Source organism: Rhinopithecus roxellana, chromosome 3 (assembly GCF_007565055.1).
Source record: "Rhinopithecus roxellana isolate Shanxi Qingling chromosome 3, ASM756505v1, whole genome shotgun sequence".
In the NCBI taxonomy this organism is placed as follows: Eukaryota; Metazoa; Chordata; class Mammalia; order Primates; family Cercopithecidae; genus Rhinopithecus; species Rhinopithecus roxellana.
In genome coordinates, this window is record NC_044551.1 from 128146428 (window position 1) to 128218516 (window position 72089).

The window sequence follows — 72089 nt, forward strand, 5'->3', positions numbered from 1 at the left end:
GAGCCTCCTCCTTCCACGTCCCAAACGGACCAGGACCTGGACATCGCTTTCCCCACCTCCAAGTCTCCTAGGGGTGAGTACCTTTTGACTCTCTCTCATATTCCTTGGCCAGAAGTCCTGCACAGGCCCAAGGCTTTTTTTTCCTGTCACCAGGTAACCCAGGGAAGTTCCCAAAGGCAGAGACGTCTGCCCAAGGGAACTCCATTCCGTTCCGTGGGAAACCCGTCCAGGACGGAGACGTCTGCCTGGAGGTAATTTCCATTCCGTTCCGTGGGAGACCCGTCCAGGACAGAGACGTCCGCCTGGAGGTAATCTCCATTCTGGCTCCAGGAGCCTCTCACTGGTCTCTGGTGGCTCCAAAGGACGCTTTGTAGCCAGGTAGAGTTCGGTTTCCGTTTCTGCCTATTGGCGAGAGGAAGGCAATGGGAAACTCCCAATCCAAAATACCTGGAGACTCCCCTTTAGGGTGTCTTCTAAAAAACCTCAAAACTTTGTGATTAGAACAAGATCTCGGGCGAAAGTGACTGGTGTTCCTCTCCACTGTGGAGTAGCCACAATATAAATTAGACAATCAGTCTCAGTGGCCGCCTGAGGGCACTCTAGACCGTAATATTTTAGCCGACCTTAGTAGTTTTTGTCAACGCTTAGGCAAGTGGTCCGAAATTAATTATATACAAGGATTTTGGGCCTTGCGTTCTCGTCCGGATCTGTGTGGCCGGTGTTCCTTGGCTCAAGTCATGTTGGCTAGGGACGCAGGCCTAACAAAGTCCGAAAAAGAGGAGTCATTTTTCCTGTCTGGGTTGCCCAAAGACCTTACTTCCCCTCTCTCCCTTCCACTCCCGCCGTATACCCCACCTCCCCCTCCCGCTTCGACCCCACCTCCTCTTTTGGCTCCACCTCCCCCTCCCGCTCTGGCGGTTGTTCCGCCTCCCTCCTCAGCCCCTCCCACCATTGTTGAGGCTACACTTCCCTCCGACCCCTCGGCACTTCCGCCTGGTCATCTTAGCTCGCCTATCTCTGCCCATACCCGCTCTGAAGATTGCCTAACTTCCCCCGCTCCTACTCCCACCCTATCCAACCCCCCCCCCGTGGTCTTAGCACCCTCGTGTGAGGTGGCCGGAGTGGAGGGCGTAGTTAGAGTTCATGTTCCCTTTTCATTGGCAGATCTTTCAAAGATTGAAGGACGCTTAGGAGATTTTTCTGCCAACCCTACAATTTATGCCAAAGAATTTAGATACCTTTGCCAGGCCTACGATTTAACCTGGCAAGATCTCCAGGTTATTCTTACCTCTACTCTAAACCCTGAGGAGCAAGAGCGCATCCTAGTGGCCGCAAGGCAGCATGCCAACCAATTACACTTAACAGACCCTGCGTTCCCACTAGGAGAACAAGCAGTCCCCTCTTTAGACCCAGACTGGAACTATCAAGTAGGCCAGCCAGGCCGCCAAAGACAACATATGATGACTCAGTGTCTTCTGGCTGGTATGCAGGCGGTCTCAAATAAGGTAGTAAATTTTAATAAACTAAAAGAAATGATTCAAGGTCCAGATGAGAACCCGGCCACATTTTTAAACAGGCTAACTGAGGCTTTAATTCAATACACTCGGTTAGACCCAGCTTCCCCAGCCGGGGCCAGTATTCTAGCATCATATTTTATTTCACAATCGGCCTTGGATATTCGGAAAAAACTCCAAAAGGCAGAGGATGGACCTCAAACTCCTATTCAAGACCTAGTCAAGTCGGCCTTCAAGGTCTATAATTCAAGGGAGGAAATGGCTGAGGCCCAACGACAGGCCCGCCTAAAGCAGAAGGTACAGCTCCAGACTCAAGCCTTGGTTGCTGCTTTGCAGCCTAGCCATAACCCAAAACTGGAGAGCAAAACCCCCGGAGGCTCAAAGACAATAAAAGGGGCTTGCTATAAATGCGGTAACCCAGGGCATTGGGCTAATAGATGTCCCCAGAGTCCCCAACCATCTGAGCCAGTGCGGCCGTGCTTCAAGTGCGGAGTAGCTGGACACTGGGCTAAAAAGTGTCCTAACCCTCGTCTGCCAACAACTCCTTGTCCAGCATGCCATGAAGAAGGGCACTGGAAGTCTGACTGCCCCACCCTGAAAACGGGCATGGCGCCTCAACGTGATGTCCCTTCTCAGGACCCTGGGAGCTCTTTCCAGCTCTTACATCTGGATGACGACTGAAGGTGCCGGGACTCGGGGACCCCCATCACCCTCGCCGAGCCGTGGGTAACTCTCCTGGTAGCGGGTAAGACAATTAATTTTTTAATTGACTGTGGGGCTACCTACTCTGTTTTGCCGTCTTTCGAAGGGCCTAGCCTTCCCTCCAATATTTCTGTTGTAGGAGTCAATGGCTCCCCGTCCAGCCCTCGAAAAACCCCACCCCTTAATTGCTGCCTGGCCAACAACTATTTTGCACACTCGTTCCTCATTATCCCCTCATGCCCCACTCCCCTACTGGGCCGAGATGTTTTAAGTCAACTGAAAGCCTGTATCTCCATCCCTACTAGCGCCCCCCACCCTACCCGCCATCTGCTTCTAGTATTGACTAACTCAAATGACTCCAAAAATCCTACTAACCCTTTTCCCGATTTCCCCATTCCTATCGACCCCCAAGTGTGGGACACCTCCACTCCTGTCGTGGCAGACCATCATCCACCAGTACTTATAAAACTTAAGAAACCATCCCGCCCACAGTTCTCTCTCTCTCCACAGCACTTACGAGGACTAAAACCAATCATTATTAGGTTACTCAGCCAACACATCCTCATCCCCATTCATTCTCCCTGTAACACCCCAATCCTACCTGTAAGGAAGGCAGATGGAACTTTTCGGTTAGTGCAGGATCTTTGTCTTATCAACGAAGCTGTTTGTCCCACCCATCCGGTAGTTCCCAAACCCTATACTCTTCTTTCTCTCATTCCACCTAATACAACACACTTTACTGTACTGGATCTAAAAGATGCATTTTTCACTATTCCCCTGCACCCAGATTGTCAGTTTCTTTTTGCTTTTACATGGGAAGACCCAGACACCCATACCTCCACCCAACTGACATGGACAGTGCTTCCCCAAGGGTTCCGAGACAGCCCCCATTTCTTTGGGCAGGCCCTAGCAAAAGATTTATCCTCCTGTCCTCTTACCAATAGTAAAATTCTCCGATATGTAGATGACCTTTTACTCTGTAGTCCCACAGGACAGGACTCTCTTTTAGACACTGCGATCCTCCTTAATCATCTAGGATCCAAAGGTTACCAAATATCCAAACACAAAGCTCAACTCGCACAACAATGTGTCATATATTTAGGTATTGAGATCACTCCTACGACATGCTCTCTTACTACAGACCGCTTAACTCTAATACAAAATCTTTCTCCTCCTCAAGACGCTAAGGAAATTCAATCCTTCCTAGGCGTAGTAGGATTTTTCAGACACTGGATTCCGAATTTCAGAATCTTGGCTAAGCCTCTATATGCAGCTGTCAAGGAGACTCCCCAAGGACCTTTGTCTAACCCAAAGTTAATCTATAAACATTTCACTCACCTGAAAAACTGCCTTCTCTCACATCCTACTCTCTCACTCCCAGACTTCCAACGCCCCTTCCAGCTTTTCACAGATGAAAGACAAAAAGTTGCAGTGGGTCTTTTAGCCCAATCTATAGGTGCCACCTACCGCCCCGTGGCTTATCTATCTAAACAATTAGACCACACCGTACAAGGGTGGCAGCCCTGTCTTAGGGCCCTAGCAGCAGCAGTCTGTCTAACCCAAGAAACAAAGAAACTCATTAGGGGTGGTAACCTAACAGTCTTCTCTACTCACCGCCTTCAAGATCTTATTGCCCACAGAAGTATTAGCCATCTAACCCCGTCCAGACTCCAACTCTTTCACCTCTTATTCATAGAAGACTCCGTCATTGCCCTAGGAGTCTGTTCCTCTCTGAATCCAGCAACCCTACTTCCTGACCCTCTCAAGCAACCTAGTACTGAACACTCCTGTCCAGAACTTTTAGAGGCCCAACCACCCAGTCACTTACATTTACATGACCAGCCATTGGAAGGCTCACAGTTAACCCTATTTGTAGATGGTAGTTCTTTTATAAATTCTCTAGGAAACAGACAGGCAGGATAAGCGGTAGTTACATCTTCTGCTGTCCTAGAAGCTAAGCCTTTACCACAAGGAACAACATCACAGCAGGCAGAACTTATCGCACTAACTAGGGCTCTCCTCCTATCCAGAGGAAAAACGGTAAACATATACACAGACTCCAAGTATGCCTTCTTGATTGCACACACCCACTCTGTCATCTGGAAAGAGAGAGGGTTCCTAACCACCAGTGGTACCCCTATAGTCAACAAAAAACAGATACTCAAACTGCTAGACGCTTTATCAGCACCTTCCAGAGCAGCCATCATACACTGTAAAGGTCATCAGACTCCATCTAACTCGGTGGCGGCTGGCAATAACTTTGCGGACACCACTGCCAAGTCGGCAGCTGGATTCTCCACTCCCACGCTTCCCTCTATTTGTTTTCTCTCTCCTCAATATACCCCTACTTATACCCAAGAGGAAAAGACCAAAGTATTACAAGACTCAACAGCCAAACTAGCCGCGGACAATTGGATTTACCTCAATAATAAATTAGTTATTCCTGAAACTCAACTCCACACCATTCTAAAAGACACACATAATTCCCTACACATAGGACCCAAAGCTTTATATAACCTCTTAAGCCCCCTCATTCACTGCCCCACACTCATGAAACACCTAATTATAATCAACCGGCAGTTTTCCACATGTCTCAAGTCAAACCCTCAAGGCGCATTGCGCAACCCCCATCCGAGCCATCAACTCAGAGGGCACCAACCAGGCGAAGATTGGCAAATTGACTTTAACCACATGCCAAGGCATAAAAAATTCAAATATCTCTTAACCCTCGTTGATACTTTTTCAGGATGGATAGAAGCCTATCCTACTACAGGAGAAACCGCCAATATAATTGCCTCCATACTCACTGAACACATTATTCCTAGGTTTGGCCTCCCGCTCACTCTTCAGTCTGACAATGGCCCAGCATTCATCTCCAAGGTAGTCCAACAGGTGGCAGCCCTCCTACACATCACCTGGAAACTCCACATGCCTTATAGACCTCAGTCTTCTGGTAAAGTAGAGAAGGCCAACAGGCTCATTAAGCAGCAACTTACCAAACTCTCCCTTGAGACTCGACAATCGTGGGTAACTCTCCATCCCCTGGCCCTAACCAGGCTGCGAGCAGCCCCACGGAGTCCAACAGGCCTCAGTCCATTTGAATTAGTTTATGACCGGCCCCTCACCCTCCAGCAGTTACCCACCCTTTCTTCCCCGCTGGCAACTTATCTCCCATACCTCACCCTCTTGAGACAACACTTGAGACAACATGCAGAACTAGCACACCTCTCTCCAACAGACACCTAGAGCCCACATCTCTCTCTCAGCCCAGGAGACCAAGTATACTTAAAAGATATCCAAGCCAAAGATCTTCAGCCTAGGTGGAAAGGCCCCTATACTGTCCTCCTATCCACATATACAGCAGCCTTCCCCTAGTCATTGGAGTCTCCCTGGCTGCCTCCTTAGTGGCATCAGGGCTTGGAACTGGGGCACTTGCCCACTCGGTACAGTCTACCCAATCTCTAGCAGCTCAAATCCGAGAGGCCATAGAGGCTTCAGCTGAAAGCCTGGCATCTCTGCAGTGTCAAATTACCTCAGTGGCCCAGGTAGCAGCACAAAATAGGCGAGCATTAGATTTACTTACTGCCGAAAAAGGAGGACCATGTCTCTTCTTAGGAGAAGAATGCTGCTATTATGTAAACGAGTCAGGCCTAGTAGACACTAACATCCAAACCCTAAACAGGATTAAAGCAGAATTAAAAACCTACAATACCCCCTTCACCCCCAGACCACTGGTATGGCTGCTGCCCGTAATACAGCAGATGCTCCCATTCCTAATTCCCATACTAATCCCCTGTTTTGTCCTATGTCTCGCTCCTGTTTTAATCAAATTTCTCTGAGCCAAAGTTCAAGAGATCATGCGCGTCACCTTCAACCAGATGCTTCTTCAACCGTACGTCCAAATACCAACTGTAGACCCCAACCTCAACAATGTCCCTTAACAGCGGAAAGTAGCCAAACAGACCACGGCACCCCTTATCACTATTATCAATAAAAGGTTGGACTGTTTGGACGAACGGAGGCAAGATGGCACAGTTCCGGGTTCTTCACCGTCAACTTTCCCGCACCCGGGAAAGACACGGGTCGATTGTGCAGGCGCAACCCGACCTCCAACAGAGAAAAACCGGAACCCGCCTAGCCACGCCTACCGACCCGCCCCCGACCCGCCTATATCCCGCCCACTGCCCTCCCACTCCCGGGCCCAGGACATAAAAGCCGCTCCCGGCGGGCACACGGGGCGAACTTCCTCGGCCCCTCCTCCTACGCGGGACCCAGGAACCTCACCCGAGAATACCGGAGCGAACTTCCTCGGCCCCTCCTCATACGCGGGACCCAGGAACCTCGCCCAAGAACGCCGGAGCGAACTTCCTTGGCCCCTCCTCGTGCGCGGGACTCAGGAACCTCGCCGGAGAACCCCGGAGTGAACTTCCTTGGCCCCTCCTCGTACATGGGACCTGGGAACCTCGTCCGAGAACGCCGGAGTGAACTTTCTCGGCCCCTCCTCATGTGCGGGACCCAGGAACCTCTCCCGAGAATGCCGGAGCGACTTCGTCGGGCTCCACCGCCGGAGACCGGTGAACCTCACCCCTCCCTCACATTGGTTTGTAAATAAAGTTTTTTTTTTGCCTTGCCTACTTGCCTTTTCTCTGGCATTTGCTCTGGGGGTCGCATTAAAGCAAATCAGTTTCTAGCTTCATCCACATCCCTTTAAAGGACATGAACCCATCCTTTTTCATGGCTTCACAATGTTCCACGGTGTATATGTGCCACATTCTGTTTATCCAGTCTGTCATTTATGGGCATTTGGGTTGGTCTTTGCTATTGTGGGTTAGTCTTTGCTATTGGGTTAGTCTTTGCTATTGGGTTAGTCTTTGCTATTGTGAATACTGCCGCAGTAAACATGTGTGCATGTGTCTTTATAGTAGAATGATGTATAATCCTTTCTGTATATACCCAGTAATGGGATGATTGGGTCAAATGGTATTTCTAGTTCTAGATTCTTGAGGAATTGCCACATTGTTTTCCATAATGGTTGAACTAATTTACACCCCCACCAAAATTGTAAAAACGTTCCTATTGCTCCACATCCTCTCCAGCATCTGTTGTTTCCTGAATTTTTAATGATCACCATTTTAACTGACGTGAGATGGTATCTAATTGTGGTTTTGAATTGCATTTCTCTGATGACCAGTGAGGATGAGCATTTTTTAATATGCTTGTTGGTTGCGTAAATTCTTCTTTTGAGAAGTGTCTGTTCATATCCTTTGCCCTCTTTTCAATGAGATTTTTTTTTCTTGTAAATTTGTTTAAGTTCTTTATAGATTCTGGATATTAGCCCTTTGTCAGATGGATAGATTGCAAAATTTTTTCCCATTCTGTAGGATGTCAGTTCACTCTGATGAATAGCTTCTTTTGCTGTGCAGAAACTCTTTAGTTTAATTAGATCCTGGTGTTTTAGTCATGAAGTCTTTGCACATGCCTAAGTCCTGAATGCTATTGCCTAGGTTTTTTCTAGGGTTTATATAGTTTAGGACTTACATTTAAGTCTTTAATCCATTTTGAGTTAATTTTTTATAAGGTGTAATGAAGGGGTCCAGTTTCAGTTTTTTGCATATGGCTAGCCAGTTTTTCCAACATTTGTTAAATACGGGATTCTTTCCCCATTGCTTGTTTTTGTAAAGTTTATCAAAGATCAGATGGTTGTAGATGTGTGGTGTTATTTCTGAGGCCTCTATTCTGTTCTGTTGGTCTATGTATCTGTTTTAGTACCAGTACCATGCTGTTTTTGTTACTGTAGCCTTGTAGTATAGTTTGGAGTCAGGTAGTGTGATGCCTGACTTTCTTTTTTTGTTTGGATTGTCTTGGCTATGTAGGCTCTTTTTTGGTTCCATATGAAATTTAAAGTAGTTTTTTCCAATTCTGTGAGAAACTCAATGGTAACTTGATGGGGATACCTTTGAATCTATAAATTACGTTGCACAGTATGGCCCTTTTCATTATATAGATACTTCCTATTCATGAGCACGGAGGGTTTTTCTATTTGCTTGTGTCCTCTCTTATTTCTCTGAGCAGTGGTTTGTAGTTCTCCTTGAAGAAGTCCTTCACATCCCTTGTAAGTTGTATTCCTAGGTAGCTTATTCTCTTTGGAGCAATAGTGAATGGGAGTTCACTCATGATTTGGCTCTGTCTATTAGTGTATAGGAATGCTTGTGATTTTTGTACATTGATTTTGTATCCTGAGACTTTGCTGAAATTGCTTATCAGCTTAAGGAGATTTGGGGCTGAGATGATGGGGTTTTCTAAATATACAATCATGTCATCTGCAAACAGAAAATTTAATTTCCTCTTTTCCTAATTGAATATTCTTTATTTCTTTCTCTTGCCTGATTATACTGGCCAGAACTTTCAATACTATGTTGAATAGGAGTGGTGGGAGATGGCATAACCTGAATGCCCTTTTATTGGATCAAATTAGAAAACTACAAATCCAGTCATTTCAATTAATAATTAGATGGGTGGATAATAGCAAAGCATTTGGTGCACAGATTCGGACACAGCTGTTGCAGTTTTAAAAACAGCTTCTGAATAAAGTTCTCAAAGATAAAGGCAACTGGGGTTGTGGAAGGGACTGAACTCATCTTCTCATCCTTCAGGGACAGCTACTCAAAAGTGAATCTCCAAACCACCTTGAGATCATATCATGCCCAAAACACTAGAAAGCAATTTAGGTTATTGGCTCGTCAATTCTTCCCCTTCCACGATCACCTTTTTTTTTTTTTTTTTTCAAAAGTTTCTCTACCACAGAGGACAAAACCTTGGATTTGGATTAAGTGGTGATTATAACCAGGAATCAAATAAAAATTATCTGGTTTAAAAAAAACCGTGTTATTTTGGTCAGTGACATCTTGGTTAATATTCAGCATATATTAATAACCACACTAAAGTTCAAAAAACTGAATTTCTCACTTGCTTCTATGAAGCAATAGAGCATATAATTTTAAGCTCAACTTGTCAATTTAAGATATATTATTTTACAGGTTTTTGAGATACGTAACACGAGAATGAACTAGTGCCAAATATTCCTCAGCTGTGTTCTTTTTGCTGGTCTTTCTCCATCTTTGAATCATTTTTATAATCTCTATTCTGTCTGAAGTAGTTCAACAAAATATCAAGGTGAATGTATTTTAAGTTTGAAGGATCAACAAAAATTTTCATACCGGAGTAGTTCGTTGCAAATTTTCAAAGTGCCACAAAATAAACTGTACTCTTTAGCCAGACATTCAAGAGTTTTGACAATTTTACCCACTCAAGTTCCCTTCTTATACCCTGAAAATGAAGTCTCCTATCTAGACAAACTGGCCTCCTCATGTTTCTGGCACTTTGTCTCTTGTTCATGTCCTGTCACCTGCATGAAGTAGCTTCTTCCATGCTTTCTTCTTCTGCCTCCACCATATGCATCTTTTAAGGTGCAACAAAAATCACATTTCCCCAAAAAGTCTTTCTTTATTTCCCCCAGCATTCCTTATTATCAATTTTTCTCATGAGTCATATTAAAAACCCTAATTTACGTTGTTACTTATCCTTTTATATATAAGTTCTGTGATCTTTCAGAGAACAGGAATCTATATCAAATATTAGAAAACTTTCTATAAAGAGACAGTAAATATTTAAGGTTTTAAGGCTAAGAGTCACAATTCAGGATATTACATAAGTAGTCATAAAACAAGAGAGACAATGGAATTCTACAATTGTTAATGAAATTTAAATAATAAGAATTGAGTACAATCTTCTTAACTAAAATCTACTGATGAGAATAATAAAAATATTTGAAAGGATAGCATTTTGCTTATTTGGAGGTCAAAGTTAATTGACTACAAATATTCCTCTCAGTGCTGATTTGTAATAGATTTTATGTACATTCATATGTCACAGAATAATGTTTTAGTTAACAATGAACCACATTTATAACGGTGTTCCCATAAAATTATAATATTGTATTTTTACTATATTTTCTCTACATATATTTCCCTTTGTGCTAAAATTGCCTAGAGTATTCAATATAGTAACATGCTTTGCAGGTTGGTAGCCTAGCAGCATACAGCCTAGGTTACACCTTACAATTTGTGTTAAGTACACTCTAAAAAGTTAGCACAATGATGATATAGCTTAAGAGCCCATTTCTCAAACTGTATTTCCATCATTAAGTAATGCATGACTGTATTTCATCTTTGAAGCTGTCTTTTTACATAGACAGGTACTGTCAAATACTGATGATATTGATATCAATCCACAAGCACGATTTTATATGAGTACGTTCATCATTTGGAAGATATCAATGGAGTTCTATTAGATTTTCTTTGATATTTGCCTTTTAGTATGTCAGTACATTGCAGATTAATCCTTCTAATTAAAAATTAAGTTGAAACTCATCAATTGCAAATGTAGATTTTGAAATGCATAAATTTCTTTTGCACTTGCACCAAAGTTTGAACTATGTTAATCCAACTGAGATTTGAGCAAATACATCCAATATAATTTGTGTGAGAATGGAGATTTGCTTCTTGTTCCAACTTTTGGCAGCACAGAAAGTGTATAAAGCAGTGTGACATTACTTGTCACTCAAAAATGTTGGTTGTCAAAATGACTTTACCATAGTGTGATTTTTCACATATAAGCACAGTTTTTTCCTGTAATTTTAGATTAAATTCATTAAGAAACACTATCAAGATGATACCTCCTTCTTCTTTTGAAAACATACAATCTCATTCTGGAGCCAAAAACCTCACAGAAAGAGAAAAAGAAAAAAACAAAAAACAAAAATATTCTGCGAAGTCATCAAACTACCCTTTGGTGAAACAACTCAGGATATTTCAGATAAAGTTCATCACTGACACTAGTGGTTCAATAACACATAATGGAGTCAAATATTTTTTATAAAATAGCTGCTAATGAATAATACAATGAATAAGCTTTTAAAATCTTAACAGATTCCATTCCAGTTTGTATTGAATTTGAGTTTTCTAAACTTCTTTGAAAATGTTATCGTAGATATTCACAGTGGCTAATGCTTTGGTCACTTCAAACTCAGCACTGAGTACTTGACAAAGCGATGACAACTGAGCAGTGTTGGTAGCATCAGGCAATTCATCAGGAACCAAGTAATACCAGGAAAAAAAATTGTTTTGTTCTTTTTTTGATGCTCCTCCCAAAGTCCTCAACAATTCAAACAACTATTCTTGCCTAAAGGCTAAAAATTTAAACAAGTTTATTTTCTATGGACAAATTTCTTCAGCACCTGCAATCAAACATGATTTAATTAACTCATCATTGGTAAGTGGCTTTCCTTGACTGATTAGTAAAGGAGGTACCTGAAAAGTTATGTTGTAGCCTCATTTTCATTTTTTTTCTTTCTTGGGAAAAACACTGCACTGATAAGATATCTCATTTTAGATTTCCTCATTTTTTGGCCATTGGTTTCCTATGGATTGGGAATATTATGATGGTTGCTTAGTCTGTGATATGGTTTGGCTGTGTCCCCACGGAAATCTCAACTTGAATAATATCTCCCAGAATTCCCACATGTTGTGGGCAGACTGAGGGAGAGGTAATTGAATCTTAGGAGCTGATCTTTGCCGTGCTATTCCCATGATAGTCAATAAGTCTCACGAGATCTGATGAGTTTATCAGGGGGTTTCACTTTTGTTTCTCTCATTTGTCTCTTGCCATGTAAGAAGTGTCTTTCACCTCCAACCAAGATTCTGAGGCATCCTAAGACACGTGGAACTGTAAGTGCAATTTTTTTTTTCTTGTTCTCAGTTTTGAGTATGTCTTTATCAGCAGCATGAGAATGAACTAATACAGTCTGGTAATGGTTCTTTTAACTAGCGATAGTGTCATCACTTAATAAACAAAATGTTCTGTTGTCTACTTTAATAGACTTATTCACACTACACCTTGCCTCAAAATAGTAACATTCAAAGTTTACCTTCTCTTCTTTTTATGTTTTGATGAAATGGATATTTCTATGTATAATTATGTAACTCAATACATAAATAAGTAAATAAATAAAACAAAATTTTAAACAATATACCTGACACTCAAAACACCTTTGAATTATTACTGTGATTTTGTAGAGTGTTGAACTGCAGTCAAAAGCAATGAAAGTACCATATATGTTCTCTGTTCCAACTGCTCCATTCTGCCATTGCAGCACAGAGACAGCCATAGATGATATGTTAGTGAATGAGTGTGATATGGCCCTATAAAACTTTCTTTACAAACACTGAAATTTAAATTTCATTTAATTTTCATGTGCCAGGAAATGTTGTTGTTATTTTTCAACTACTTAAAAATGTAAAAAGTCTTCTTAGTTTATGAACCATAGACAAATGGGAAGTAGGTTACCCTTGGCTCACAGGCTGTGGTTTACTGATCCCTGGTCTATACCATTGTGCTTAATACAGACCAATGCAGAGTATGCAATCAAGAAATGTTAGGTGGCTAAAAATGACACACTTATGTATTTGGTTAATATATGTTAATAAATTAAAATTTCTATTAAGTGATTTTGATTTAAAATTTCTGTTAAATGTATTTATTTAATTGATGTTAGTAAGTTAAAATTTCTATAAATATGGATATACTCTTTAATCTGTGCATTGGTGAATCTGTGCATTATTCATAAGGAACCAGAAATATGCTCTCAAGCACGTATTAGTAAAAAGAAGCAAATGATCTGCTGTGTACTTCTGAAGTCAATTAAGACTAAGGTAATTTGAGCTAATCTATATCCACATCCACCTATTTGGAAAAAAAACATTATACTGGTCAGTGCTGGGCCATTTGAAAATTTATAGTTTTAAAGTCTTTATTGGTTATGTACCTAAACTTTAAAAATGATGCATTTATATTTTTGCTTCTGAAGGAACTCGCAGAATAACATCTGTGATGATTTAAATTCAGACAAGTTTTACTTGTTTGACTTTTTCTTAGTTTAGAAATGCATCCCTGGAAAGCAGTGCAAGGTAAATAATTTTTCTGTGCATTGGGACACTGAGTTATGTTATAACAACTGGGAGGCTCATTCTGCCCTAAAAACCAGTTGGGAACATATAGGCAGCTTAGAACATTTTCTATTTTTGTGTCTGTGCAAAATTAATCATGATTCAATAAATTAGCCCCATAGAAGTGAACATAAGGTGGTTACTTACACCATATTTTTAGCTTGTAGCTTTGTACCATCTATCTACAATGAGCCAGAACTTTAAACATTCTGAAAATATTTAGAAAAACAACAGAGCACATGTTTAATACACTTTATATTTAGTAGAAATATATTTATTAATTTAGTACACATTTAAACTTCTTTTCATGCTTCTATCTGGTTATCTAATTATTTTGTTCATCAATATTATTTAAAATATTACAGGCTAAATTAATGTTAATTCTCCAAAAGACCACTAGAAAACCTGAAGGCCAAACAAAACTCACTTTATGAAACCTACTGTAGTAAAGGAGAACACTAACTTGACAGTTTTATAGATTTCTCAAAAGGAGGAAGTCAGGAAAGTGAGTTTTGAAGACAGGTCTTGCAAGACAGGCAACTGGTTGGGTTTGGCAGAGTTTACGATATGATAGCTTTGAACTTCTGGCAAAAGTAAAGCATGTTTTCAAAGCAAATATTCATGAGAAAAGTGTTAGACTTGTTAAATATGCTATTTTTAATTTGGAGGATTAATTTTTTATTGCTGCATAACAAATCACCACAAATTTAGTAACTTTAAACAACATTAATTATCTTAACAGTTTGGGAAGGTTAGGGCACAGCTTAGTTGAGTGCTCTGTTCAGAGTCTCAGAAGTCCACAATCTAGATGTCAAACTGCATTTCTTTTTCAATCTAGGCCTCCTTTTCTAAGCACACATAGTTGTTGGAAGAATTCAGTTCCTTGTGGCCATAGGGCTGAGTTCCTACTCTCTTACTGACTGTTAGCTAAGTCCTCTCCTATCCTCAGAAACCCTCACAGCCCCTTCCCATGTGGGCCTCTTACAGCCTATCTCTGAACCTGGCAGTCATACATTTTCAAAGACAGAGAATCAAAGGAGGGCATAGTCCCTCTTTTAAAGGGCTCACCTGATTTAAGATATGTCCTCCCAGAATAATGTCCTTTTTGATTTTCTCTGTCAGTGGATTCAGGATCTTCATTTATCTGCAAAATACCTTTCTCTTATTGCCATATCACATAGTTACAGGAGTGATACACCAATGCTTTGGCCAGCATTATGCAAGGATTTGGGTCATTGCAGGTCATTTTAGGATTCTGCCTAAGGTAGTTACTCTGATCTTCCAAAAGCAAATTTTTATTTTAGAGAAAGTAGCTCAATTTATGTTTTGCTAATCCTTATTCTATTTAGCACAAAAAGAGGAAAGTATGCTTCATCATACAATTGGTTATCATAGGTATAACAATGTTGGTTTTCTGTTCTCAAAGGACAGAAGTTTAACATTTCCTGATATTCCAGTTAAATTCTCTCAGATCATCTAGTTAGTGGCTCAATTTTTACATAATTCCTATTATACAAAAGACAAAGTGATAGACCTGTAACAAATATCTAGCATCCTATCTTGGTTTGGACCATAGAAATCTGTTCTATGTCTAACCACTTTGCTTTCTATAATACCTAGAATTTTAAAAAAATAATTACTAGTAGGGAGGAAATCTCTTTATCTTAAAATCCACTTCAACACCAAATAATGAATTATTTATATAATATATGATTGCATGATGGTGAGTTAATTTGTATCCTTCAAAATGGTTTGGAACTAACGTCAAAATTAATTAGCATGAATCTTTCTTTTCTGCGCACTCTGTATCACACTTTCTGTCCCTGACCTAATGCAACTTACTGTCCATTCACCTTACCAACTTTCACTGTACATCACACATTTCTTGTGGCACTTTAGTCTTCTCATGTTCAACAATTCATTATTATAATCAATCCCATGGCCCTAAATCCTTTCAAAACTTGGACTCCAGTATTATCCAAATGTCAGCTTAATCCATACCTCTTTCTTCACAATCAAATATAATTGAAGAGAACACACAACCATGCCAACATATTTTAAATGCATGATCACTAAGTTCAAGAGGGCCTGTGTTTTGCTGATTCCTGTCTACCACTCTTCTGAACAAATACTTTAAAATATTTTTAAATATTCTCCACTACCAGTGGAACCAGCTCCCAATATTTCAACATAGGTTCTTTTCTGTTTTCTCTAAGTGTCAGCCAGTCTGAGAAATAAAGGGAAAGAGTACAAAAGAGAGAAATTTTAAAGCTGGGTGTCCAGGGGAGACATCACATGTCAACAGGTTCTATCATGCCCCCTGAGCCGCAACACAAGCAAGTTTTTATTAGCGATTTTCAAAGGGGAGGGAGAGTATGAATAGAGTGTGGGTAACAGAGATCACACGCTTGAAGAGCAATAAAAGATCACAAGGCAGAAGGTCAGGGCGAGATCACAAGGTCAGGGCAAAACTAGAATTGCTAATGAAGGTCTGTGTCCCACTGGGCACACATTGTCATTGATAAACATCTTGGCAGGAAACAGGGTTCAAGAGCAGAGAACCAGTACGACTAGAATTCGCCAGTCTGGAATTTCCTAATCCTAGCAAACCTGGGGGTGCTGCAGGAGACTAGTGGGTGTTTCATCCCTTATCTGCAATTGCATAAGGCAGACACTTTCAGAGTGACCATTTTAGAGGCCCTTCTAGGAATGCATTATTTTCCCAGGGCTGCTAATTATTAATATTCCTCACTGAGGAAAGAATTCAGTGATATTTCTCTTACCAGTTTTCAATAATAAGAGAAATGTGACTCTGTTCTGCCTGGTTCCCAGGCAGTCATATCTAATGGTTATCTCCCTTGTTCCTTGAACATCACTGTTATCCTGTTCTTTTTACAAGGTACCCAGATTTCATATTGTTCAAACACACAAGCTTTATGAAAAGTTTGTGCAGTTAACGCAATCATCACAAGGTCCTGAGAAATGTTTATCCGTATGAGATGTATACACAGATCACAAAGCAGTTTCTCAGAAAGCTTCCTTGTAGTGATTATCTGAAGATATTTCTTTTTTCACCGTGGACCTCAAAGTGCTCCCAAATATCCCTTGGCAGATATTTCCAAACTGCCAAATGAAACAGTGTATCCAAACTGCTGAATAAAAATAAATGTTTAACTCTGCAAGATGAATGCACACATTTTGAAGTAGTTTCTCAGAGAGCTTCCTTCTAGTTGTTGTCTTGGGATATTGGCTTTTTCACCATTGGCATTAATGAGTTCCCAAATGTCTGTTCGCAGAATGGACAAAAAGAGTGTTCTCAAATGATGAATCCAAAGAAAGGTTAATCTCTGTGAGATGAATGCACACATCACAAAGCAGTTTCTCAGAAAGCTTCTTTTAAGTTTTTGTTGGAAGGGATTTTCTTTTTCACCACAGGCTTCAATGCACTCCCAAATATCCTTTGGGGGATCCTCCCAAAACTGTGTGGTCAAACTACTGAATGAAAAGACAGGCTGAACTCTAGAAGCTGAATGCACACATCATGAAGCGATTTCTCAGATAGCTATCTTTTAGTTCTCATCCTGGGATATTCCCTTTTTCGTCATTGGCCTCAAGTAGCTCCAAAAAGTCCATTCGCTTTATGGACAAAAATAGTTTTTCAAAACTGCTGAATCCAAAGAAAAGTTCTGTGAGATGAACGCACACATCACAAAACAGTTTCTCAGAAATCTTCCTTCAAGTGTTTATCCAAAGATATTTCCTCATTCACCATGGACCTCAAGGTGCTCAAAAATATCCCTTGGCAGATGGTACCAACACAATGTTCCCAAACTGCTGAGTGAAAAAAAAAAAATTTAACTCTGAAAAACGAATGTACACATCATGAAGTGGTTTCTCAGCGAGCTTCCTTCTAGTTATTATCTTGGGTTATTGACGTATTGCCATTGGTGTCAATGAGTCCAAAATGTCCATTCGCAGAATGGACAAAAACAGTGTTCCCAAGTGATGAATTCAAAGAAAGATTTAACTCTATGAGATGAATGCACACAACACAAAGCAGTTTCTCAGAAAGCTTCCTTGTAGTTTGTATCTGTAGATATTTCCTTCTCACCATAGACCTCAAGTGCTGCCAAACAACCTTTGGCAGATTCTACCAAAACAGACATTCCAAAGTACTGAATGAAAAGACATGTTTAACTCTAGACCATGAATGCACACATCACAAAGTGGTTTCTCAGATCCCTTTCTTATAGGTTTCATCCTGCCCTATTCGCTTTTCTGCCACTGGCCTCAATGAGCTCCCAAATGTCCCTTCGCGGTATGGACAAAAACGGTTTTTCCAAACTGCTGAATGTAAATAAAAGTTTATCTCTGTGAGATAAATGCACACATTCCAAAACAGTTTCTCATAAACCTTCCTCCTAGGGTTTATCCGAGGATATTTGCTTTTTCACCATAGACCTCAACACGCTCCCAAATATCCAATATTTGGGATATTAAGGGTATGCTACCACTACAGCATTTCCAAACTGCTGAATGAAAAGAAAGGTTTAACTTGGCAAGAAGAATGAAAAACATCAGAAAGCAGTTTCTTAGATGGCTTCCTTCTAGTATTTATCGTGGGATATACTTTTTTCATCATTGACGTCAATTAGCTCACGTGTGTCTACTCGCATAATATACAAAAACTTTTTTCCAAACTACTGAATTCAAAGAAAGGTTTAACTCTGCGAGATGAATGCACATATAACAAAGCAGTTTCTCAGATAGGTTTATTCATGTTATTATCTTGGGATATGCTCTCTTTCGCCATTGGGGTCACTGAGTTCCCAAATATCCATTTGCAGAATTGACAAAAAACAGTGTTAACAAATGATGAATCCTAAAAAAGGTTTAACTCTGTGAGATAAATGCACACATTACAAAGAACTTTCTCAGAATGCTTCTTTCTAGTTTTAATTGGAAGAGTTTCCAGAAGATGAATGCACACATCACAAATCACTTTCTCATATAGCTTTCTTCTAGTTCTCATCCTGGGATATTAGCTTTTTTGTCATTGTCCTCAATGAGCTGCAAGTGTCCAATCGCAGGATGGACAAAGAGTTTTTCCAAACTGCTGAATCCAAAGAAACTTTTATCTCTGTGATATGAATCAGAAATCAGTTTCTCAGAAATCTTCCATTCTAGTTTTATTTGAAGATATTTCCTTTTTCACCATAGGCCTTAATGCATTCCCAAATATTCCTTCACAGATTCTACCAAACCAGTGTTTGCAAACTGCTGAGTTAAAAGAAAGTTTTAATTATATGAGATGAATGCAGACGTCACAAAGGGATTTCTCAGATATCTTCCTTCTAGTTTTTATCCTGGGATATTTACTTTTTCGCCTTTGGACTCAATGAGCCCCAAAGAATCCCTTTGCACATTCTTCAAAAACAGTGTTTCCAAACTTCTGAGTCCAAGGAAATATTTAACACTGTGAGAGGAAAGCATACATAACATAGCAGTTTCTCAGAAAGCTTCTTTCAAATATTTATCTGAAGACATTTCTGATTTCCTCAATAGCCTAAATGCACACCCAAATATCCCATCCGAGGAACTGCAAAAAAGAGTGATTCCTAACTACTGAATTAAAATAAAGGTTTAACTCTTCGAGATGAATGTGCACATCACAAAGCTGTTTCTGAGACAGCTTCCTTCTAGTTTTTCTCCTGGGTTAGTCCATTTTTCACCATTGGCCCCAATGAGCTCCCAAATGTCCACTCGGAGAATGGACTAAAGCTTTGGTTCCAGACTGCTGAATCCCAAGACATATTTAACTATCTGAGAGGAATGCACACATCACAAATCAGATTCTCAGAATGCTCCCTTCTAGTTTTTATCTGAAGATATTTCATTTTTCACCATTGGTGACAATGTGCTCCCAAATATCCCTTTGCAGAGGCTACCAACAGAGTGATTCCAAACTGCTGAAAGAAAATTAGGTTTAATTCTCTGAGATGAATGCTTTATCATAAGGCAGTTTCTCAGATAGCTTTCTTTTCATTCTCCTCCTGGATATCCGCTTTTTCACCATTGGCCTCAAAGAGGTATCAAATGTCCTTTTGCAGCTTGGAGAAAATCAGTGTTTCCAAACTGCTGAATATAAAGAAAGTTTTAACTCTGTGAGCTGAATGCACACATCAGAAAGCACTTTCTCAGAAAGCTTCTTTCCAGTTTTCATCAGAAGAGATTGCCTTTTTCACCTTAAGCCTCAATGCATAGCCAAATATCCTTTGATAGATTCTTCCAAAACAATGTTTCCAAGCTGCTGAATGAAAAGAAAGGTTTAACTCCAGAACATGAATGCACACATCACAAAGTGGTTTCTCAGATACCTTCTTTCTAGTTCTCCTCCTGGGATATTCACTTATTCATCATTGGCCTGAAAGGGTTCCCAAATGTCCTTTTGCAGCTTGGAGAAAACCAGTGTTTCCAAACTGCTGAATCAAAAGAAATGTTTAACTCTCTAAGATGAATACGTGGATCAAAAGACACTTTCTCAGTAAGGTTCTTTCTTGTTTTCTTCAGAAGATATTCTCTTTTTCACCATAGGCCTCAGTGCACTGTCAAATATTCTTTGGCAGATTCTACTAAAACAGTATTTCCAAATGGCTGAATGAAAATAAGGTTGAATTCAGCGAGAATAATACACTAGTCTCAAAGTGATTTCTCAGATAACTTCCTCCTAGCTCTCATCCTGGCATATTCCCTCCTTTGCCTTTGGCCTGAAAGAGTTCCCAAATATCCTTTCATAGAATGAACAAAACCATTGTGCCCAAACTTCTGAATCCAAAGAAAGGGTTAACTCTATGAGATGAATTCACCCATCAAAAAGCACTTTTTCAGAAAGCTTCTTTCTAGTGTTTGTTGGAAGATATTTCCTTTTTTACCCTAGGCTTCAATTCACTGCCAAATATCCTTTGGCAGATTCTACCAAAACAGTGTTTCCAAACTGCTGAATGAAAAGAAATGTTTACCTGTAGAAGATGAATACATACATTGAAAAGCTGTTTCTCTGAGAATTTCTTTGCAGTTTTTATCTGAAGATTCTTGCTTTTTCACCATTGTCCTCAATGAACTCCAAATGTCCATTTGTGGAATGGACAAAAACTGTTTTTCCAAAATGCTGAATCCAAAGAAATATTTATCTCCATGAGATGAATGCACACATCAGTAAGAAGCTTTTCAAAAAACTTCATTCTAGTTTTTATATGAAGATATTCAATTTTTCGCCTTTGGCCTCAATCAGCTCGCAAATATCCTTTCACAGATTCTACCAAACCACTGTTCGCAAACTGATGAAGACAAAAAAGGTTTAATTCTGCTAGATGAAGTGCGAAAGTCACAAAGGGATTACTTAGCTAGATTCCTTCTGGTTATTATCCTGAGATATTTGTTTCTTTTTTATCTTTGGACTCAATGAGCTCCGAAATATCCCTTTGCATATTCTTCAAAAACAGTGTTACCAAACTGCTGAATCTAAAGATATATTTAACTCTATGAGATGAAGGCACACATCACAAAGTAGTTTCTCAGACAGCTTCCTTCTAGTTTTTATCTGTATATATTCCCTTTTTCACCACAGTCCTCCATTCGCTACCAAATATTCCTTTGCAGATGCTACCAACACAGTGTTTCCACACCACTAAATGAAAGTAAGGTTTAATTCTGCAAGTTGAATGCACCCAACTCAAAGTGGTTTCTCAGATAATTTCCTTCTAATTCTCATCCTGGGATATTCCCTTCTTCACCAATGACCTCAAAGAGTTCCCAAATGTCCTTTCACAGAATAGACAAAACCAGTGGCTCCAAACTACTGAATCCAAAGGAAGGCTGAACTCTGTGAGATGAATGCACGCATCACAAAGAACATTATCAGAAAGCTTCTTTCTAGTTTTTGTCAGAAGGTATTTCATTTTTCACCATAGGCCTCAATGCACTGCCAAATATCCTTTGGCAAATTCTACCAAAACAGTGTTTCCTAACTGCTGAATGAAAAGAAAAATTTAACTCTAGAAGATGAATACACACACCACACAGTGGCTTCTCAGGTACATTTCTTCAGTAATTATCCTGGGATATTCTGTTTTGTCAGCACTGACCTCAATGAGCTCCAAAATATTCATTTGTGGAATGGACAAAAACAGTTATTCCAAACTGCTGAATCCAAAGAAACATTTACATCTGTCAGATGAATGCACACATTGCAAAGCAGTTTCTCAGAAAAATTCCTTCTATTTTTTATCTGAAGATATTTCCTTTTTGACTATGGACCTCAATACGCTCCCAAATATCCCTTAGCAGACGCTACTAGCACAGTGTTTCCCAACTCTGAATGAAAAGAAAGGTTTATCTCTGCGAGAAGACTGCTCACATCATTAAGCGGTTTCTGAGATACTTTTGGTCTAGTTATGATCTAGGGATATTCTGTTGTTTGCCTTTAGCCTCAATGACCTCCTTAATATTCATTCAAAGAATGGACAAAAAGAGGGTTTCCAAAAATGCTGAATCCAAAGAAAAGTTTAACTCTGTGAGATGAATCTGCACATCACAGAGTTTCTTAGAAACTTACAAAGCAGTTTCTAAGAAAGCTTTTCTCATTTTTATCTGATTATATTTCCCTTATAGCCATCGGCCTCAGTGGACTGCTGAATATCCCATTTCAGATTCCATGAAAACAGTGTTAACAAACTTTTCAATGAAAAAAAAAAGGTGTAACTCTGTGAGATGAAGTCACACATCACAAAGCAGTTTCTCAGGCAGCTTCTTTCTAGTTGTAATCTGAGGATATATCCTTATTCACCACAGGTTTCAAAGCATTAATTAATATCCCTTCTCATATACCACAAAAACAGTGCTACCAAAAGGCTCCATGAGAAGAAAGGTTTAGTTCTCTGAGATGAATTCACACATCACAAAACATTATTGCCAAAATCTTTGTAGTTTTTATATGAGATTATTTCCTTTTTCACCATTGACCTCTTTGTGCTCCCAAATATCCCTTGCTGATTCCATGAAAACAGTGTTAGCAGACGGATCAAAGAGAAGAAAGGTGTCACTCTGTAAGATGAATTCACACATTTCTTTTCATGTTGCAGTTTGGTAGCACTGTTTCTGTGGTATATGAGAAGGGAGGTTAGTTAGCACATTGAAGCCTATAGTGAACATGGAAATATCCACAGATTACAACTAGAAAGAAGCTTTCTGAGAAACTGCTTTGTGATGTGTGAATTCATCTCACAAAGGTAAACTTTTCTTTTCATTGACTATTTCGGTAGAACTGTTTTGGTGGTACCTGAGAAGCAATATTTATAAGCGCATTGAAGACTATGGTGAATAAGGAATTATCCTCAGATTACAACTAGAAAGAAGTTTTCTGACAAACTGCTTTGTGATGAGTGAATTCATCTCACAGAGTTACACGTTTCTTTTCATTGAGCAGTTTGCTAACACTGTTTTCATGGAATCTGTCATGGGATATTCGGGAATTCATTGAGGCCTATGGTGAAAAATTAAATATTTTCAAATAAAAACTGGAGAGAGGCCTCTGAGAAACCGCTCTGTGATGTGTGCATTCATCCCATAGAGTGAGACCTTTCTGTTGAGGGAGAAGTTTGTCATCAATGTTTTTGTGGAATCTGAGAAGGGATATTTTGGATTGCATTGAAGCCTATGGTGACAAAGGAATATCCTTAGATAAAAATTAGAATGAACCTTTTTGAGAAACTGCTTTATGATATGTGAATTCATCTCACAGGGTTCCACCTTTCCTTCCATTCAGCAGTTTGCTAACACTATTTTCATGGAATCAGCCATGGGATACTGTTTAGTGCTTTGAAGCCAATGGTGATAAGGGTAATATCCTCAGATAAGAACTAGAAAGAAGCTGTCTGAGAAACTGCTTTGTGATGTGTGAATTCATCTCACAGAGTTACACCTTTATTTTTATTGAGCAGTTTGCTAACACAGTTTTGGTGAAATCTGTAATGCTATATTCTGGAGTGCATTGAGGTCTTGGGTGAAAAAGGAAATATCGTCAGATAAAAACTGGAGAGAAGTTTTCTGTGAAACTGCTTTGTGATGTGTGAATTCATCTCACAGAGTTAAACCTTTTTTTCAATGGAGCCGTTTGGTAGCACTGTTTTTGTGGTATCTGAGAAGGGATATTATTTAGTGCTTTGAAGCCTATGGTGAATACAGAAATATCTTCAGATTACAACTAGAAAGAAGCTTTCTGAGAAACTGCTTTAAGATGTGTGAATTCATCTCACAGAATTACATGTCTCTTTTCTTTGAGAAGTTTGCTAACACTGTTTTTGTGGAATCTGCAATGTGATATTCGGGAGTGCATTGAGGCCTATAGTGTAAAAGGAAATATCTGAGAGGTGACAATGTGCTAGCAGCCACTCTGGTGGTGCTTGAGGAGTCCTTCATCCCACCACAGCACCGTGGGAGGCCCTCTCTGGGCTGGCAGAGTCTGGAGCCTCCTCCCTCTGCTTGCGGGGAGGTGTGGATTGAGAGGGGCTTCAGGGAACTGGGGCTGTGCTCCTGGCCCTGTGTGAGTTCCGTCGGATGTGGACGTGGGCGTGGGCTCAGCGCCTCCCTCACATGAAACAGCCAGCTGCCACCACCCGCCCAGGGCAGTGAGTGGCTTAGTACCTGGGCTAGCAGCTTCGGAGGTCACGCCGCGTCCCCCAGCAGTGCTAGGCCACTGAGGCCACACTCAAATTCTCGCCGGACCTTAGCTGCTTCCCTGCAGGTCAGGGCTTGGTACCTGCAGCCCAGCCATATCTGAGTTTCTCCCCCTGCGGTGGGCTTCCATGTGGCCTGAGACTCCAAGACGGGTACCGCCCCCTGCTCCATGGTGCTCAGTCCCATCAACAGCCCAAGGGCTGAGGAGTGCAGGCGTGGCTTGGGACAGGCAGGCAGCTCCACCTGTAGCCCTTCTGCAGGATCCACTGGGTGAAGCCTGCTGGGCTACTGAACTGGATGGGGACTTAGAGATATTTTATACCTTGCCAGAGCATCATATATGCACCAATCAGCACTCTGTATCTAGCTAACCTAGTGGAGACTTGGAGGACTAGCACTCTGTGACTCTTTGTGTAGCTCAAGGATTGTAAATGCACCAATGAGCACTTTATGTCTAGCTCAGGGTTTGTAAACACACCAGTCAACACTCTGTATCTAGCTCAAGGTTTGTAAATACACCAATTGGTACTCTGTATATAGCTAACTCTGTATCTAGCCAACTCTGTAGCTAGCTAACTAGCACTCTGTGACTCTGTGTCAAGCTCAAGGTTTGTAAGGGCACCAATCAGCACTCTGTCAAAACGAACCAATCAGCTCTCTGTAAAGTGGACCAATCAACTCTCTGTAAAATGGAACAATCAGCAGGATGCAGGTGGGGCCAGATAATGGAATAAAACCAGGCTGCCCAAACCAGCAGTGACAACCCGCTCTGATCTCCTTCCGCACTGTGGAAGCCTTGTTCTTTCACTCTTTGCAACAAATCTTGCTGCTCCTCACTCTTTGGGTCCATGCTTCCTTTATGAGCTGTAACCCTCACCACGAAGGCCTGCAGCTTCACTCCTGAAGCCAGCCAGACCATAAACCCACTGGGAAGAACAAACAACTCCAGAAGTGCTACCTTTTAGAGCTCTAACACACACCACAAAAGTCTGCAGCTTCACTCCTGACAGTAAGAGCATGAACCCACCAGAAGGAAGAAGCTTCAGACACATCTGAACATCTGAAGGAACAAACTCCGGACACACCATCTTTAAGAACTCTAAGGCTCACCGTGCGGGTCCACGATATCATTCTTGAAGTCAGTGAGACCAAGAACCCACCAATTCCGGACACATATCCTCAGAAAAAAACTGGAGAGAAGCCTGAGAAAATCCTTTGTGATGTGTGCTTTCATCTCATGTTAAAACTTTCTGTTGAGGGAGCAGTCTGGCATTAACGTTTTTGTGGAATCTCAGAAGGGATATTTTGGAGCACATTGAGGCCTATGGTGAAAAAGGAAATATCCTCAGATTACAATTAGAAAGAAGGTTTTCGAGAAACTATTTTGTGATGTGTGAATTCAACTCACATAGTTAAACGTTTCTATTCTTTCAGCATTTTGGTAGTACTCTTTTTGAGGAATCTGCAAAGGGATATTTGGGATTGCATAAAGGCCTATGGTAAAGAAGAAAACACCTTCAGTTAAATACTGGAGAGAAACTTTCTAAGAAACTGCTCTGTGATGTGTGCATCCATCTCATGGAGTAAAACCTTTGTGTTGATTGAGCACTTTGATGTCAATGTTTTTGTGGATTCTGAGAAGGGATATTTTGGAGTGCATTGAAGCCTATGGTGACAGAGGAAATATTCACAGATAAAAATTAGAAGGAAGCTTTCTGAGAAATTGCTTTGCGATGGGTAAATTCATCTCTTAGAGTTAAACCTTTCTTTTCATTGAGTAGTTTGGCAAGACTGTTTTTGTGAAATCTCAAATGGGATATTCGGGAGTGCACTGAGGCCTATGGGGAAAAAAGAAATATACTCAGATAAAAACTATAGAGAAGAGTTCTGAGAAACTGCTTTGTGATGTGTATATTCCTCTCTGAGATTTCTACGTTTCCTTACCTTGAACAGTTTGACAAGACTATGCAAAATCTACAAAGGTATATTTGGGAGCATAATGAATCCTAAGGTGACAAAGTAAATATTTTCAGATGAAAACTACAAAGAAGCTTTCTGACAAATTGCTTTGTGATGTGTGCTTTCATCTCACAGAGTTAAACCTATTTTTACTTTGCCCAGTTTGGAAACCCTGTCTTTTATGTATATGCGTATGGACATTTGTGGGCGCTTTGAGGCGAAGAAGAAAATACCTTCTTATTTGGTGAAGAAGAAAATATCTTCAGATGACAACGTGAAAGAAACTCTCTGAGAAACTACTTGTGATGTGCGCATTCATCTCATTGAGTTAAATGTCTCTTTTGATTGAGCAGTTTGGAATCACCGTTTTTGTGGAACACGAGAAGCGATATTTGGGAGCACATTGAAGCCTGTGGTGAAAAGGGAAACATCCTCAGATAAACACTAGAAAGACGATTTCCAAGAAACTGCTTTGTGATGTGTGAATTCATCTCCCCGAGTTAAACTTTCTTTTCATGGAGCAGTTTGGTAGCACAGTTATTGTGGAATCTTCAAAGTTATATTCTGGAGTGCATTGAGGCCTACATTGAAAAAAGAAAGATCTTCAAATGAAAACTGGATAGAACCTTTCTGGGAGATTGCTTTGTGGTGTGTTCATTCATCTCATAGAATTTTGCCTTTCTAGTGATTGACCAGTTTTGCATCACTGTTTTTGTGGAATCTGAGAAGGAATATTTTGGAGCGCATTGAAATGTATGGTGAAAAAGGAAATATCCTCAGATAAAAGGAAGAAAGAAGCTTTCTGAGAAACTGGTTTGTTATGTGTGCTTTTATCTCACAGAGTTACATCTTTCTTTCTTTTCATTGGCCAGTTTGTTAACATGGTTTTTGTGGAATCTGCAAAGGGATATTCTGGAGCTACTTGAGGACTACTGTGAAAAAGGAAATATCTTCAGATAAAAACTGGAGAGAAGCTTTCTGAGAAACTGCTTTATAATGAGGGTCCATATGACAGAGTTAAACCTTTCTGTTGACTGAGCAGTTTGGCCTCACTGTTTTTGTGGAATCTGAGAAGCGATATTCCATAGCGCACTGAAACCTATGGTGAAAAAGGAAATATCGTCATATTACAACTAGATAGAAACTTTCCATGAAACTACTTTGTGATTTGTGAATTGATCTCAGAGTTAAACCTTGCTTTTCATTGAGCAGTTTTGTAACACCGTTTTTGTGGAATCTGCAATGGGATATTAGGGAGCTCATTGAGGCCTATGGTGAAAAAATAAATATCTTCAGATAAAAACTAGATAGAAGCTTTCTTGAAACTGCTTTGTGATGTGTGCATTCATTTCATAGAACTCATTGTGTCTTTTGATTCAGCAGTTTGGAATCACTGTTTTTCTGGAATATGAGAAAGGATATTGAGGAGTGCTTAGAATCCTATGGTAAAAAAGGAAAAATATATTCTCAGATGAAAACCAGAAAGACACTTTTGAAGAAACTGCTTTGTGCTGTGTGAATTCGTCTCAGAGAGTTAAACCTTTCTTTTCATTGAGCAGTTTAGTAGCACCATTTTTGTGGAATTTGCAAAGGGATATTCTGGAGCGCATTGATGTCTGTCATTAAAAAGGAAATAGCTCCAATTAAAAAATGGAGAGAAGCATTCTGAGAAACTCCTTCATGATATGTGCCTTCGTCCCACAGAGTTACACCTTTCTGTTGACTGAGCAGTTTGTCATCACTGTTTTTCTGGAATCTGAGAATGGATATTTTGCAGTGCATTGAAGCCTATGGTGAAAAAATTAAATATTCTCAGACAAAAAGAAGAAAAAAGCTTTCTGAGAAGCTGGTTTGTGACATGTGAATTCATCTCACAAAGTTGAATGTTTCTTTTCATTGAGCAGTTTGTTAACACTGTTTTTGTGAAATCTGCAAGGAGATATTCAGGAGTGCATTGAGGCCTACAGTGAAAAAGGAAATATCCTCAGATAAAAACTGCAGAGAAGTCCTCTGAGAAGCTGTTTTGTGATGTGTACATTTCTCTCAGTGAGTTCTACCTTTCTTTTCATTGAACAGTTTGGAAAGACTGTGTAAATTCTACAAAGGGATATTTGGGAGAGCATTGTAGCTGAAGTTGACAAAGGAAACATCTTCAGATGAAAACTAGAAACAAACTTTCTGGGAAACTGCTTTGTGATGTGTGCTTTCATCTCACAGAATTAAACCTTTATTTACATTGCCCAGTTTGGAAACACTGTCTTTGACCTATACGCAAACGGACATTTTGGTGTGCCTTGATGCCTACAGTGAAGAAAGAAATATCTTCAGAAGACAACTGGAAAGAAACTCACTGAGAAACTGCTTTGTGATGGGCGCATACATCTCATAGAGTTAAACGTCTCTTTTCATTGAGAATTTTGGAATCACTGTTTTTGTGGAATGTGAGAAGGGATATTTGGGAGTGCATAGAAGCCTATGGTCAAAAGTGAAATATTCTCAGATAAAAACAAGAAAGAAGTTTTCCAAAAAACTACTTTGTGATGTGTGAATTCCATCTCTCCGAGTTAAACATTTCTTTTCATTGAGCAGTTTGGTAGCCATGTTTTTGTGGAATCAGCAAAGGTATATTTGGGGGCACATTGAGGCCTATGGTGAAAAAGGAAATATCCTCAGAAAAAACTAGAAAGAAGCTATCTGAGAGACTGCTTTTTGATGTGTGAATTCATGTCAGAGAGTTAAACCTTTCCTTTCATTGAGTGGTTTGGTAGCACAGTTTTTGTGGAATCTGCAAAGGTATATTCGGTAGTGCATTGAGATCTATGGTGAAAAAGGGAATATCTTCAGATAAAAACTGGATAGAAGTTTTCCATGAAACTGCTTTGGGATGTATGCATTTATCTCATAGAGGTAAACATCTCTTTTGATTCAGTAGTTTGGAATCACTCTTTTGTGGAATATGAGAAGGGATATTTGAGAATGCTTTGAAGCATTGAAGACTATGGTGATATGGGAACTATCCTCAGATAAAAACTAGAAGGACGCTTTCCAAGAGACTGCTTTGTGATGTGTGAATTCATGTCAGAAAGTTAAACCTTTCTTTTCATTGAGCTGTTTTGTAGCCCTCTTTTTGTGGAATCTGTAAAGGTATATTCAGGAGTGCATTGAGGCCTCCAGTGAAAAAGGAAATAGCTTCAGATAAAAACAGGATAGAAGCTTTCTGGGAAACTGCTTTTTTGATTGTGCATTGATCTCATAGAGTTAAACCTTTCTGTTGATTGAGCACTATGGATCACTGTTTTTGTGGAATCTGAGAAGGGATACTAATGGAGCACATGGAAGCATGTGGTGAAAAGGAAATATCCTCAGATAGAAAGAATGAAGTTTTTCAGCAAACTGGTTTGTGATATGTGAATTCATTTCACAAAGTTACATCTTTCTTTCTATTAAACAGATTGATAATACTGTTTTTGTTGAATCTGCCTTGGGACATTTGGGAGTGCATTGAGGCTTATTGTGAAAAAGGAAATATCCTCAAATAAAAACTGGAAAGAATCCTTCTGAGAAACTCCTCTGTAGTGTGTGCATTCGTCTCATAGAGTTAAACCTTTCTACTAAGGGAGCAGTTTGGCATCAATGTTTTTGTGGAATCTCAGAAGGGATATTTGGGAGTGCATTGCAGCTATAGTTAGAAGGAAATATCCTCAGATTACAACTAGAAAGAGGCTTTCTGAGAAACTTCCCTGTAGTGTGTGAATTCATCTCAGAGAGTTAAACCTTTCTTTTCTTTGAGCAGTTTTTGTGAAATATTCAAAAGGATATTTGGGAGTGCCTAGAGGCCTGTTGTGAAAAAGTTAGTATCTTCAGAAAAAACTGGAGAGAACCTTTCTGAGAAACTAACTGTTTTGTGATGTGTGCATTCAACTCATTGAGTTAAACCTTTCTGTTGATTGAGCAGTTTGGCATCTCTGTTTTTGTGTAATCTGAGAAGGGATATCAGGGAGCACTTTGAAGTCTATAGTGAAAAAGGAAATATCCTCAGATAAAAACTAGAAAGAGGCCAGGCACAGTGGCTCACGCCTGTAATCCTAGCATTTTGGGAGGATGAGATGGACAGATCACGAGGTCAGGAGATCAAGACCATCCTGACTAACACAGTGAAACCCCATCTCTACTAAAAAAATACAAAAAAATAAAAAATTAGGCATGGTGGCCAGTGCCTGTAGTCCCAGATACTCGGGAGGCTGAGGCAAGAGAATGGCATGAACCCAGGTTGTGGAGCATGCAGTGAGCTGAGATCGCACCACTGCACTCCAGCCTGGGCGACAGAGCAAGATTCCATCTCAAAAAAATAAATAAATAAAATAAAAGCTAGAAAGAAGCTTTCCGAGAAAATGCTTTGTGATGAGTGAATTCATCCCACAGAGTTAAACCTTTCTTTTCATTGAACAGCTTGGTAGCACTGTTTTTGTGGAATATGCAATGGGATATTGGGGAGCACATTAAGGCCTATGGTGAAAAAGGAAATATCATCAGATAAAAACTGGAGGGAAGCTCTCTGAACAACTACTTTGTGATGTGCATATTCCTCTCAGAGGCTTCTACCTTTCTTTATACAGAACAGTTTGGGAAAACTGTTTGTGTAAATTCTACAAAGGGATATTTGGGAGCACATTGAAGCTTAAGGTGATGAAGGAAGTATCTTTAGATGAAAACTAGAAAGAAGCTTTCTGAGAAACTGCTTTGTGATGTGTGAATTCATCTCACAGAGTTACACTTTTCTTTTTATTGAGCAGTCTTATAACACTGTTTTTGTGGAATCTGCAGTGGGATATTTGGGAACGCATTGAGGCCCACTGTGAAAAGGAAATATCCTCAGACAAAAACTGGAAAGAAGGCTTCTGAGAAACTCGTTTGTGATGTGTACATTCATCTCAAAGAATTAAACCTTTCTGTTTAGGGGGTAGTTTGGCATCAATGTCATGTGGAATCTGAGAACGGATATTTTGGAGCACATTTAAGCCTATGGTGAAAAAGGAAACATCCTCAGATTACAACTGGAAAGAAGCTTTGTGAAAAACTGCTTTGTGAAGGTTAAACCTTTCTTTGGATTCAGCAGTTTGGAAACAATGTTTTTGTCCATTCTGCAAATTGACATTGGGGATCTCACTGAGGTCAATGGGGCAAAAGAGAATATTCTGGGATAAAAACTAGAAGGAAGCTGTCTGAGAAACAGCTTTGTGATGTGTGCATTCATCTCAAAGAGTTAAATCTTTCATTTAATTTAGCAGTTTGGAAATAAGTTTTGGTAAATCTGTGACGGGATATTTGGGAATGCATTGAGGCCAATGGAGAAAAAGGAAATCTATTCAGATACAAACAGGAAAGAAATTTTCTGAGAAACTGCTTTGTGATGTTCACATTCAACTCAAATATTTAAACCTTTATGTGGATTCAGCTGTTTGGAAACTGTTTTTGTCTATTCTGCCAATGGACACTTGGGATTTCATAGAGGCCAAAGACGAAAAAGTGAATACCCAAGCAAAAGACTAAAATGAAGCTATCTGAGAAATAACTTTGTAGGGTGTGCATTCATCTCACATAGTTAAAACTTTCCATTCATTGAAGAGTGTGGAAATACTGTATTGGGAGAATCTGTGAAGGGATATTTGAAAGCGCATTGAGGCCTATGTTGAAAGAGGGAATATCTTCAGATACAAACTAGAAAGAAGATTTCTGAGAAGCCACTTTGTGCAGTATGCATTCAACTCACAGATTGAAACGTTTCTATGAATTCACCATCTAGGAAATACAGTTTTGCTCATTCTACGAATGGACATTTGGGAGCTCATTGAGACCAATGGTGAAAAAGTGAATATTCCAAGATACAAACTAGAAGGAAGCTATCTGAGAAACTGCTTTGTGATGTGTGCATTCATATCACCGAGTTTAACCATTCTTTTCATTCAGCAGCTTAGAAACACTGTTGTAGTTTCTGTGAAGGCATACTTGGGAGCACATTGAGGCCTATGATGAAAAGTAAATATCTTCAGAGGAAAACTAGAAAGAATCTTTCTGAGAAAGTGCTTTCTGTTGTGTGCATTCACCTCACAGATTTAAAAGTTTGTGTGAATTCATCAGTTTGGAAACACTGTTTTTGTACAATATGCGAAGGATATTTGGGAGCTGTTTGATGTGTGCATTGGCCTCAGAAAGTTAAACATTTCTTTTCATTGAGTAGTTTTTAAATACTTCTTTGGCAATATCTGCAAAGGGATTTTGAGATTTTGAGAGTGCATAGAGGCCTATGGTAGAAAAGGAAATATCTTCAGATAAAAACTAGAAAGAAACTATTTGAGAAACTGCTTTGTAACAGGTGTATTAATTTCAAAGGGTGAAACATTTCTTTGGAGTCAGCAGGTTGGAAACACTGTTTTGCCAATTCTGCAAATGCACATTTGGTTAAACCTTTTCTTTCATTCAGCAATTTGGAAACAGGGTTTTCTAGAATCTGTGAAAGGCTATTTGGGAGTGCATTGACATCTATGGTGAAAAAGGAAATATCTTCAGAGAAAACTAGAAAGAAACTATCTGGGAAACGACTTTGTGAAGTGTGTATTCACACCACAGAGTTAAACTTTTCTTTGCATTCAGCAGTTTGGAAACACTGTTTTTGTAGAATCTGCAAAGGGATATTTGGGAACTCATTGAGGCCAAAGGGGAAAAAGCATATATCCCAGGATAAAAATTAGAAGGAAATTATCTGAGAATCAACTTTGTGATGTGTGCATTCATCTCACAGACTTAAACTTTCTTTCATTCAGCAGTTTGGAAACTCTGTTTTGACAGAATCTGAGAAGGGCTATTTGGGAGCACATTGAGGCTTATGGTGAATAAGGAAATATGTTCAGATAAAAACTAGAAAGAGACTTTCTGAATAACTGATTTGTGATGCATGCATTCATTTCACAGAGCTAAACCATACTTTTCATTCAGATGTTTTGAAACACTGTTTTGGTAGAATCTGCCAAGGGATAATTTGGAGCGCATTGAGGCAATGATGAAAATGGAAATATACTAAGATGAAAGCTAGAAAATGCTTTCTTAGAAACCACTTTGTGGGGGACGGAGCAAGATGGCCGATTAGGAACAGCTCCAGTATCCAACTCCCAGCGCGAGCGACACAGAAGACCAGTGATTTCTACATTTTCAACTGAGGTACTGGGGTCATCTCACTGGGGAGTGCCGGACAATCGGTGCTGGTCAGTTGCTGCAGCCTGACCAGTGAGAGCTGAAGCAAGGGTGAGGCATTGCCGCACCTGGGAAGGGCAAGGGGAAAGGGAATCCCTTTTCCTAGCCAGGGGAACTGAGACACACAACACCTGGAAAATCAGGTAATTCCCACCCCAATACTGCACTTTAAGCAAACAGGCAGACCAGGAGATTGTACCCACACCTGGCCGGGAGGGTCCCACGGACACGGAGCCTCCCTCATTGCTAACACAGCAGTCTGTGATCTAACCCCAAGGCAGCAGCGAGGCTGGGGGAGGGTCACCCGCCATTGCTGAGGCTTAAGTAGGTAAACAAAGCTGCTGGGAAGCTCGAACTGGGTGGAGCTCACAGCAGCTCAAGGAAACCTACCTGTCTCTGTAGACTCCACATCTGGGGACAGGGCACAGCTAAACAACAAAAGGGGAAGCAGCAGAGGCCTGTGCAGACGCGAACGACTCTGTCTGACAGCTTTGAAGAGAGCAGTGGATCTCCGAACACAGAGGTTGAGATCTGAGAAGGGAAAGACTGCCTGCTCAAGTGGGTCTCTGACCCCTGAGTAGCCTAACTGGGAGACATCCCCCACTAGGGGCAGTCTGACACCCCACTCCTCACAGGGTGGAGTACACCCCTGAGAGGAAGCTTCCAAAGTAAGAATCAGACAGGTACACTAGCTGTTCAGCAATATTCTATCTTCTGCAACCTCTGCTGCTGATACCCAGGCAAACAGGGTCTGGAGTGGACCTCAAGCAATCTCCAACAGACCTACAGCTGAGGGTCCTGACTATTAGAAGGAAAACTATCAAACAGGAAGAACACCTATACCAAAACACGATCAGTACATCACCATCATCAAAGACCAGAGGCAGATACGACCACAAATATGGGGAAGACGCAGGGCAGAAAAGCTGGAAATTCAAAAAATAAGAGCGCATCTCCCCCTGCAAAGGAGCACAGCTCATCACCAGCAACGGATCAAAGCTGATAAGAGAATGACTTTGATGAAATGAGAGAAGAAGGCTTCAGTCCATCAAACTTCTCAGAGCTAAAGGAGAAATTACGTACCCAGTGCAAAGAAACTAAAAATCTTGAAAAAAGAGTGGAAGAATTGACAGCTAGACTAATTAATGCAGAGAAGGTCATAAACGAAAAGAGACAGATGAAAACTATGACATGAGAAATACGTGACAAATGCACAACCTTCGGTAACTGACTCGATCAACTGGAAGAAAGACTATCAGCGGTTGAGGATCACATGAATGAAATGAAGCGAGAAGAGAAACCAAAATAAAAAAGAACAAAAAGAAATGAACAAAGCCCGCAAAAGTATGGGATTATGTAAAAACACCAAATCTACGTCTGATTGGGGTGCCTGAAAGTGAGGGGAAAAATGGAACCAAGTTGGAAAACACTCTTCAGGATATCATCCAGGAGAACTCCCCCAACCTAGTAGGGCAGGTCAACATTCAAATTCAGGAAATACAGAGAATGCCACAAAGATACTCCTCGAGAAGAGCAACTCCAAGACACATAATTGCCAGATTCACCAAAGTTGAAATGAAGGAAAAAATCTTAAGGGCAGCCAGAGAGAAAGGTCGGGTTACCCACAAAGGGAAGCCCATCAGACTAACAGCAGATCTCTCCACAGAAACTCTACAAGCCAGAAGAGAGTGGGGGCCAATATTCAACATTCTTAAAGAAAAGAATTTTCAACCCAGAATTTCATATTCAGCTAAAGTAAGCTTCATCAGTGAAGGAGAAATAAAATCCTTTACAGATAAGCAAATGCTTAGAGTTTTTGTCACCACCAGGCCTGCCTTACAGGAGACCCTGAAGGAAGCCCTAAATATGGAAAGGAACAACCGGTACCAGCCATTGCAAAAACATGCCAAAATGTAAAGACCATCGAGGCTAGGAAGAAACTGCATCAACTAACGAGCAAAATAACCAGTTAATATCATAATGACAAGATCAAGTTCACACATAACAATATTAACCTCAAATGTTAATGGACTAAATGCTCCAATTAAAAGACACAGACTGGCATACTGGATAAAGAGTCAAGACCCATCAGTCTGCTGTATTCAGGAGACCCATCTCACATGCAGAGACATACATAGGCTCAAAATCAAGGGATGGAGAAAGATCTACCAAGCAAATGGAGAACAAAAAAAGCAGGGGTTGCAATGCTAGTCTCTGATAAAATGGACTTTAAACCATCAAAGATCAAAAGAGACAAAGAAGGCCATTACATAATGGTAAAGGGATCAATTCAACAGGAAGAGCTAACTATCCTAAATATATATGCACCTAATAGAGGAGCACCCAGATTCATAAAGCAAGTCCTTAGCGACTTACAAAGATACTAAGACTCCCATACAATAATAATGGGAGACTTCAACACTCCACTGTCAACATTAGACAGATCAACGAGAGAGAAAGTTAACAAGAATATCAAGGAATTGAACTCATCTCTGCACCAAGCAGACCTAATAGACATCTATGAACTCTCCACCACAAATCAACAGAATATACAATCTTCTCAGCACCACATCGCACTTATTCCAAAATTGACCACATAGTTGGAAGTAAAGCACTCCTCAGCAAATGTACAAGAACAGAAATTATAACAAACTGTCTCTCAGACCACAGTGCAATCAAACTAGAACTCAGGACTAAGAAACTCAATCAAAACCGCTCAACTACATGGAAACTGAACAACCTGCTCCTGAATGACTACTGGGTACATAACGAAATGAAGGCAGAAATAAAGATGTTCTTTGAAATCAATGAGAACAAAGATACAACATACCAGAATCTCTGGGACTCATTTAAAGCAGTGTGTAGAGGGAAATTGATAGCAATAAATGCCCACAAGAGAAAGCAGGAAAGATCTAAAATTGACACTCTAACATCACAATTAAAAGAACTGGAAAAGCAAGAGCAAACACATTCAAAAGCTAGCAGAAGGCAAGAAATAACTAAGATCAGAGCAGAACTGAAGAAGATAGAGACACAAAAAGCCATCCAAAAAATCAATGAATCCAGGAGTTGGTTTTTTGAAAAAACCAACAAAATTGACAGACCGCTAGCAAGACTAATAAAGAAAAAAAGAGAGAAGAATCAAATAGATGCAATAAAAAATGATAAAGGGGATATCACCACGGACCCCACAGAAATAGAAACTACTATCAGAGAATACTATAAACAACTCTAAGAAAATAAACTATAAAATCTGGAAGAAAGGGATAACTTCCTGGACACTTGCACTCTTCCAAGACTAAACCAGGAAGAAGTTGAATCCCTGAATAGACCAAAAGATGGCTCTGAAATTGAGGCAATAATTGATAGCCTACCAACCAAAAAAAGTCCAGGACCAGATGGATTCACAGCTGAATTCTACCAGAGGTACAAGGAGGAGCTGGTACCATTCCTTCTGAAACTATTCCAATCAATAGAAAAAGGGAATCCTCCCTAACTCATTTTATGAGGCCAACATCATCCTGATAACAAAGCCTGGCAGGGACACAACAATGAAAGAGAATTTTAGACCAATATCCCTGATGAACAGCGATGCAAATCCTCAATAAAATACTGGCAAACCGGATTCAGCAGCACATCAAAAAGCTTATCCACCATGAACAATTGGACTTCATCCCTGGGATGCAAGGCTGGTTCAACATTCGCAAATCAATAAATGTAATCCAGCATATAATCAGAACCAAAGACAAAAACCACATGATTATCTTAATAGATGCAGAAAAGGCTTTTGACAAAATTCAACAGCCCTTCATGCTAAAAACGCTCAATAAATTCGGTATTGATGGAACGGACCTCAAAATAATAAGAGCTATTTATGACAAACCCACAGCTAATATCATACTGAATGGGCAAAAAAATGGAAAACTTCCCTTTGAAAACTGGCACAGGACAGGGATGCCCTCTCTCACCACTCCTATTCAACATAGTGTTGGAAGTTCTGGCTAGGGTAATCAGGCAAGAGAAAGAAATCAAGGGTATCCTGTTAGGAAAAGAAGAAGTCAAATTGTCCCTGTTTTCAGATGACATGATTGTATATTTAGAAAACCGATTGTCTCAGCCCAAAATCTCCTTAAGCTGATAAGCAACTTCAGCAAAGTCTAAGGATAAAAAATTGTTTTGTTTTTTTCTCTTTCTTTTGTTTTTTTATTTTATTTTATTTGTTTTTATTATACTTTAAGTTATAGGGTACATGTGCATAACGTGCAGGTTTGTTACATATGTATATTTGTGCCATATTTGTGTGCCGCACCCATCAACTCGTCAGCACCCATCAATTCATCATTTATAAAATGTATAACTCCCCGAAGCAATCCCTCCCCCCTCGCCCCTCTCCATGATATTCCCCAGTGTGTGATGTTCCCCTTCCCGAGTCCAAGTGATGTCATTGTTCAGTTCCCACCTATGAGTGAGAACATGCGGTGTTTGGTTTTCTCTTCTTGTGATAGTTTGCTAAGAATGATGGTTTCCAGCTGCTTCCATGACCCTACAAAGGACGCAAACTCATCCGTTTTTATGGCTGCATAGTATTCCATGGTGTATATGTGACACATTTTCTTAATGCAATCTGTCACAGATGAACATTTGGGTTGATTCCAAGTCTTTGCTATTGTGAATAGTGCTGCAATAAACATACGTGTGCATGTGTCTTTGTAGTAGAATAATTTATAATCCTTTGGGTATATACCCAGTAATGGGCTGGCTGGGTCATATGTTACATCTCGTTCTAGATCCTTGAGGAATTGCCATACTGTTTACCATAATGGTTGAACTAGTTTATAATCCCACCAACAGTGTAAAAGTGTTCCTATTTCTCCACATCCTCTCCAACACCTGTTGTTTCCTGATTTTTTAATGATTGCCATTCTAACTGGTGTGAGATGGTATCTCATTGTGGTTTTGATTTGCATTTCTCTGATGGCGAGTGATGATGAGCATTTTTTCATCTGTCTGTTGGCTGCATGAATGTCTTCTTTTGAGAAATGTCTGTTCATATCCTTTGCCCACTTTTGGATGGGGTTGTTTTTTTTTTCTTGTATATTTGTTTGAGTTCTTTGTAGATTCCGGATATTAGCCCTTTGTCAGATAAGTAGATTGCAAAAATTTTCTCCAGTTCTGTAGGTTGCCTGTTCACTCTGATGGTAGTTTCTTTTGCTGTGCAGAAGTTCTTTAGTTTAATTAGATCCCATTTGTCAATTTTGGCTTTTGTTGCCATTGCTTTTGGTGTTTTAGACCTGAAGTCCTTGCCCGTGCCTATGTCCTGAATGGTACTACCTAGATTGTCTTCTAGGGTTTTTATGGTATTAGGTCTAACATTTAAGTCTCTAATCCATCTTGAATTAATCTTCGTATAAGGAGTAAGGAAAGGATCCAGATTCAGCTTTCTACTTATGGCTAAACAATTTTCCCAGCACCATTTATTAAATAGGGAATCCTTTCCCCATTTCTTGTTTCTCTAAGGATTGTCATAATCAGATGGCTGTAGATGTGTGGTATTATTTCTGAGGACTCTGTTCTGTTCTATTGGTCTATATCTCTGTTTTGGTACCAGCACCATGGTGTTGTGGTTACTGTAGCCTTGTAGCATAGTTTGAAGTCAGGTAGCGTGACGCCTCCAGCTTTGTCCTTTTGACTTAGGATTATCTTGGCAATGCGGGCTTTTTTTTTGATTCCATATGAACTTTAAAGCAGTTTTTTCCAATTCTGTGAAGAAACTCATTGGTAGCTTGATGGGGATGGCATTGAATCTATAAATAATCTTGGACAGTATGGCCATTTTCATGATATTGATTCTTCCTATCCATGAGCATGGTATGTTCTTCCTTTTGTTTGTGTTCTCTTTTATTTCACTGAGCAGTGGTTTGTAGTTCTCCTTGAAGAGGTCCTTTACATCCCTTGTAAGTTGGATTCCTAGGTATTTTATTCTCTTTGAAGCAATTGTGAAAGGAAGTTCATTCCTGATTTGGCTCTCTGCTTGTCTGTTACTGGTGTATAAGAATGCTTGTGATTTTTGCACATTAATTTGTATCCTGAGACTTTGTTGAAGTTGCTTATCAGCTTAAGGAGTTTCTGGGCTGAGACGATGGGGTTTTCTAAATATACAATCATGTCATCTGCAAACAGGGACAATTTGACTTCTTCTTTTCCTAACTGAATACCCTTGATTTCTGTCTCTTGCCTGATTTCCCTAGCCAGAACGTCGAACATTATGTTGAATAAGAGTGGTGAGAGAGGGCATCCCTGTCTTGTGCCAGTTTTCAAAGGGAATTTTTCCAGTTTTTGCCCATTCAGTATGATATTAGCTGTGGGTTTGTCATAAATAGCTCTTATTATTTTGAGGTACGTTCCATCAATACCTAATTTATTGAGCGTTTTTGGCATGAAGTCTGTTGAATTTTGTCAAATGCCTTTTCTGCATCTATTGAGATAATCATGTGGTTTTTGACTTTGGTTCTGTTTATATGCTGGATTACGTTTATTGATTTGTGAATGTTGAACCAGCCTTGCATCCCAGGGAGGAAGCCCACTTGATCATGGTGGATAAGCTTTGTGATGTGCTGCTGAATCCGGTTTGCCAGTATTTTATTGAGGATTTTTGCATCGATGTTCATCAGGGATATAGGTCTAAAATTCGTTTTTTGTTGTGTCTCTGCCAGGCTTTGGTATCAGGATGATGTTGGCCTCATTAAATGAGTTAGGGAGGATTCCCTCTTTTTCTATTGATTGGAATAGTTTCAGAAGGAATGGTACCAGCTCCTCCTTGTACCTCTGGTAGAATTCTGTTGTGAATCAATCTGGTCCTGGACTTTTTTTGGTGGGTAGGCTATTAATTGTTGCCTCAATTTCAGAGCCTGCTATTGGTCTATTCAGGGATTCAACTTCTTCCTGGTTTAGTCTTGGGAGAGTGTAAGTGTCCAAGAAATTATCCATTTCTTCTAGATTTTCCACTTGATTTGCGTATAGGTGTTAATAGTCTTCTCTGATGGTAGTTTGTATATCTGTGGGGTCGGTGGTGATATCCCCTTTATCATTTTTTATTGCATCTATTTGATTCCTCTCTCTTTTCTTCTTTATTAGTCTTGCTAGCGGTCTGTCAATTTTGTTGATCTTTTCAAAAAACCAACTCCTGGATTCATTGATTTTTTGGAGGGTTTTTTGTGTCTCTACCTTCTTCAGATCTGCTCTGATCTTAGTTATTTCTTGCCTTCTGCTAGCTTTTGAATGTGTTTGCTCTTGCTTTTCCAGTTCTTTTAATTGTGATGTTAGAGTGTCAGTTTTAGATCTTTCCTGCCTTCTCTTGTGGGCATTTAGTGCTATCAATTTCCCTCTACACACTGCTTTAAATGAGTCCCAGAGATTCTGGTATGTTGTATCTTTGTTCTCATTGGTTTCAAAGAACATCTTTATTTCTGCTTTCATTTTGTTATGTACCCAGCAGTCATTCAGGAGCAGGTTGTTCAGTTTCCATGTAGTTGAGCAGTTTTGATTGAGTTTCTTAGTCCTGAGTTCTAGTTTGATTGCACTGTAGTCTGAGAGACAGTTTGTTATAATTTCTGTTCTTATACATTTGCGGAGGAGTGCTTTACTTCCAACTATGTGGTCAATTTTGGAATAAATGCGATGTGGTGCTGAGAAGATTGTATATTCTGTTCATTTGGGGTGCAGAGTTCTACAGATGTCTATTAGGTCCGCTTGGTGCAGAGATGAGTTCAATTCCTGGATATCCTTGTTAACTTTCTGTCTCGTTGATCTGTCTAATGTTGACAGTGGAGTGTTGAAGTCTCCCATTATTATTGTATGGGAGTCTTAGTCTCTTTGTAAGTCTCTAAGGTCTTGCTTTATGAATCTGCGTGCTCCTGTATTGGGTGCCTATATATTTAGGATAGTGAGCTCTTCCTGTTGAATTGATCCCTTTACCGTTATGCAATGGCCTTCTTTGTCTGTTTTAATCTTTGATGGTTTAAAGTCTGTTTTATCAGAGACTAGGATTGCAACCCCTGCTTTTTTTGTTCTCCATTTGCTTGGTAGATCTTCCTCCATCCCTTGATTTTGAGCCTATGTATGTCTCTGCATGTGAGATGGGTCTCCTGAATACAGCAGACCGAAGGGTTTTGACTCTTTATCCAGTTTGCCAGTCTGTGTCTTTTAATTGAAGCATTTAGTCCATTAACATTTAAGTTTAATATTGTTATGTGTGAACTTGATCTTGCCATTATGATATTAACTGGTTATTTTGCTCTTTAGTTGATGTAGTTTCTTCCTAGCCTCAATGGTCTTTACATTTTGGCATATTTTTGCAATGGCTGGTACCGGTTGTTCCTTTCCATATTCAGGGCTTCCTTCAGGGTCTCCTGTAAGGCAGGCCTGGTGGTGACAAAATCTCTAAGCATTTGTTTATCTGTAAAGGATTTTATTTCTCCTTCACTGATGAAACTTAGTTTGGCTGGATATGAAATTCCGGTTTGAAAATTCTTTTCTTTAAGAACGTTGAATATTGGCCCCCACTCTCTTCTGGCTTGTAGAGTTTCTGTGGAGAGATCTGCTGTTAGTCTGATGGGCTTCCCTTTGTGGGTAACCCGACCTTTTTCTCTGGCTGTCCTTAAGATTTTTTCCTTCATTTCAACTTTGGTGAATCTGGAAGTTATGTGTCTTGGAGTTGCTCTTCTCGAGGAGTATCTTTGTGGCGTTCTCTGTATTTCCTGAATTTGAATGTTGGCCTGCCCTACTAGGTTGGGGAAGTTCTCCTGGATGATATTCGGAAAAGTGTTTTCCAACTTGGTTCCATTTTCCCCCTCACTTTCAGGCACCCCAATCAGACGTAGTTTTGGTCTTTATACATAATCCCATACTTCTTGCAGGCATTGTTCATTTCTTTTTCTTCTTTTTTCTTTCGTTTCTCTTCTCGTTTCATTTCATTCATGTGATCCTCAATTGCTGATAGTCTCTCTTCCAGTTAATCGAGTCAGTTAGTGAAGCTTGTGCATTTGTCACGTATTTCTCGTGTCATAGTTTTCATCTGTCTCTTTTCGTTTATGACCTTCTCTGCATTAATTAGTCTAACTGTCAATTCTTCCACTCTTTTTTCAAGACTTTTAGTTTCTTTGCGCTGGGTACGTAATTCCTCCTTTAGCTCTGAGAAGTTTGATGGACTGAAGTCTTCTTCTCTCATCTCGTCAAAGTCATTCTCTGAGCAGCTTCGATCCGTTGCTGGCGATGGGCTGCGCTCCTTTGCAGGGGGAGATGCGCTCTTATTTTTTGAATTTCCGGCTTTTCTACCCTGCTATTTCCCCATCTTTGTGGTTTTTTCTGTTTCTGGTCTTTGATGATGTTGACGTACTGATGGGATTTTGGTATAGGTGTCCTTCCTGTTTGATAGTTTTCCTTCTGACAGTCAGGACCCTCAGCTATAGGTCTGTTGGAGATTGCTTGAGGTCCACTCCAGACCCTGTTTACCTGGGTATCAGCAGCAGAGGTTGCAGAAGATAGAATATTGCTGACCAGCAAGTGTACCTGTCTGATTCTTACTTTGGAAACTTCCTCTCAGGGGTGTACTCCACCCTGTGAGGTGTGGGGTGTCAGACTGCCCCTAGTGGGGGATGACTCCCAGCTAGGCTACTCAGGGGTCAGGGACCCACTTGAGCAGGCAGTCTGTCTGTTCTCAGATCTCAACCTCCGTGTTGGGAGATCCACTGATCTCTTCAAAGCTGTCAGACAGAGTCGTTTGCATCTGCTCAGGCCTCTGCTGCTTCCCCTGTTGTTTTTTTAGCTGTGCCCTGCTCCGAGAGGTGGAGTCTATAGAGACAGGCAGGTTTCCTTGAGCTTCTGTGAGCTCCACCCAGTTCGAGCTTCCCAGCGGCTTTGTTTACCTACTTAAGCCTCAGTAATGGCGGGCGCCCCTCCCCCAGCCTCGTTGCTGCCTTGCAGTTAGATCGCCGCTGACTGCTGTGTTAGCAATGAGGGAGGCTCCGTGGGTGTGGGACCCTCCCGGCCAGGTGAAGGATATATTCTTCTCGTGTGCCCGTTTGCTTAATGCGCGGTATTGGGGTGGGAGTTACCCGATTTTCCAGGTGTTGTGTGTCTCAGGTCCCCTGGCTAGGAAAAGGGATTCCCTTCCCCCTGGCACTTCCCAGGTGAGGTGATGCCTCACCCTGCTTCAGCTCTCGCTGGTCAGGCTGCAGCAGCTGAACAGCACCGATTGTCCGGCACTCCCTGGTGAGATGACCCCAGTACCTCAGTTGAAAATGTAGAAATCACCGGTCTTCTGTGTCACTCGTGCTGGGAGTTGGAGACTGGAGCTGTTCCTATTTGGCCATCTTGTTCCACCCCCTAGGATACAAAATTAATGTGCAAAAATTAGAAGCATTCTTATACACCAGTAACAGACAAACAGAGAGCCAAATCAGAAATGAACTTCCATTCACAATTGTTTCAAAGAGAATAAAATACCTAGGAATCCAACTTACAAGGAATGTCAAGGACCTCTTCACGGAGAACTACAAACCACTGCTCAGTGAAATAAAAGAGGACACAAACAAATGGAAGAGCATACCATGCTCATGGATAGGAAGAATCAATATCGTGAAAAAGGCCATACTGCCCAAGGTTATTTATAGATTCAATTCTATCCCCATCAAGCTGCCAATGAGTTTCTTCCCTGAATTGGAAAAAAAGGCTTTAAAGTTCATATGGAATCAAAAAAGAGCCCGCATTGCCAAGACAATCCTAAGTCAAAAGGACAAAGCTGGAGGCATCACGCTACCTGACATCAAACTATACTACAAGGCTACAGTAACCAAAACAGCATGGTACTGGTACCAAAACAGAGATATAGGCCAATGGAACAGAACAGAGCCCTCAGAAATAATACCACACATCTACAGTCATCTGATCTTTGACAAACCTGAGAGAAACAAGAAATGGGGAAAGGATTCCCTATTTAATAAATGGTGCTGGGAAAATTGGCTAGCCATAAGTAGAAAGCTGAATCTGGATCCTTTCCTTACTCCTTATGTGAAGATTAATTCAAGATGGATTTGAGACTTAAATGTTAGACCTGATACCATAAAAACCCTAGAAGAAAACTTAGGTAGTACCATTCAGGACATAGGCATGGGCAAGGACTTCATGTCTAAAACACCAAAAGCAACGGCAGCAAAAGCCAAAATTGACAAATGGGATGTAATTAAACTAAAGAGCTTCTGCGCAGCAAAAGAAACTACCATCAGAGTGAACAGGCAACCTGCAGAATGGGAGAAAATTTTTGCAATCTACTCATCTGACAAAGGGCTGATATCCAGAATCTACAAAGAACTCGAACAAATTTACAAGAAAAAAACAAACAACCCCATCAAAAAGGGAGCAAAGTATATGAACAGACACTTCTCCAAAGAGGACATTCATGCAGCCAACAGACACATGAAAAAATGCTCACCGTCACTCACCATCAGAGCAATGCCAATCAAAACCACAATGAGATACCATCTCAAACCAGTTAGAATGGCAATCATTAAAAAGTCAGGAAACGACAGGTGCTGCAGAGGATGTGGAGAAACAGGAACACTTTTACACTGTTGGTGGGATTGTAAACTAGTTCAACCATTGTGGAAAACAGTATGGCGATTACTCAAGGATCTGGAACTAGATGTACCATATGACCCAGCCTTCTCACTACTGGGTATATACTGAAAGGATTATAAATCATGCTCCTATAAAGACACATGCATACATATGTTTATTGTGGCACTATTCACAATAGCAAAGACTTGGAATCAACCCAAAAGTCCATCTGTGACAGACTGGATTAAGAAAATGTGGCACATATGCACCATGGAATACTATGCAGCCATAAAAATGGATGAGTTTATGTCCTTCTTAGGGACATGGATGCAGGTGAAAACCATCATTCTTAGCAAACTATCACAAGAACAGAAAACCAAACACCGCATGTTCTCACTCATAGGTGGGAACTGAACAATGAGATCACTTGGACTTGGGAAGGGGAACATCACACATTGGGGTCTATCATGGGGAGTGGTGAGGAGGGAGGGATTGCATTAGGAGTTATACCTGATATAAATGACGAATTGATGGGTGCTGATGAGTTGATGGGTGCAGCACACCAACATGGCACAAGTATACATATGTAACAAACCTGCATGTTATGCATATATACCCTAGAACTTAAAGTATAATCAAATCATAATAATAATGATAAAGAAAAAATTAAATGAAAGAAAAAAAAGATACCACTTTGTGATGTGTGCATTCATCTCACAGAGTTAATGTTTTCTTTTCTTTCAGCAGTTTGGAAACATTTTCTTTGGAAGATCTGTGAAAGGATATATGGATGGACATTGAGGTCATGGTGAAAAAGAAAATATCTTCAGATAAAAACTAGAAAGAAGCATTCTGAGAAACAGCTCTGTGATGTTTCCGTTCATCACACAGAAATAAAACTATCTTTTGGTTGAGCAGTTTGGAAGCACTGTCTTCGTTTATTATGTGAATTAACATTTTACAGTTCATTGAGGACAAAGGCAGAAAAGGGAATATCCGTGGATAAAAAATAGAAGGAGGTATCTGAGAAACCGCTTTGTGATGTGTGCATTCATCTCTCAGAGTAAAGACTTTCTTTTTTATTCAGCAGCTCGGAAACACTGTTTTTGTAGAATCTCTGAAGGGATATTTGGGAGAGGCTTGAGACCTAAGGTGAAAAAGAAAATATCTTCAAATAAAAACTTGAAAGAAGCTTTTCAAGAAACTGTTCTGTGATGTGTGCATTCATCTCACAGAGTTAAACATTTCCTTTGATTCAACAGTCAGAAAACATTGTTTTATCCGTTTCATGAAAGGACATTGGGAGCTCATTGAGGACAAAATAGAAAAAGAGAATATCTTGGCATAAAAAGAAGAATAAATCTATCTAAGAAACCACTTGGTGATGTGTGTATTCATCTCACAGAGTTTGCTTTTCATTCCCCAGTTTCCAAGAAACTGCTTTATTATGTTTGCATTCATCTAAAAGAGTTAAACCTGTTTTTTGATTCAACAGTTTCAGAACACTGTTTTTTGTTTTTGTTGTTTTTGTTGTTGTTGTTCTGTGAATGGATATTTCGGAACTGATTGAGGCCAATGGCGAAAAAGCCAACATCCCAGGATAAAACCTAGAAGGAAGCTGATAAAACTTAGAGAACAGTATTCCCAAACTGTTGAATCCAAAGAATAGTTTCTCTCTGTGTCATGAAAAAATAAATCACAAAGCAGTTTCCCAGAATGCTTCTTTCTAGTTTTTATCTGAAGGTATTTCCTTTTTCACCATAGGTCTTCATGCAGTCCTAAATATCACTGTGCAGATTCTACCAAAACAGTGTTTCCAAACTACTGAATGAACACAAAGGTAATCAGTGAGATGAATGCAGGTATCACAAAGCAGTTTCTTAGCTTCCTTGTAGACCTTATTCTGGGATATTTGCTTTTTCACCATTGGCCTCATTGAGCTCCCAAATGTCCATTTGCAGAATAGAGAAAAACAGAGTTTCCAAATTGTTGAATCCAAAGGATGGTTTAACTCTGTGAGATGAAAGACACATCACAAAGCAGTTTCTCAGAAATCTTCTTTCTAGTTTCTATTTGAAGGTATTTCCTTTTTCACCCTTGGCATCAGTGCAGTCCCATATACCCCTTCACAAATTCTACCACACCAATATTTCCAAACTGCTGAATGAAAAAGAAAGGTTTAACTCTGTGGGATGGATGTACACAAACACAAAATGTTTTCTCAGCAATCTTCCTTTTAGAATTTATCCTGGGATGTTCTCTTTTTCACCATTGGCCTCAAAGCCCTCCCAAATGTCCATTACCAAAATGGACAGAAAGAGTTTTTCCAAATTGCTCAATCCAAAGAAAAATTTAACTCTGTGAGATGAAAACAAACATCACAAAGAAGTTTCTCAGAATTCTTCTTTCTAGTTTTTATCTGAAGATATTTCCTTTTCCACCATAGGCCTCAATTTGCTCCCAAATATCCCTTTGCAGATTCTACCAACATAGTGTTTCCCAAATGCTGAAAAAAAGCAAAAGTTTAACTCTATATGTTGAACGCACACATCACAAAGGGGTTTCTCAGATAGCTTCATTTTAGCTTGTATACTGGGATATTAATTTTTTGCCATTGTCCACAATGAACTCCCAAATGTTCATTAACAGAATGGACAAAAACATTGTTTCTAAAATGCTGAATCCAAAGAGAAGCTTAATTCTGTAAGATGAATGCACACATCACAAACCAGTTTCTCAGAAAGCTCCTTTCTAATTTCTATCTGAAGATATTTCCTTTCTCACCTTAGGACTCAATGCACTGCCAAATATACTTCTGCAGATTCTACCAAAACAGTGTTTCTAATCTGCTGAATGAAAAATAAAGCTTTTACTCTTTGAGTCCAATACACCCATTCCAAAGTGGTTTCTCAAATAGCTTCCTTCTGGTTGTTACCTCGGATATTCACTTTTTCACAATTTGCCTCAATGAGTTCCCAAATGTCCATTCACAGATTGGACAAAAACACTGTTTCCAAACCAATGAATCACAAAAAGGTTTAACTCTGTGAAACGAATGCACCCATCACAAAACAGTTTCTCAGAAAATTTGCTTCTTGTTTATATCTGAAGATATTTCCTTTTTCACTGTAGGCCTCAATGCTCTGCAAATATCCTTTTGCTTATTCTACCAAAACAGTGTTTCCAAACTGCTGAATGAAAAAAAAAGATTTTACTCTGCAAGATGAATGCAAGCATGACAAAGTGGTTTCTCAGATAGCTTTCTTCTAGTTGTTACCTGGGATATTCACTTTTTTGTCATTGGCCTCAGTGAGGTTCAAAAATGGTGTCTCCAACCTGCTAAATAGAAAAAATGGTTTAACTCTGTGAAATGAATAGACACATCTCAAAGCAGTTTCTCAGAAAGGTTCTTTCTAGTTTTAATCTAAAGGTATTTCATTTGTCATGCTTGGCATCTATTTGCTCCCAAATATCACTTCAGAGATTTTACAACATTTTTCCCAAACTGCTAAATTAAATAAAGGTTTAAATCTGTGAAATTATTATATTTTTTTTTTCTCCGTTTGCCTCAATCAGCTCCCAAATGTTCATTTGCAAGAAGGACAAAAACAGTATTTTGAAACTGTTGAATCAAAGGAAAGTTTAAAACCGTGTGAGATGAATGTACACATCACAAAGAAGTTTCCCAAAAAGCTTCTTTCTATCTTTTATCTGAATACATTTTCTTTTTCGCAGGCCTCAAGTCTCTCACAAATATCTCTTCGCAGATTCTACAAAACAGTGTTTCCAAAATGCTGAATAAAAAGAAAGGTTTAACTCTGTGAGATTAATGCATGCATAACAAAATGATTTCTTAGATAGTTTCCTTCTAGTTTTTATCCCAGGAGATTCTGTTTATAGCCATTGTCCTCTAAGAGTTCCCGAATGTCCATTCACAGAATGCACAAAAACAGTGTTTTGAAACTGCTGAATCAAGAGAAATATTTACATCTGTGAGATGAATGCACACAGCACAAAGTGGTTTCTCAGAAAACTTCTTTCTTGTTTTTACCTTAAGATATTTTCTTTTGGACCGCAGGCCTCCATGCACTCCCAAGTATTCCATCACAAATACTTCAAAAACAGTGTTTCCAAACTGCTGAATGAAAAGAAACGTTTAACTTTGCAAGATGAATGCAAACATCACAAAGCAGTTTCTCAGAGAGCTTCCTCCTAGTTTTTATCCTGGGATACTTGCCTTTTTGTCATTGGCCTCAGGAGCTCCTAAATATTCTTTTACAGAATGGCTAAAACAGTGTTTCCTAACTGCAGAATCGAAACAAAGATGTACCTCTGTGAGATGAATGCACACGTCACAAAGTGGTTTCTTAAAGTTCTTCCTAGTTTTTATCTGAAGATATTTTTGTTTCCACTATAGGCCTCAAATCACTCCAAACTATCCCTTCATGGATTCAATGAAAACTGTGTTTCCAAACTGCTGAATGAAAAGAAAAGTTTAATTTTGTGAGATTAATGCACCCATCATAAAAGAGTTTCTCAGATAACTGCCTTCTAGTTTTTAACCTGGGATATCCCCTTTTTCGCCATTGAGCTCTTTTCACCAAAGAGCTCACAAATATCCATTTGCAGAGTGGAGAAAAACACTATTTCCAAATGGTTGGATCAAAAGAAAGGTTTAATTCTGTGAGATGGACCATGGAGAAAAAGTGGATATCCCAGGATACAAACTAGAAGGAAGCTGTCTGAGAAACCTAGAAGGAAGCTAGCTGAGAAACGGCTTTGTGATGTGTGCATTGATCTAGCAGAGTTAAACTTTTCTTTTCATTCAGCAGTTTGCAAACACTGGGTAGAATCTGCGGAGGGATATTTTGGATAACTTTGAGGCTAGTGGTGAAAAAGAAAATATTTTCACATAAAGACTAGAAAGAAATCTTTCTGAGAAACTGCTTTGTGATGTGTGTATTCATTTCATAGAGTTAAACATCCCAGGGTAAATACTAGAAGAAAGCTGTCTGAGAAACCTAGAAGGAAGCTATCTGAGATACCACTTTGTGATATGTACATTCATCTCACGAGTTAAATATTTCTTTTCATTCAGCAGTTTGGGAGCACTGTTGTGTGGAATCTTCAAAGGGACATTTGGGATCTCATTGAGGCCTATGGTGAAAAGAAAATATCTTCAGATAAAAACTAGAAAGAAGATATCTGAGAAACTTCTTTGTGATGTGCGCATTCATCTCACAGTGTTAAACCTTTTGTTTGATTCAGCAGTTTGGAAACACTGTTTTTGTTCAATCTGAGAAGTGACAGGAGCTCATTGAGGCCAATGGTGAAAAAGTGAATATCGTAAGATAAAAACTAGAAGAAAGCTATCTGGGAAACTGCTTTGCGATGTGTGCATTCATCCGGCTGAGTTAAACCTTTTTTTTTTTTTTCATTCAGCACTTTGGAAACACTGTATTTGTAGTATCTGTGAAGGCATATTGAGGAGTGCATTTAGCCCTATGGTGAAAAAGAAAATATCTTTAGAAAAGAATTAGAAAGAAGCTTATGAGTAACTGATTTGTGAAGTGAGCATTCATCTCACAGAGTTCAACCTTTTTCTTCATTCAACAGTTTGGAAATACTGTTTTTGTAGAATCTGTGAAGGGATATATGGGAGCCCATTGACACCTATGGTGAAAAAGAAAATATCTTCAGATAAAACTAGAAAGAAGGTCTCTGAGAAAGTGCTTTGTGATATGTGCATTCACCTCATAGAGCTAAAGCTTTCTTTTGATTCAGCAGTTTGCAAACACTGTTTTTGTCCATTCTGCAAATGTACGTTTTGAAGCTCTTCGAGGACAATGGCAAAAAGTGAATATCCCAGGATAAAAACTGGAAGGAATGTATCTGGGAAACTGCTTTGTGATGTGCACATTCATCTCACAGAGGTAAAATTTTCTTTTGATTTAGCAGTTTAAAAACATTGTTTTTGTCCATTCTGTAAATGGACATTTGGGAGGTCATTGAGGCCAATGTCAAAAAAGCAAATATCCCTGGATAAAAACTAGAAGAAACCTATGTGAGAAACCACTTTGTGATGTGTGTATTCATCTCGCAGAGTTAAACCTTTCTTTAGATTATTCAGTTTTTTAAAATGCTCTTTTTTTCATTCTGCAAATGGACATTTGGGAGCTCATTGAGGGCATTGGCGAAAAAGCAAATATTCCAGGGTAAAAACTAGAAGAAAGCTATCTGAGAAACTGCTTTGGATGTTGGTGATCATCTCTTAGAGTTAAACCTTACTTTTCATTCCACAGTTTGGAAACACTGTTTTTGTCGAATCTGGGAAGGGATATTTGCGAGCACATTAAGACCTATAGTGAAAAAGAAAATATCATAAGATAAAAACGAGAAAGAAGCCTTCTGAGAACCTGCTTTGTTATGTGTGCAGTCATCTCAAGGCACTAAACCTTTCTTTTTATTCCGCAGTTTGGAAACACTCCTTTTGTAGAATTTTCAAAGGGATATTTGGGAGTGCAATGAGGCCTATGGTGAAAAAGAAAATATCTTCAGATGAAAGCTAGAAAGAAGCTTTCTCAGAAACTGCTTTAAGATGTGTCCATTCATCTGGCAAAGTTAAACCTTTCTTTTGATTCAGCAGTTTTGAATCCCAGTTATTGTCCATTCTGCAAATGGACATTTTGGAGCTCATTGAGGCCAATGGTGAAAAAGCAAATAACCCCGGACATAAACTAGAAGAAAGCTATCTGAGAAACTGCTTTGTGATATGTGCATTTGCCTTGCAGAGTTAAACCTTTCTTTTCATTATGCACTTTGGAAACCCTGTGTTTGTAGTATCTGTGAAGGGACATTTGGGAACGCATTTAGGACTATGTTGAAAAAGAAAATATCTTCAGGTAAAAACTAGAAAGAAGCTTCATGAGGAACTGTTTTGTGATGTGTGCATTCATCCCACAAAATTAAAACTGTCTTTTGATTCAGCAGTTTGGAAACCTTGTGTTTGTACATTCTGCGAATGGACATTTGAGAGTGCATTAAGGCCTATGATGAAAAAGAAAATATCTTCATGTCAAAACTAGAAAGATCTTTCTGAGGAACTGTTTTGTTTTGCACATTTATGTCACAGAGTTAAACCTTTCTTTTCATTCGGTAGTTTGGAAACACTGCTTGTGTAGAATTTTGTAGCACATTGAGGTCTACGGTGAAAAACAAATCACTTTCAGATAAAAGCTAGAAAGAAGCTTTCTGAGAAACTAACTGTTTTGTGAGATGTGTATTCATCTCATTGAGTTAAACCTTTCTGTTTATTGAGCAGTTTGGCATCACTGTTTTTGTGCAATCTGAGAAGGGATATCAGGGAGCACTTTGAAGCCTATGGTGAAAAAGGAAATATTCGAGAAAAAGTTTTGTTATGTGTATTCATCTCATAGAGTTTAATCTCTTTGTTGAATGAGCAGTTTGGCAAAACTGTTTTTGCACTATCTTTGAGGAGATATTTAGGAACACATTGAAGTCTATGGTGAAAAAGGAAATATACTCAGATTTAAACTAGAAATGAAGCTTTCTGAGGAACTGTTTTGTGATGGGTGAACTCATCTCAAAGAGTTCCACCTTTCTTTTCATGGAGCAGTTTTTCAGCTGTGTTTTTGTGGAATCTGCAGAGGGACATTTGGGAATGCATAGAGGCCTAAGGTGAAAAAGGAATTCTTCAGGTAAAAACCGGAGAGAATATTTCTGAGAAACTGTGATGTGTGCATTCATCTCATAGAGCTAAACATTTCTGTTGAGGGAGCACTTCGGTATCACTCTTTTTGTGGTGTTTGAGAAGGGATATTTGGAAGCGCTTTGAAGCCTATGGTGGAAAAGGCAGTATCCTCAGATAAAAGCTAGAAAGAAGCTTCCTGAGAAACTGCTTTGTGATGGGTCAATTAATCTCACAGAGTTACATCATTCCTTTCATGGAGCAGTTTGTTAGCACTGTTTTTGTGGAATCTGCAAAGGGATAATTCAGAGCGCATAGAGGCCCAAGGTGAAAAAAGAAATTTCTTCAGGTAACAACTGGAGAGAAACTTTTGGAGAAACTCCTTTGTGATATGTGCATTCATCAGATAGAGCTAAACGTTTCTGTTGAGGGAGTACTTGGCACCAATGTTTTTGTGGTGTCTGAGAAGGGATATTTGGGAGTGCATTGAAACTTATGGTGGAAAAGGAAATATCCTCAGGTAAAAACTAGAAAGAAACTTTCTTCAAAACCACTTTGTGTTGTGTCAATTCATTTCACAAAGTTACATGATTCTTTTCATGGATCAGTTTGGTAGCACTGTTTTTGGGGAATCTGAGAAGAGATATTTTGGAACACATTGAAGCCTATGGTGACAAAGGCAATATCCTCATATAAAAACTAGAAGGAAGCTTTCTGAGAAAGTTCTTTGTGATGTGTGAATTCATCTCACCGATTTACACCTTTCTTTTCATGGAGCAGTTTGCTAACACTGTTTTCAGCGAATCTGCCAAGGCATATTTGGGAGTGCATTGAGGCCTATGGTTACAAAGGAAATATTCTCAGATAAAAACTAGAAAGAAGCTTTTTGAGAAACAGCTCTGTGATATGTGAATTGATCTCACAGAGTTACACTGTTCTTTTCATTTAGCAGTTTGCTAGCAATGTTTTCGTGGAATCTACCATAGGATAGTTTGAGTGCATTGAAGCCTCTGGTGACAAAGGAAATATCCTGAGATAAATACAAAAAAGAAGCTTTCTGACAAATTGGTTTGTGATGTGTGATTTCATCTCACAGAGTTACACTGTTCTTTTTATTGATCAGTTTGGTAACACTGTTTTCTTGGAATCTGGAACGGGATAATTTGGAGCACATTGAAGCTTATGGTGACAAAGAAAATATCCTCAGACAAAAACTAGAAAAAAATTTTCTGAGAAACTGCTTTGTGATTTGTGAATTCATCTCAGAGTTACATGATTCTTTTCAGGGAGAATTTTGGTAGTACTGTATTTATGGAATCTTCAAAGGGACATTTGGGAACTCATGGAGATCTACGGTGAAAAAGGAAATAACCTCAGACAAAAACTGCAGAGAAGCTTTTTGAGAAATAGTTTTCTGGTGCATATTCACATCATAGAGTTTAACCTTTTTGTTGATTGAGCAGTTCGGCATCACAGTTTTTGTGGTATCTGAGAGGAGATATTTGGGAGCACATCATAGCCAATGGTGAAAAAGGAAATATCATCAGATTTAAACTAGAAAGAAGTTTACTGAGAAACTGCCCTGTGATGGGTGAATTCATCTCACAGAGTTGCACCTTTCTTTTCATTGAGCAGTTTGTTAAAACTATTTTTGTTTAATCTGCAAAGGGATATTCTGGAGTGCATAAAGTCCAATGGCAAAAAGGAAATATCTTCAGGGAAAAGCTGAAGTGAAGCTTTCTGAGAAACTCCTTTGTGATATGTGTATTCATCTCATTGACCTAAGCGTTTCTGTTGAGGGAGCACTTTGGCTTGACTGTTTGTGTGGTGTCTGAGAAGGGATATTTGGGAGTGCATTGAAGCCTATGGTGGAAAAGGAAATGTTCTCAGATAAAAACTAGAAAGAAGCTTCCTGAGAAACTGCTTTGTGATGGGTCAATTTATCTCACAGAGTTACATCATTCTTTTCATGGTGCAGTTTGTTAGCACTGTTTTTGTGGAATCAGCAGGGGGGGATTTGGCAGTGCATAGAGGCCTAAGGTGAAAAAAGAAAATTCTTCAAGTGACAACTGGAGAGAAGCTTTCAGAGAAATACCTTTGTTATGTTTGCATTCAACTCTTAGAGTTAAATATTTCTGTTGAGGGAGCACTTTTGCATCAATATTTTTGTGGTGCCTAAGAAGGGATATTTTGAAGCCCATTGAAGCCAATGGTGGAAAAGTAAATATCCTCATATAAAAAATAGAAAGAAGCATTCCTCAAAACTGCTTTGTAATGTGTTAAATCATGTCACAGAGTTACACGATTCTTTTCATGGAGCAGTTTGGTAACACTGTTTTCGTGGAATCTGCAAAGGGATATTGGGGAACGCATTGATGCCTACAATGAAAAAGGAAATATTCTCAGAAAAAAATTAGAAAGAAGCTTTCTGAGAAACTGCTGTTTGATGTGTGAATTCATCTCACAGCATTACACATTCCTTTTCATTGAGCAGTTTGATAACAGTGTTTTCATGAAATCTGCAATAGGATATTTGGGAGTGCATTGAAGCCTATAGTGACAAAGGAAATATCCTCAGATGAAGACCAAAAAGAAGCTTTCTGAGAAACTGCTTTGTGGTGCGTGAATTCATCTCACAGAGTTACATTGTTCCTTTCATTGAGCAGTTTGCTAACATTGTTTTTTTAGAATCTGCATTGGAATATTTCGGAGCACATTGAAACTTATGGTGACAAAGGAAATATCGTTGACAAAAACTGAAAGAAGCTTTCTGAGAAACTGCTTTGGGATTTGTGAATTCGACTCACAGAGTTTTACAATTCTTTTCATGAAGCAGTTTGTTAGCACTTTTTTGGGGGAATCTGAGAAGGGATTTCTTTTTATCGCATTGAAGCCTATGGTGACAAAGGGAATATCCTCAGATAAAAACTAGACAGAAGCTTTCTGAGAAAGTTCTTTGTGAAGCGTGAGTTCATCTCATAGAGTTACACTTTTCTTTTCATGGAGCAGTTTCCTAACGCTGTTTTCATGGAATATGCAAAGGGATATTTGGGAGTACATTTAGGCCTATGGTGAAAAACTAAATATCCTCGGAACAAAACTTGAAAGAAGTTTTCTGAGAAACTGCTTTGTGATGTGTGAATTCATCTCACAGAATTTCACAGCTCTGTTCCCTGAACAATTTCTGAGTCCTGTTTTCGTGGAATCTGCAATGGGATATTTCAGAGTGCATTGAAGCCTATGGTGCAAAAGGAAGTACGCTCAGACAAAAACTAGAAAGAAGCTTTCTGAGAAACCGCTTTGCAATTTGTGAATTCATTTCCCAGAGTTACACAATTCTTTTCATGGAGAATTTTGGTAACACTGGTTTTGTGGAATCTGCAAACGTATATATGGGTGTGCATGAGGCCTATTGTGAAAAAGGAAATATCCTCATATAAAAACTTAGAAAGAAGTTTTCAGGGAAAATGATTTGTGATGTGTGAATTAATCTCACAGTGTTACACTGTTCTTTCTACTGAGCAGTTAGCTAAAACTGTTTTCTTGGAATCTTCAATGTGATATTTTGGAGTGCATTACAGCTTATGGTGACAAACGAAATATCCTCGTATAAAAACTAGAAAGAAGCTTTCTGAGAAATGGCTTTGTGATGCGTTAATTCATCTCACAGAGTTACACAATACTTTTGATGGATCAGTTTGGTAGCACTGACTTTGGGGAATCTTAGAAGGGATATTTTGGATCACATTGAAGCCTATGGTGAAAATGGAAATATCCTGAGATAAAAACTACACAGAAGATTTCTGAGAAACTTCCCTGTGATATGGGAATTCATCTCACTGTGTTGCACCTTTCTTTTTATGGAGCAGTTTGCTAACACAGTTTTCGTGGAATCTGCAAAGGTTTATTTGGGAGTGCATTGAGACCTATGGTGAAAAAGGAAATATCCTCAGATAAAAACTAGAAAGAAACTTTCTGACAAACTGCATTGTGATGTGTGAATTCATCTCAAAGAGTTACACTGTTCTTTTCACTTAGCAGTGTGCTAACACTGTTTTCTTGGAATCTGCAATGGGATATTTTGGAGCATATTGAAGTTTATGGTGTCAAAGGTAGTATCCTCATATAAAAAATAGAAAGAAGGTTTCTGAGAAACTGCTTTATGATGTGTTAATTCATCTCACAGAGTTACACGATTCTTTTCATGGATCAGTTTGTAGCACTGTTGTTGGGGAATCCAAGAAGGGATATTTTGTGTCACATTGAAGCCCTTGGTGCCTAAGGAAATATCCTCAGATAAAAACTACCAAGAACCTATTTGAGAAAGTTCCTTTTAAATGTGTGAATTCATCTTACAGGTTTACATCTTTTTTCTTGGAGCTATTTGCTAACACTGTTTTCATGGAATCTCCAAAGGGAAATTTTGGAGTGCATTGTGGCCTAGAGTGAAAAAGGAAATATCCTCAGATAAAAATTAGAAGGAAACTTTCTGAGAAACTGCTTTGTGATGTGTGAATTCATCTGACAGAACTACGCCATTCTTTCATTGAGCTGTTTGATAACACTTTTTCGTGGAATCTGCAAAAGGATATTTGGGAGTGCATTGAAGTCTATGGTGACAAAGGAAATATCCTCAGATGAAAACCAAAAAGGTTTCTGAGAAACTACTTTGTGTTTGTCAATTCATCTCACAGAGTTACACTGTTATTTTCATTGCGCAGTATGCTAACACTGTTTTCTTGGAATCTGCAATGGGCTATTTTGGAGCACATTGAAGCTTATATTGACAAAGGAAATATCCTCAGACAAAAATTAGAAAGAATCTTTCAAAAAAACTGCTCTGTGAATTGTGATTTCATCTCAGAATTTCATGATTCTTTTCATGGAGCATTTTGTTAGCACTGTTTTTGCGGAATCTGATGAGGTACATTGTGGATTGCATTGAAGTCTATGGTGACAAAGGAAATATCTTCATATAAATACTAGAAAGAAGCTTTCTGGGAAACCACTTTGAGATGTTTTAATTCGTCTCACAGCATTACGTGATTCTTTTCATGGATCAGTCTGTTAACACTCTTTCGGGGAATTTGAGAAAGGGTATTTTCTTTCACATTGAAGCCTATGGTGACAAAGGAAATTTCCTCAGATAAAAACTAGAAAGAAGCTTTCTGAGAAAGTTGTCTGGGATGTGTGAATTCATCTCACAGTTACACCATTCTTTTCAGGTGGAGTGTGCTAACACTGTTTTTGTGTAATCTGCAAAGGGATATTTGAGAGTGCTTTGAGGCCTATAGTGAAAAATGAAATATTCTCATAGAAAAACTTGAAAGAAACTTTCTGAGAAACTGCTTTGAGATGTGTGAATTCATCTCTCAGAACTATGCCGTTCCACTCATTGAGCAGCTTGATAACACTTTTTTCGTGGAATCTGCAATAGGATATTTGGGAGTGCATTGAAGCCTATGGTGACAAAGGAAATATCCTCAGATGAAAACCAAAAAGAAGCTTTCTGAGAAACGGCTTTGTGTGGTGTCAATTCATCTCACAGAGATACACTGATCTTTTCATTGTGCAGTTTGTTAACACTGATTTCTTGGAATCTGCAATGGGATATTTGGGAGTGCATTAAAGATTATGGTGACAAAGGAAATATCCTCAGACAAAAACTAGAATGAAGCTATCTTAGAAACTGCTTTGCAATTTGTGAATTCATCTCAGAGTGTCAGGATTCTTTTCATGGGGCAGTTTGTTAACACTGTTTGGGGGAATCTGAGAAGGGATATTTTGGATCACATTGAAGCCTAAGGTGACAAAGGAAATATTCTCATATAGAAACTAGAAAGAAGTTTTCTGAGAAACTGCTTCATGATTTGTGAATTTACCTCACAGAGTTACACTGTTCCTTTCATTGATCAGTTTGCTAACATTGTTTTCTTGGAATCCGCAATGGGATACTTCAGGGTACATTTTAAGCTTATGGTAACAAAGGAAATACCCTCCTATGAAAACTAGAAGGAAGCTTTCTGAGAAACCATTTTGTGATGTGTTAATTCATCTCACAGAGTTACATGATTCTATCCATGGATCAGTCAGCACTGTTTTTGTGGAATCTGAGAAGGGATATTTTGGACCGCATTGAAGCCTGTGGTTACAAAGGAAATATCCTCAGATAATAAGTAGAAAGAAGGTTTCTGAGAAAGTTCTTTCTGATGTGTGAATTCATCTCACAGAATTACACTTTTCCTTTCATTGAGCAGTTTGTTTGAAGCTGTGTTTGTAGAAACTGAAAAGGGATTTATGGAAGCTCATAGAGTCCTATGGTGAAAAACCAAATATCCTCAGATAATAACTAGAAAGAAGCTTTCTGAGAGACTGCTTTGGGACGTGTGAATTCATCTCACAGAGTTACACTGTCCTTTTTGTTTAGCAGCCTGCTAACACTGTTTTCTTGGAAACTGCAATGCGATATTTCAGAGCACATTGAAACTTATGGTGACAAAGGAAATATCTTCATATAAAAACTAGTAAGGAGATTTCTGAGAAACCACTTTGTGATGTGTTAATTCTTCTCACTGATTTCATGACTCCTTTCATTGATCTGTTTGGTAGCACTGTTTTTGGGTAGACTGAGAAGGGATATTTTGGATCACATTGAAGAATATGGTGATGAAGGACATATCCTCAGATGAAAACTAGAGAGAAGCTTTCTGAGAAAGCTATTTATCATATGAAAATTCAATTCACAGGGTTGCAACTTTCTTTTCATGGAGCAGTTTGCTAACACTGTTGTCGTGGAGTCTGCAAAGTGATATATGGGAGCACATTGAGACCTATAGTGAAAAAGGAAATATCCTCAGATAAAAACTAGATAGGAGCTTTCTGAGAAACTGTTTTGTGACGTGTGAATTCATCTCACAATGTTACACTGTTGTTTTCATTGAGTAGTTTGGTCACACTGTTTTCTCGGAATCTGAAATGAGGATATTTCTTGTCATCACAGGCTTCAATGTGATCCAAAATATCCCTTCTCAGATTCCCCTAAAACAGTGACAAAGGAAATATAATCAGATGAAAACCAAAAAGAAGTCTTCTGAGTAACTGCTTTGTGTTGTGTCAATTCATCTCACAGAGTTACCCTGTTCCTTTCATTGAGCAGTTTGCTAACACTGTTTTATTGGAATCTGCAACGGGATATTTCGGAGTGCATTGACGCTTATGGTGACAAAGGAAATATCCTCAGACAAGAACTAGAAAGAAGCTTTCTGAAAAACTGCTTTGTGATTTGTGAATTCATCTCAGAGTTACACGATTCTTTTCATGGAGCAGTTTGGTAGCACTGTTTTGGGCGAATTTGAGAAGGGATATTTTGGATCTCATTGAAGCCTATGGTGGCAAAGGGAATATCATCAGGTAGAAACTAGAAAGAAGCTTTCTTAGAAAGTTTTTGTGATGTGTGAATTCACCTCACAGAGCTACACCTTTCTTTTCATGTAGCAGTTTGCTGACACTGTTTTCGTGGAATCTGCAGAGGGATACTTTGTAGCCCATTGAGGACAATAGTGAAAAAGTAAACACCTGGAGTAAAAACTAAAAGGAGGCTTTCTGAGAAATTGCTTTGTGATATGTGAATTCATCCCACAGAGTTACACCATTCTTTTCATTGAGTAGTTTGACAACATTATTTTCATGAAATCTGCAGTAAGATATTTGGGAGTGCATTGAAGCCTAGTGTGACAAAGTGTATATCCTCAGATTAAAAAAAGAAGCTTTCTGAGAGACTGCTTTGTAATGTGTGAATTCATCTCACAGAGTTACGCTGCTCTTTGCACTGAGCAGTTTGTTATGACTGTTTCCTTGGAATCGGCGATAAGATATTTTGGAGTGCATTGAAGATATGTTGACAAAGGAAATATCCTTAGATAAAAACTATAATAAAGCCATTGAGAAAGTTATTTGTGACGTGTGAATTCATCTCACAGAATTACAATTTTCTTGCATGGAGCAGTTTTCTAACACTGTTTTTGTGGAATCTACAAAGGGATATTTTGGAGCACAACGAGGCCTACAGTGAAAAAGGAAATATTCTCAGATAAAAATTGGAAAGAGACTTTCTGTGAAACTGCTTTGTGATGTGTGAATTCATCTCACAGAGATATACTGTTCTTTTCATTGAGCAGTTTGATAGCTCTGGTTTCTTAGATTCTGCAATAGGATATTTGGGAGCACTTGGAAGCCTAGACTGACAAAGGAAATATCCGCAGATAAAAACCCAAAAGAAGCTTTCTGAGAAACCACTTTGTGATTTGGTAATTCACCTCATGACATTACATGATTCTTTTCATGGATAAGTTTGGTAGCACTGTTTTTGGGAATACAAGAAGGGATATTTTGGATCACATTGAAGCCTATGGTGACTAAGGAAATATCCTTAGATAAAAACCAAAAAGAAGCTTTCTGAGACACTTCTTTGTTATGTGTGAATTCATCTCACAGAGTAACACCTTTGTTTTCCTAGAGCAGTTTGCTAACACTGTTTTGGTGGAATCTGCAAAGGGATATTTTGGATGCATTAAGGCTTATAGTGAAAAAGGAAATATCCTCCGATAAAAACCAAACAGAACCTTTCTGGGAAACTGCTTTGTGATGTATGAATTCATCTCACAGAGTTACACCATTCTATTCATTGAGCAGTTTAATAACACTGTTTTCGTGGAATCTGCAATAGGACATTTGGGAGTGCATTGAAGTCTGTGGTGACAAAGAAAATATCCTCAGATAAAAACCAAAAAGAAGCTTTCTGAGAAACTGCTTTGTGGTGTGTCCATTCAGCACACACAGTTACACTATTCTTTTCATTGAGCAGTTTGCTAACACTGTTTACTTAGAATCTGCTATGGGATATTTTGGAGCACATAGAAACTTATTGTGAAAAAGTAAATATCCTCAGACAACAGCTACAAAGAAACATTCTGAGAAACTGCTTTGTGATTTGTGAATTCTTCTCACAGAATTACAGTATTCTTTTCATGGATCAGTTTGATAACACTGTTTTTGGGGAATCTGAGAAGGGATATTTTGCATCCCATTGAAGCCTATGGTGACAAAGGAAACATCCTCAGATAAGAACTCTAAAGAAGGTTTGGGAGAAAGTTCTTTCTGCTGTGTGAATTCATCTCACAGAGTTACACCTTTCTTTTCATGGAGCAGTTTAGAAACACTGTTTTCATGGAATCTGCAAAGGGATATTTGAGAGCGCCTTGAGGCCTATAGTGAAAAAACAAATATCCTCATACAAAAACTACAAAGAAGCTTTCTGAGAAACTGCTTTGTGATGTGTGAATTCATCTCTCAGAGTTACACCATTATTTTCATTGAGCAGTCTGATAACACTGTTTTCATGGAATTTGGAATTTGGAATTTCATGGAATTTGTAATTTAATGAATTTGTAATTGAAGCCTATGGTGACAAAGAAACATCGTCAGATAAAAATCAAAAAGAAGGTTTCTTAGAAACTGCTTTGTTATTTGTGAATTTATTTCACTGAGGTACATGATTCTTTTCATGAAGCAGTTTTGTACCACTGTTTTTGGGGAATCTGAGAACGGATATTTTGGATCGCATTGAAGCCTATGGCAACAAAGGAAATATCCTCAGATAAAAACTAGAAAGAAGCTTTCTGAGAAATTGCTTTGTGATGTGTGAATTCATCTTACAGATTTACACCTTTCTTTTCATGGAGCAGTTTGCTAATACTATTTTCGTGAAATCTGCAAAGAGATATTCACTACCACAATGAGGCCTATCGTGAAAAATTAAATATCCTCAGACAATAACTAGAAAGAAGCTTCCTGAGAAACTGCTTTGTGACTTGTGAATTCATCTAACAGTTACACGATTTTTTTCATGAATTTGTTTTGTAGCACTGTTTTTGGGGAATCTTAGAAGAGATATTTTGGATGGCATTAAATCCTATGGTGACAATGGAAATATCCTCAGATAAAAAGTAGAAAGAAGCTTTTTGAGAAACTTCTTTGTGATGTGTGAATTCATCTCACAGAATTACACTGTCCCTTTCTTTGAACAGTTTGCTAACACTGTTTTCTTGGACTCTGCAATGGGGTTCTTTGGAGAGCATTGAAGCTTATGGTATCAAAGGAAATATCTTCAGACAAAAAGTAGAAAGAAGCTTTCTAGGAAAATGCTTTCTATTTTGTGAATTCATCTCACAGAGTTGCAATTTTCTTTCATGGTGCAGTTTGTTAGCACTGTATTTGTGGAACATGAGAAAGGATATTTTGGATTGCATTGAATCTTATGCTGACAAGGAAATATCCTCAGATAATAACTACAAAGAAGCTTTCTGAGAAACTGCTTTGTGATGTGCGAATTCATCTCACAGAGTTACACCTTTCGTTTCCTGAAGCAGTTTTCTAACACTGTTTTCATTGAATCTGCAAAGGGATATTTGGGAGCATATTGAGGCCTATGGAGAAAAAGGAATTACCCTCAAACAAAAACTAGAAAGAAACTTTCTGAGAAAGTTCTTTGTATTGTGTGAATTCATCTCACTGAGTTTCAACATACTTCTCATGGAGCAGTTTTCTAACACTGTTCTCGTGGAATATGCAAAGGGATATTTGGGAGCGCATTGAGATATATAGTGAAAAAGGAATTATCCTCATAGGAAAACACAAAAGAAGCTTTCTGAGAAACTGCTCTGTGATATGTGAATTCATCTCACAGAGTTCCACTGTTCTTTTCATTGAGCAGTTTATTAACACTGTTTTCTTGGAATCAGCAATGAGATATTTTGGAGTTCATTGAAACTTATTGTGAAAAGGGAAATATCATCAGAAAAAAATTAGAAAAATAGTTTCTGAGAAACTGCTCTGTGATTTGTGAATTCATCTCACAGAGTTACACGATTCTTTTCATGGAAGAGATTGGTGGCACTGTTTTTAGAGAATCTGTGAAGGGATATTTTGGATAGAATTGAAGCCTTTGGTGACAAAGGAAATATCCTCAGATAAAAACTATAATGAAGCTTTCTGAGAAAGTTCCTTTGGATGTTTAAATTCAGCTCACAGAGTTATACCTTTCTGTTAATGGATTAGTCTGGTGACACTGTTTTCTTGGAATCTGCAAAGGCATATTTTTTAACGCATTGAGGCCTATAGTGAAAAAAGAAATATCCTCAGATTAAAACTATAATGAAGCTTTCTGAGAAACTACTTTGTGATGTGTGAATTCATCTCACAAAATTACACTGCTCTTTTCAGTGAGCAGTTTGCTAACACTGTTTCCTTGGAATTTGCATTGGGATATTTCGAGTGCATTGAAGCTTAGTGTGGCAAACGAAATATCAACATATAAAAACTAGAAAGAAGATTTCTGAGAAACTGCTTTGTGGCTTGTTAATTCATCTCTCAGAGGTACATGATTGTTTCCATGGATCAGTTTGGTAGCATTGATTTTGTGGAATCTGAGAAGGGATAATTTGGATCACACTGAAGCCTATGGTGACAAAGAAAAGATCTTCAGATAAAAACTAGAAAGAAACTTTCAGATAAAGTTCTTTGTGATGTGTGAATTCATCTCACAGAGTTACACCTATTCATGGAACAGTTTGCTAACAGTATTTTCATGGAATCTGCAAAGGGATATTCAGGAGTGCAATGAGGCCTATAGTGAAAAAGGAAATATCTTCAGATAAACACTAGAAATAAGCTTTCTGAGAAACTGCTCTGTGGTTTACAAATTCATCTCACAGTGTTACATGACACTTTTCACTGAGAAGTTTAGTAGCACTGTTTATGCAGAGTCTTAGAAGGGATATTGTGGATCATATTGAAGACTATGGTAACAAAGGAAATATCCTCTCACAGAGTTAATCTCACAGAGCTACACCATTCTTTTCATTGAGGAGTTTGATGAGACTTTTCTCATGGAATACGCAATAGGATATTTGGGAGTGCATGGAATCCTATGGTGACAAAGGAAATATCCTCAGATAAAAACCAAAAAGAAGCTTTCTAAGAACCTGCTTTGTGTCGTGTCAATTCATTTCACAGAGTTACACTGTTTCTTTCATTGAGCTGTTAGCTAACACTGTTTTTCTGGAATCTGCAATGGGATATTTTGGAGCACATTGAAGCTTATGGTGAAAGAGAAAATATCCTCAGATTAAAAAAAAATAAGCTTTCTGTGAAACTGCTTTGTGAGGTGTGAAATCATCTCACTGAGTTACCCCGTTCTTTTAGTTGAGAAGTTTGCTAACACTTTTTCATGGAATCTGCAATGGGATATCCCAGAGAGCATTGAGGAATATGGAGAAAAATGAAATATTCTCAGACAAAATCTAGAAAGAAGCGGTCTGAGAAACATTTTTGTGATGTGTGAATTCATCTCACAGAGTTACACCATTCTTTTCATGTAGCAGTTTGGTAGCACTGTTTCTGGGGGTCTGAGAAGGGATATTTTGTATCACATTGAAGCCCATGCATGACATATGGAAATATAATCAGATAGAAACTAGCAAGAAGCTTTCTGAGAAACTTCTTTGTGATGTGTGTATTCATCTCTCAGTGTAACTCGTTTCCTTTCATTGAGAAGTTTGCTAACATGGTTTTTGTGGAGTCTACAAAGTGATATTTGGGAGAAAGTTGAGACATATGGTGAAAAGGAAAATATCCACAGATAAAAACCAGAAGGAAAATTTCTGAGAAACTGCTTTGCAATGTGTGAATGCATCTCACAGAGTTACTCCACCCTTTTTGTGGAGCAGTTTGCTAACTATATTTTCGTGGAATTTGCAACAGGATATTTTGGAGTGCATTGAAGCCTTTGGTGAAAAATGAAATATCCTCAGACGAAAACCAAAAAGAAGCTTTCTGTGAAACTGCATAGTGATGTGTGAAATCATCTCATAGAGTTTCACCTTTATTTTCATGGCACAGTTTGGTAACACTGATTTGGGGAATCTGAAAAGGGATATTTTGGATGTCATTGATGCCTATGGTGACCAAGGAAATATACTCAGACTAAAACTAGAAAGAATCTTTGTGAGAAACTGCTTAGTGATGCGTGAATTCATCTCACAGGGTTACACAGTTGTTTTCATTGAGCTGTTTGCTAACACTGTTTTCTTGGAATCTGCAATCTGAAATGTCAGAACACAATGAAGTTTAGGGTGACAAAGGAAATATCCTCATATAGAAACTAGAAAGAAGCTTTCTGAGAAACCACTTTGTGATGTGTTAATTTATCTCAGAGTTACATAATTCTTTTCATTAATTAGTTTTTTAGCACTGTTTTTGGGGAATCTGAGAAGGGTTATTTTCTATCGCAATGGAAACTATGATGACAAAGGAAATATCCTCAGATAAAAGGTAGAAAGAAGCTTTCTGAGAGATTTCTTTGTGGTGTGTGAATTCATCTCTCAGAGTTACACCTTTCTTTACATGGTGGAGTTTGCTAACATGATTTTCATGGAATTTGCAAAGGGATATTTGGGATTGCACTGAGGTGTATACTGAAAAGGGAAATATCCTCAGATAAAAACTAGAAATAAACATTCTGAGAAACTGCTTTGTGATATGTGAATTCATCTTACAGAATTATACCATTGTTTTCATTGAGCAGTTTGATAACACTGTTTTCGTGTAATCTGAAATAGGATATTTGGGAGCACGTTGAAGCCTATGATTGCAAAGGATGTAACCTCAGATAAAAACAAAAAAAGAAGCTTTCTGTGAAACTGCTTTGTGCTGTGTGAAATCATCACACAGTGTTACACCGTTCTTTTCATTGAGAAATTTACTAACACTTTATTCCTGGAATCTGCAATGGGATATTTGGAAGCGCATTGAGGAATATGGTGAGAAAGGAAATATCCTCAGATAAAAACTAGAAGGAAGCTTTCTGAGAAACAGTTTTATGGTGTGTGAATTCATCTCCCATCTTTTCATGGAGCAGTTTGGTGGCACTGTTTTGGGGGAATCTGAGAAGGAAAGATTTTTATCACTTTGAAACCTACGGTCAAAAAGGAAATATCCTCAGATAAAAACTAGAAAGAAGCTTTCTGAGAAACAGCTTTGTGATGTACGTATTCATCTAACAGAGTTACACCATTCCTTTGTTGGAGCAGTTTGCTAACACTATATTCACAGAATCAGCAATAGGATATTTGGGATCGCATTGAAGCCTATGGTGACAAAGGAAATATCCTCAGACAAAGGTAGAAAGATTTCTGAGAAGCTGCTTTGTGATTTGTGAATTCATCTCACAGAGGTACATGATTGATTGTCTTATTGGAGCAGTTTGGTAGCACTGTTTTTGGGGAATCTCAGAAGTGTCTAAAAAGGAAATATCCTCAGATAAAAACTAGTAAGAAGCTTACTGAGAAACATCTTTGTGATGTGTGAATTCATTTCACAGAGTTACACCATTCTTTTCAAGGAGCAGTATGGTAGCACTGTTTTTGGGGAATCTGCAACAGGATATTTTGGATTGCATTTAAGCCTATGGTAACAAAGGGAATATCCTCAGACAAAAACCAAACAGAAGCTTTCTGAGAAACTGCTTTGTGATTTGTGAATTCATCTCACTGAGTTATATGATTTTTTCATGGAGCAGTGAGGTAGCACTGTTTTTGGGGAATCTGAGAGGGAATACTTTGGATCACATTGAAGCCTATGGTGACAAGGGAAATATCCTCAGATAAAAACTAGAAAGAAGCTTTCAGAGAAACAGCTTCATGATGTATGAATTTATCTCCCAGAGTTACACCATTATATTTATGGAGCAGTTTAATAACACTATTTTTGTGGAATCTCAGAAGAGATATTTCAATGGCATTGAAGAGTGTGGTGACAAAGGAAATATCCTCAGATAAAAACTGGAAGGAAGCTTTCTGAGAAACTTCTTTGTGAAGTGTGTATTCATCTCACAGAGCAACAATTTTCTTTTCATGGAGCAGTTTGCTAACACTGTTTTCGTGGAATCTACAAAGGGATATTTGGGAGCGAGCTCAGGCCTATGGTGAAAAAGGAAATATTCTCAGATAAAAACTAAAAAGAAGTTTTAAGAGAAACTGCTTTGCAATGTGTGAATTCATCTCACAGAGTTACACAATCCTTTTCATGTAGCATTTGGTATCCCTGTTTTTGGGGAATCTGAGAAAGGATATTTGAATTGCATTGAAGCCTATGGTTACAGGGGAATTATCCTCAGACAAATACTAGAAAGAAGGTTTCTGAGAAACTTTTTTGTGATGTGTGAATTCACCTTAAAGTGTTACATGATTCTTTTATTTCAGTAGTTTGCTAACACTGTTTTTGTGGAATCTGCAATAGCATATTTGGGAACGCATTGAAGCCTATGGGGACAAAGGAAATATCCTCATAGACAAAACAAAAAGATTTCTGAGAAACTGCTTTGTGATTTGTGAATTCAACTCACAGATTCACACATTTGTTTTGCTGGAGCTGCTTGCTAACACTATTTTCGTGGAATTTGTAAAGGGATATTCACAAGTGCTTTGAGGCCTATGGTGAACAAGAAAATACCCTCAGAAAAAAATGCAAAGAAGCTTTCTGAGAGATCACTGTGTGATGTGCTAATTCAGCTCACAGATATACATTTTTCCTTTAATGGATCAGTTTGGTAGCATTGTTTATGGGGAATCTGAGAAGGCATATTTTGGATCACATTGAAGCCTATGGTGGCAAAGGAAATATCCTGATATATAAACTAAAAGGAAACTTTCAGAGAAAGTTCCTTGTGATGTGTGAATTCATCTCATAGAGTTGCATGTTTCTTTTCATGGAGCAGTTTCCTAACACTGTTTTCGTTGAATCTGAGAAGTGATATTTGAGAGTGCATTGAGGCCTGTGGTGAAAAAGGAAATATCCTCTGATAAAAACTAGAAAGAAGCTTTCTGAGAGACTGCTTAGTGATTTGTAAATTCATCTCACAGAACTACTCTGTTCTTTTCATTGTGCAGTTTGCTACGCTGTTTTCTTCGAATTTGCAATCTGATATTTTGGAGTGCAATGACATATATGGTGACAAAGGAAATATCCTCATGTAAAAACTAGAAAGAAGCTTTCTGAGAAACTGCTTTGTGATGTGTTAATTCATCCCACAGAGGCACAAGATTCTTTTCATGGATCAGTTTGGTACCACTGTTTTTGAGGAACCTGAGAACTGATATTTTGGATCACATTGAAGCATATGGTGACAAAGGAAATATGCTCAGATAAAAATTAGAAAGAGACTTTTTGAAAAAATTCTTTGTGATGCTTGAATTTACCTCACTGATTTATTCCTTTCTCTTCTTGGAGCTGTTTGCTAACAGTTTTCCTGGAATCTGCAAAGGGATATATGGGAGTGAATTTAGGCCTACAGTGAAAAAGGTAACATCCTCAGATAAAAACTAGAAGGAAACTTTCTGAGAAACTGATGTGTGTGCATTCATCTTACAGAGTTACACTGTACTTTTCATTGAGTAGCTTGATAACACTGTTTTCGTTGAATCTGCAATAGGATATTTGGGAGCACGTTGAAGCCTATGACAACAAAGAATATATCCTCAGATAAAAGCCAAAAAGAAGTTTTCTGAGAAAACTCTTCATGATGTGTGAAATCATCTCACTGAGTTACACCCTTCTTTTCATTAAGAGGTTTGCTAACACTTTACTTGTGGGATTTGCAATGGGATATTCTGGAGTGCATTGAGGAATATGGTGAAAAAGGAAATATCCTCAGATAAAAACTGAAAAGAATCTTTTTGATAAACAGCTTTGTGATGTGTGAATTCATCTCACAGAGTTACACCACTCTTTTCATGCAGCAGGTTGGTAGCACTGTTTTTGCGGAATCTGAGAAGGGACATTTTGGATCGTATTTAAGCCTATGGTGAAAATGGAAATATTATCACATAAAAAGTGGAAAGAAACTTTCTGAGAAACTTCTTTGTTATGTGTGAATTCATCTCACAGAGTTACATGAGTCATTTCTTGGAGCAGTTTGTTAACACTGTTTTCATGGAATCTGTATTAGGATATTTGGGAATGATTTGAAACACATGGTTACAAAGGAAATATCCTCACACAAAAAGCAAGAAGAAGCTTTCTGAGAAACTGCTTTGTGATGTGTGAATCCATCTCACAGAGTTACACAATTCTTTTCATGGATCAGTTTGGTAGCACAGTTTTTGGGGCATCTGAGAAGGGATACTTCAGATCGCATTGAAGAGTATGGTGACAGTTGAAATATCCTCATCTAACAACCAGAAAGAAGCTTTCTGAGAAAGTTTTTTGTGATGTGTGAATTCATCTCACAGAGTTACATCTTTCTTTTCATGGAGCAGTTTGATAACACTGTTTTCATGGAATCTGCAAAGGAATATTTGAGAGAGCACTGAGGATTTTGGTGAAAAAGGAAATATCCTCAGATAAAAACTAGAAAGAAGCTTTCTGAGAAACTGCTTCACGATGTGTGAATTCCACTTACAGTGTTACACTGTGCTTTTCATTGAGCAGTTTTCTAACACTGTTTTCTTAGAATATGCGGTGGGATATTTTGGAGCACATTGAAACTTATCATGACAAAGGAATTGTCCTCAGACAAAAACTAGAAAGAAGCTTTATGACATACTGCGTTGTGATGTGTTAATTCAATTCACAGAGTTACACGATTCTTTTCATGGTTCAGTTTGGTAGCACTGTTTTTGGGGAATCTGAGATGGAATATTTTGGATCACATTGAAGCCTATGGTGTCAAAGGAAATGACCTCAGATAAAAACTAGAAAGAAGTTTTCTGAGAAAGTTCTTTGAGATGTTTGAATTCATCTCACAGATTTACACCTTTATTTTCATGGAGCCATTTGCTAACCCTATTTTCATGGAATCTGAAAAGGGATACTTGGGAATGCATTGAGGCCCACAGTAAACAAGGAAATACCCTCAGATAAAAACTGGAAAAAAAAAAAAACTTTTTGAGAAACTGCTTTGTGATGTGTGAATTCGTCTTACAGAGACAAAGAGTTCTTTTCATTGAGCAGCATGATAACACCGTTTTCATGGAATCTGCAACAGGATATTTGGGAGTACATTGAAGCCTATAGTGACAAAGGCATAATCTTCAGGTAAAAATCAGAAAGAAGTTTTCTGTGAAACTGCTTTGAGATATGTGAATTCACATCACAGAGTTACACTTTTCTTTTCATTGAGAAGCTTGCCAACACTTTTTTCGTGGAATCTGGAATGGGGTATTCCATAGTGCATTGAGGATTATGGTGAAAAAGGATATAAACTCAGATAAAAACTAGAAAGAAACTTCCTGAGAAACAACTGTGAGATGTGCGAATTCATCAACCAGAATTACACCACTGTCTTTATGGAGTTGTTTGGTAGCACTATTTTTAGGGATCTGAGAAGGCATATTTTGAATTGCTTTGAAGTCTACGGTGAAAAGGAAATATCCTCAGATTAAAATTAGAAAGAAGCATTCTGTGAAACTCCTTAGTGATGTGTGAATTCATCTCACAGAATTAAACTGTTCTTTTCATTGAGCAGTTTGCTAATACTGTTTTGTTGGAATCTGCTATGAAATATTTCGGACTGTATTGAAGCCTACAGTGACAATGGAAATATCCTCATATAAAAACTAGAAAGAAGCTTTCTGATGCACTGCTTTGTGATGTGTTAATTCATCTAACAGCGTTTCATGATGCTTTTCATGGATCAGTTTGTTAGCACTGTTTTTGTGAAATCTGAGAGAGGATGTTTTGGATCACTTTGAAGCCAATTGTGACAAAGAAAATATCCTCAGATAGAAACTAAAAAGTACATTTCTGAGAAAGTCCTTTGTGCTATGTGAATTTGTCTCAGAGTTAAACCTCCCTTTTTGTATAGCAGTTTGGTAACACTGTTTTCCTGGAATCTGCAATGGGATATTTTGGAGCGCATTGAAGCTTATGGTGTCAAAGGAAATATCCTCAGACAGAAACTAGAAAGATTTCTGAGAAACTTCTTTGTGATGTGTGAATACATCTCACAGAGTTACACCTTTCTTTCCATGAAGCAGTTTGCTGACACTGTTTTCTTGTAATCTGCTAAGGGATTTTGGGGAATGCATTGCGGCCTATGGTGAAAAACTAAATATCCTCAGATAAAAACCAAAAAGGAGCTTTCTGAGAAACTGCTTTGTGATGTGTGAATTCATCTCACAGAATTACACTGTTCTATTCTTTGAGCAGATTGATAACACTGTTTTTGTGGAATCTTCAATAGGATATTATGGAGCACCTTGATGCCTATGATGATGAAGGTAATATCTTCAGATAAAAAACAGAAAGAAGGTTTCTGTGAAACTGCTTTATGATTTGTGAATTCATCTCACAGAGTTACACGATTCTTTTCATGTATCATTTTGGTAGCACTGTTTTGGGGAAATCTGAGAAGGGATATTTTGAATCACATTATTGCCTATTGTGACATAGGAAATATCCTCAAATAAAAACTAGAAAGCCTCTTTCTGAGAA